Here is a 69,539-nt window from a genome sequence, read left to right as displayed (position 1 = left end):
TTGCATTTGGTTTCAAAAAAAAAAAAAAATTGGCTTCAAAAAACATTTTGGTTCCTGGGCAGCATTTTTCCTGACCATTAAGTCACGCGTTTTCTTCCCCAGGCACCAAAAAGGCTCGATTTTTAAAAAGTGGAAGCAACACCATTTTTAGACATGGAATTTCATCCCGAAACTCATCCTGGTGTCCGTTTTTGCATTTGGTTTCCAAAAAAAAAAAAATTGGCTTCAAAAAACATTTTGGTTCCTGGGCAGCATTTTTCCTGACCATTAAGTCACGCGTTTTCTTCCCCAGGCACCAAAAAGGCTCGATTTTTAAAAAGTGGAAGCAACACCATTTTTAGACATGGAATTTCATCGTGAAACTCATCCTAGTGTCCGTTTTTGCATTTGGTTTAAAGAAACAAATTTCGGCTTCAAAAAACATTTTTGGTTCCTCGGCAGCATTTTTCCTGACCGTGGAGTCACACGTTTTATTCCCCAGGCACCAAAAAGGCTCGATTTTTAAAAAGTGGAAGCAACACCATTTTTAAACATGGAATTCCACCCTCAATCTTGTCCTGGTGTCCTTTTTTGCCTTTGGTTTCAAAAAAAAATTTGGCTTCAAAAAATATTTTTGGTTCCTGGGCGGCATTTTTCCTGACCGCGGAGTAAAGCGTTTTCTTCTCCTGGCACCAAAACGCCTCGATTTTTAAAAAGTGGAAGCAACACCATTTTTAGACATGCAATTTCATCCTGAAACTCATCCTTGTGTCCGTTTTTGCATTTGGTTTCAAAAAAAAAAATTCTCTTTAAAAAACATTTTTGGTTCCTGGGCGGCATTTTTCCTGACCGCGGAGTAAAGCGTTTTCTTCCCGAGGCACCAAAAAGGCTCGATTTTTAAAAAGTGGAAGCAACACCATTTTTAGACATGGAATTTCACCCCGAAACTCATCCTGGTTTCCGTTTTTGCATTTGGTTTCAAAAAAAAAAAATTGGCTTCAAAAAACTTTTTCGTTCCTGGGCAGCATTTTTCCTGACCGCGGAGTAAAGCGTTTTCCTCCCCAGGCACCAAAAAGGCTTGATTTTTAAAAAGTGGAAGCAACACCATTTTTAGACATGTTATTTCATCCTGAAGCTCATCCTGATGTGCATTTTTGCATTTGGTTTCAAAAAAAAAATTTGGCTTCAAAAAGCATTTTGGTTCTTGGGCAGAATTTTCCTGACCGCGGAGTCACGCGTTTTCTTCTCGAGGCACCAAAAAGGCTCGATTTTTAAAAAGTGGAAGCAACACCATTTTTAGACATGGAATTTCACCCTCAATCTTGTTAGGGTTGCCAGGTGTGCGTCCAAAAAATAGCGAACAAGCGGGGGAGTGGGGGGGGGCGGGGGAGGGGTTAAGTAGTAATTGCTTAACGCATTGTAAGTCGCCCTGAGTCTCCGGAGAAGGGCCGCATATAAATCAAATTAAAAAAAAAAAAGTAGTAAAAAAATGAAAAAAAAAATTCCAATTAAATTATATATTTTCTTACAAACATTTTAACACATATTCAAATAATCACTTCAAAACTTTATTTAAAATTCAAAACATCTAATATAATAATATGTAAAATATTAAATTACATTTTAATTTCATCATAAAGCTTTTGAATAAAAAAAATGTCCACTATTTTGTGAAAAAAAATTGAACATAATGTGAAAAAAAACGGACTGTCCGCTCAAATAGTGGACACCTGGCAACACTATGAGCAATTGGCTGCAATTTTCTTCTTGAAACGATGCATCCAAGATGGATACTTGTGGGTGGTACAGTCTTTGCATCCGGGAGGACTTTTACAGGCTGCATATCGGTTCATTTTGATTTTATCGTAACCCACCCACTAAAGCGATTGGACTCACACATGTCTGGTTCCAGTGGACACCCACAATTTTGTGGGAATGCTGCTTTATTGGCCTTCGAATAAGTGCTGCAATTTTTTTTTAATTTTTTTTTTGGGGGGGTCCAGGTTGATTTTTCTGGTTCTGTATTCCTCACTTCTCTCTGTGTGTTGGTGCAACAAAACTCTTAAATGTACAGATCAAAATTTAATTTTCCATCCGCCTCGTTGAAGGGGCTTTGAACAAAAGTGTGTTTTTTTAAAAAAAATAAATGAATAAATGAGCTTTGAATCTTTGTTCGTTGTTTTTTTTCTGCATGTGAGAGAGTTTTTCACGAGTTTTTCGTTTTCGGTTGTTTGCTAGGTTTTTAAAATCGTTTTCACAACCTTCTTGTATTTAAGTAACCATTTTTTCTCTGGTCACTTGTGATTTCCTGGTTTGGACTCCCATTCAGAACTTCTGCCCCCGAGACAAATTCCTTTTCTCTAAACACACTTGGCCAAATAAAGTATTCAATCAATTCATTCACCAATTTCATGGGAAAACGGGCCGTTTCAATTAAGTCAGTAATGAAAAACTGATCTTGGCGGACTGGGAAGAATAAATTGGCTTTTGAATTGGGATGGAAGACCAGCAGGAGATCACCGGGTGCTGAGATACAGAGGAAAGTTGGAAAAACTTTCTGTACCAAAAACGCTGGGAAAATTATGGGCAGTAATCTGAAACTGGAACCCCCTGGATGTAAATTTATGCAAAACAGCCACCTAACTGCCATTTCACTTTTCCCGGAATGTTCCCGCCTCCTTTCCCTGATTGGTTCTCTCTGCTGCTCCAGCATTTTTCGTTCGATAGAAAAGACAGCTGTGGTTTTTCACTTTTTACTCCGAGACACCCCCAAAAATAGTAAGCTGGCTTTAAAAAAAACAACATTTCTAACCTTAAAATCCAAAATCTGGAAGACTGGCCTCCTCCAGAGGAGCAGTGGAGGGTCAGGGAAGGTGCCAAGCAATTTAGGAGGATTTATTATAACAATTAGGAATTGAACAGGAAGCTCTTAAGCCAACGTTCAAAAGAAAAGATGGGGAAAATCTAAGCTTGTCCCCTTTAATTTCCTCTTTGCGAAAAGCTGTCCATCATTGGTGAGGGGCTCTATGGAGCCTCCCTGATCCGCCACAGTCTATCTGGGGAGATAATGTTTTGTAAATAGGGTGGAAGACTTTTTTTTCAGTCGTGCAATGCTCCCGGTTCGGACCGGATCGCCCGATCCGGTAGTGATGGCGGCGGATGGTTTGGAGAACCGGTAGCAAAAATCCCTGCCCCCCCCCACCATGCCCAGCTGAGCCGCACAATCATCAGAGGCTTTTAAAAGAAAAAAAAAGTTGGCCACGCCCACCCAGTCACATTACCCCCCACCAAGCCACACCCACAGAACCGGTAGTAACAAATTTTACATTTCACCACTGCTTTTTTTGCCTTTTTCCCCCACCCCCCGTTTTTACCCGATCAGGAGTTTTTCTCTCTCTCTTTTTTTTTTAAAATAATCTTTATTTACATTTTCCATTAAAAAAAACAAAAAATAACAACGCACCATATAAATAACATACAAGACAACATAGCAAATAACAAACAAATTTGTAAGTACATTATATTCCGAGGGAGACAGAACGACTTGTATCTCTTTGTAGATCAATTAGGTCTATCCGACCTCACTTTGTTAGTGTAATATTGGTTTCTCAATAAATGCCTTTCCTCTTTTCAATTGGGTTATAGTTTTCTCGGGGTTTTTCTCTTGATCTCCCCGGAAGGATGGAGGACAAAGAGGAATCGGAACCCACAACCCGAAATAATGTGAGTTTGGAGGGCTGCTTGAGTTGCGGGTTATCTCGATCGGTGGTTATTTCTAAGCTTTAGGGCAAGGCAGGGCAGAGAAATTATGAAGAATTTGCGCATTGAAGACCCTGTTGTTCCGCCAGGCCGGGCTATCAACATAATGATTTTAAATTGGGGTATTTTAAATTTTTGGGGTTTTAAACCAGCCAAATCTATTTAATTATTTTAATTTTTAATCATTGTTGTGTCTTGTGTTTTTAAATTGGCTGTACACCGCCCTGAGTCCTTCGGGAGAAGGGCGGTATAGAAATAAAATTATTACTATTACTATTATTATTATTATTATTATTATTATTATTATTATTATTATTATTATTATTATTATTATTTCTGAAGAGGATCCGCTCTCAACTGTATTAAAAAAGAAAGAAAGAAAAGAAAATGGCAATGCCTAGACAATCTTTGAAATCTCCTAAAGCTCACTGGCTTGTTTGTGGATGGGACACCACCAGGAGATGCATGGAGTCCAAACTAACTTGGGGAAAATCATTAGTTTCTCCTATCAGTAAAGCACATGCAGAAGATCAGCCTTCTTCCCATCCAAGCTAGAAACAGAGAGGGGGAAAGGAGAGGGGAGGTCTTAGATGCGTTGTGTTGTTTTTTGTCCTTATCCACTGAAGGAATTGTGTTGTTTTCCTCCTCCTGCATAGAAACTGACCCGTCCACTCGTTCTCTCAGTAATGGGGTCCAGTTTGGGGGTTTTGCAGTATGGATACACGTTCTTTCTTATGACCCATCCCGTTGCGGTAAGTGAATCCTGCTGGGTGATCTTGGGTTGGGACGTGGCAGTGATTCGCACAACCTGTTAGGGTTGCTGAGTTTGCTCTGTGTGGGCCCAGTGTCTTTCACGGCGCACGGATGCTGGCTTAGCCCACCCCATCGGGTTTTCAAAATAGTATTGCCTGTTCTGTCCTCTCCCCTCCACTTTCCCCCCCTTCCCTTCCTTTTGGCCTTTCCCTTTCCCTTCCCCTCCCCTCCTTTGTCCATCTGCATTAAAAAGACAAAAGCCACTCTTTTAAAGACAGCACAGTTTGAAAGAGGGATTAAAGCAGGGGTGAAATGCTCCCGGTTCGGACCGGATCGCCTGATCCGGTAGCGATGGAGGCGGGTGGTTCGGAGAGCCAGAGAACCGATATGAGTCCCTTTATGATCTCTGTTCTGTCCCCGTCTCACACACGCACACCAGCAGTCGACCAAGAGTTAAAATAAACCAGCAGACAAGAATTTCCTTTGATAACAGAATTGGCAGCAACCCGGTGGCTGCTTGCCAAAAGTTTTTACTTACAAAGGGAGGTTTATCTCCTCCGACCGAAACATCAAAGCCCACAAAAGCCAAAGAATAGTCAAGTTTAGTCCAAAAATCAGTCCAAGCAGAACATATAACAAAGTTCCAGAAATGCAGAATGACTTGCTAGCTTTCAGTTTTGTCCGTCACAAAGCCTGAATGGCCACCACACCCCCTTTTATCCCCTGTGGGGTGTGGTCCAATGACTCAGTTTAATCTCTGGCACGCCTCCTTCTCTGCTGTGCGTGCTTGTCTTTCCGACGCTGTCGGGGATCCAGCCAAGACTTATCTCCGTCGCTGTCTAACTGCGGCTGCTCGGAAGTGCCTGGCTCCTGGCCTATCTCATGGCCTTTGGAAGACACCTGAGGCATTGCCAGAGAGGAGGGTCCTGGAGAGGGAGGCCTTGCCAACTCCTCTCCTTCACTTTCGGAGTCTTCTCTCTCCAATAAGACGGGCTTGGGGGTCGGAGTCACAACAATCTCCAACTGTGCACCCAATGTCCCTTTCAACTCTCTGGCCTGGAGAGAGCTCTTCCACCAACATGTCACAGTATTGGCTGACAATACTTCAGTCCCAAATGTTGTAAGCAGAAAACTTTCAACTAAAAATCCAACAAGGCAAGACAAGATAATGAATCCGGCAGGGCAAGCAAAATAAGGAATTCCAGACGTGAAGTAGCACGGCAGTAAATCAAACCGGTTGGGAGGATGCCAGGAATTCAGATAAGCACCAGATGAACTCAGCATTTGTTCCCGACAACCGCCCCTCCCATTTGCCTCTCCTTTAAACTCCATCCCCAGGTGTGCCTTGTGAAGGAAACCGGGGCCCTTTTTTCCCTCATAAGCCACGCAACCCATGTTGCTCTCTTCTCCGTTCTTCCCTGCGTGCCCTAGGATGAGGAGAGGGTGGGCCTTGATCTTCATCTGAACTCGCTCTCCCTTGTTCTACCTCTCCCCTGCTCTGCCCAGCCTGACTTTGCACTTCCCCAGTTTCTTCCACAGCCAACGGATGCACTCTCTAGGCCAGGGCTCTGCAACCTTAAACACTCAAAGAGCCATTTGGACCTGTTTCCCATAGAAAAGAAAACACCCGGGAGCCACAAAACCCTTCCCTTGCCTGACTATTTCTTGAGCGGCCACAAAACTAGCATATGTAGTCAAATTAAACGTCCTGTTTTCTTCTGAAGCTTTTCTTTTCTTGGATTTCCTTCAAGAAAAAACCTCAGTGGGGTTGTCTCACCTGCCCACCATAATGGCTGACGGTCAAACACATTGTGTTGTGGCTCTGTTACCTGAGCCTGTGTCATCAGCAGGAGAGGACCCCGAGAGTGAAGGAGAGGAGTTGGCAAGGCCTCTCTCTCCAGGACCCTCCTCTCTGGCAATGCCTTCGGTGTCCGCCGAAGGACAAGAGATAGGGCCGGGGCCAAGCACATCCACGCAGCCACAGGTGGACAGTGATGAGGGAAATGAGTCTTGGCTGGATCCTCGGCAGTGTCGCAGAGATAAGCGTGCACAACAGAAGAAAAGGTGTGCCAGAGATTAAGCTGAGTCACTGGACCACACTCCACAGGGTATAAAAGGGGGTGAGTTTGCCATTCAGACTCTGTGACGGACAAAACTAACTACTATCGAGTCACATTGCATCTTTGGAAACAACATTATCGGCCTTGGATTTATTTTACGAACTGGACAATTCTTGACTGTGTGTATTTTGTTTATGAGTAAAGTTCTTGGCAAGCAGCTACTGGGTTGCTGCCAAGCTTCTTATCAGAAGAATTGGTTGTCTGCCAGTTTATTTAACCCCCGGATGTCTGTTTGTGTGCGTGTGTGAGACGGGGACAGAACACATTGCTTGGAGGAGGAACAGGAGGAAATGTCCCAAAGTTTTCCCCAAAAAATAAATATATTTCTTTAGCATCTCTGCTCCAGATTTCTTCAGGACCTGGATTTTCCTTAGGGATTGCCAGCTTGGCCAGCCTACCTCGCAGGGAGGTTAGGTGAGGTGGAGGGAGGCAGCTGGGAAGGAGGTTAAGTGTGTTCTTGATGCGGTTTTCCCATTTATGTTTTTAAGGTAAAGATTCAGTTGCTGAATCTTCAGGAGGAAGGATTGAAGGAAGAGGCTGTGCGTTTCAAGTTCTTAATATTACTTACCATTTTCATCCCTCTTGGAGGTCTTTTGGGAGTGTATCTCTGGGGTTATCTGGCAGACAAATATGGCAGGTATAGTAGGCACATCTTAAAGAGAATTTCTGGGCTGTGTATATACAATAAAATACCAAATATCCTATGTTTCTATGGCATTGGTGCCATACATTGGCATGTAAAGTTAACCCCTTTCCTGAGTCCCCACTTAGCTCCAAACATCCAGAGCATCAAATTGATTGATCCACTGAAAACGAAACCAAAATTTAAATTAACCAAGTGTCAACTTGCAAAGCTTTCAAGTTGCCATGAGCAGGAGGGAGGGAGAACTGAAGTGCATTCCATACATTCTTTCTGACCGCAGTCAGAAGGAGGGTGTTAGGTTTCACAGCCAGCCAAAGTGGTTAATTGGAGAATGTGATTTATGACATGGCCAGAGAGGAGGGGAAAGACAGGGTCATAGGGGAACGTAAATCTACGTGGGATCAGTCCTAACTGCATCCGAGTATTGCCAGAATGGTGCTCCTAATAAATGAATATATTTCCTTTGAAGTGTGGATTATGGCTCATGAACTAATTAGGGCATCTTTCGGAAACTTGACACCAAGATTAACAGGGGCTGTGTTTAAATAAATATTCAATAAATGACAGAAAAAGAGAGCTGGAAGAGACTTTTAGTCCAATTCAAGCAAGAGACACTATACCACTTGAGACAAATGATGGATAATAATAACAATAACAGAGTTGGAAGGGACCTTGGTGGTCTTCTAGTCCAACCTCCAGCTGATTTTCGGGCCTTCCGGGCCCACTGGAAGTTGGTAAATGGGCTGTTTCTGGCCTCCGGGGTGGTGGGGAAAATCTCCATTCCCTCCCCAATCCAGGGTGAAGAGTTACTACAAATCCCCATTTGCTCCCAATCAGCTGGGACTCGGGAGGCAGAGAACAGATGGGCGGGGGGCAGTCAGAATTTTTACTACCGGTTCTCCGAACTACTCAAAATTTCTGCTATCGGTTCTCCAGAACTGGTCAGAACCTGCTGAAACCCACCTCTGATCTGGTTGGTTACAGCCAGGGGTGAAATGCTACCAGTTCGCTCTGGTTCGGGCAAATTGGTAGTGATAAAAACTACCAGTTCAGGCAAGCCAGTAGTAGAAAATGCTTTAAAAACTAAAAGAAAAAAGAAAAAAAGGTTCCGACGATAGGGAGTACAAAATACTTTAAGAAGTAAAATAAAAAGTTGGACATGCCCACCCAGTCACATGACACCTCCCCACCAAGCCACGCCCACCAAGCCACACCCACAGAACCAGTAGCAAAAAAACCCTGCATTTCACACTCGTTACTGTACACATGTGAGCTCCTCATTTCCTCAGCAGAAAAAAATCTAGCCTCTTTCAAACTCAGGGGGAGAAATAAAGTGAAAGAGAAGGGTTTTTTTTCCTTCTCTCTCCCTTCAGTTAATAGCTCCGGGCAGAACCATTTAACAGGCAAATACTTAGTTGCGATAACAAAACCACAGGAATGCAGTCAGCACAGAAACAATAGAAATTTACAGACCATAAGTTTTTTGGGTTTTGCATAATCTCCTGCAATTCCAGGGACAAATTGCTCCTTTAAAAAAAGACAATCAGGATGCTGTTGGTTGTTCAGGGCTAAAAAAAAAAATTAACATTTTTGCAATTCCTGTTTCCTTGAATGTGTCTCTTTCCGTGTCTTTTCAGAAAATCCGCCATCTTAATTAGCAACGTAATTAGTATTTTTTCAGCTGCCATCTTGTGTTTTGATAAAATATTCCAGCGCTTTGAATTCAGCCTCTTCGCTCGTTTTTTTGTAGGAATAGCATCAGGTGAGTCCTTGACTGCTTTATCTTAAGCCCCCAAATAAAAGGGCCGAACTCTACCTTTGTATTAAATGTTCCACGTGCCAAGATTTCTGCAACCTAACTCTGTCTCCCCTTCAATAAATCCGGTTAAAGAAGACTCCGAGGATTTTAGTCATAAGGAGACGGCAGTCAGATTCATACCCGTGAAATGAGACGGGAGAGCAGGCTGGGAGAAAAGGGTTGGTAAACCTCATTGCACATACTCTCATTTCTTGGCTCCGGGTTCAGCTTCAAGGTATCAGCTCAAATCGGAGGGGCCAAGCAGGAACAAGTGAAGATTGCATGGGACAGCACAGCACTGTTATAACCCAATGTCCCCTAAATTGGAGACTTAAATTTGCAAATCTCAGGGCCACCACACACCTAAATTCTGCACTTGCTAGAATGCAAGCTGGGTCTGAAATGTAATTTTCAATTTATTCCACAGGAACTCTTAATTACTCTGTCTCTCTCTACATCCTTGAAATCTCTTCCTTGAATCTAAGGGGAACCCTGGTAACAACTTTGGTTCTCTTCTTCATCTGGGGATACGTTCTGGTCCAAATCTTAACCAGTCCCCAGATCTGGGGAAACGAAGAAAGTAAGTATTTCCACCTCCATCCTTCCTTGCTGCAAACTTTAAGTCGTGCTAAGCCAGGGAGGGTATCTTTCCAATGTCAAAAAGTCCCAGCGCAGAAGAATCAAAGTAAGAGAAGAGGAAGTAGAAAAGAGAAAGGTTACTTCTAAAACATGTAGTAGGATTCCTAATGTTCTCCCTCCTTCCCTCTCTCTCTCTGCCACAGGTTTTTCATTATTAGTGGGCGTTGCAGCCATATTTGCTATAATTAGTAGTATATTGTTGGTGCCTTGTCCCGAAAGTCCGAGGTTTCTGTACTTGCAGAGGAACGACGAAGAGAACGCAAGAGAAGGTACGGCCACACAAGTCTGGCTTTACGGCCTTATGAACCGCTCGTCTGAGCTGTTCTGAACTAGGCTTCCTTAGAAAGTGTACAGCACAATCTTAGACCCGGCAAACCTCTTTAATTCATACGGCTGTGAATTATTGTCATTCCCAGTCTGAAAGGCTTCTCAAACAGTCTTGCAGGGGAGTGTTTACAAACACCTACCTTATCTCCCTTGGAATGCTGCCAGAGAGCTAATTGCCACATGCAGGGCAAGGCCAAACTTAGCACAGAGTCAAACAGAACTTTTCCAAAGCTTTTACCGACCAGATGAACGAATTGCTTCCTGCAAAGCTCACGTCCCGTTCACTCCTCTTTTATATCTTATGGGAGGGGCCAATCACCTCCAAGCCTTACTCCCGAGTCAACCCTGTTTTCTTAATTGTTCCTGCCTCCTGGCAGCTCTGCGCATGCACTCACTAGAAACAGGCTCCCACTGTTCTTCAGCCTCGCTGATGTCAGACTCTGGAGGCAGCAAAGAACTACCAGATAGCCCTGGCCCCCTCTCTGCCTCCAACGCAGAGCCCTCATCCGAGCCATCCCCAGACTCCAGGACTGGCCCACGTTCCTCCCCAACCTCCTCACTGTCCGAATCTGCTGCCAGCTCTGCGGGCCGCTGGCAGGCCACAACATGGGCCAAAGGGAGGATCAGGCCTGTAGCCCAGCTTCTGCCCTTTGGATATGCAAGGCTTGGAAGCTCCTTTCAAATGTAGCCCCTTTGTATGTGTTCTTGTCTTCTCTTCCTCCTCCTTTAGTTTTGAAGAAGCTGAGAGGGGAAGAAGACGTGGAGGAGGAAATGGAAGAACTCCGTCAGGAACACTTTGCCGAAAGCAGACAGAAATACATGACAGTGTGGGAACTTCTTCGCTTCCGCAGCCTCCGGTGGCATGTCATCACTGTCGTGGTCTTGGTCTCCGGAAGTCGATTTATACAAACAAACGCGGTTAGTCACGTCTCCGAGCAATCTCACGTAGGATTTGCTTTTGCACAGTTCAAATTTGGAGTCTCTGTCCTTCCCCAAAGTGCCGAACGCTGCCTTGTAGCCAGGAACAACATTTCTGGATCCACATCCAGACTCTTCCTGGGCTGCAGGGCAACAGAGGGGTGGAGAGGCAGCTGTTACAGTTTTACAAAAGGGCAAACTGTGATGGAATGTGGTCTCGATTCCCAGGAGGGGGGAGCTGCATTCCAGAGAAGCAAGAGACAATGCAGTTGAAATAGTTGCTGTGAGAGAAATAGGGTGAAGACGGTTCCTCCTTAATAGTTCCCAGAGTCTAAGCTTTATGGTGCAATTGTCTGGTATAATTTGGCAAGATTCTGTCTGCAGGTGATAAATCTACTTAGAAGAATTTCAATAAAGATTTTTGGAGCCTGACCCAAGTTCTACGTGTGCCTCCATCTGATCCCTTTTATCTTTGATTGCAGGTTTTAATTTTTGCACAGCAGAGCTTTCAAACTTTAAAACTGTCTGCCAAAACTATGAAGCTCCTTCCGTTAGTAGGAAGCGTGGTCATCCAGATGATGCTTCTGACAACCGTAAGCCACCTCGAATTGCCACTTGATTACTGGCTTGTTTGTGTTCTCAGCTGCACCCACCGTCGTAGGGTGATGTAGCCCAAAGCAATAGAACCAGCAGGGAGCAGTTCAAATTAGCGAAAACACGATAGCAAAAGCGAAGACCAGGATCGTTTTAGCCTCGATGAAAAATTGTGGGCTCCTTTGTTTGATGATGCATTGGTTTGTGTTCTTGGCTGTCAAAAAGCGTCAATCCTCTTTGCTTTTTTTCTAGATCTGCACCATCGAGCCCTTTGGGCGGAGATTACTCATTTTGAGTGGCTTCATGATATGTATCATCTCAAATATTGCCCTAGTCTTCATTTTTAAGGTGGGTAACATTCCTGCTCTCTGCACCAGGACAATTTGAGTTCCCCCTTGTTAACCTGCCTGTGGTTTTTCTCACACACAAGCCTTCCCAGCTAGTTAAAATTGATCCAGTTGGTCAATTTCGCCACTCCATCAATTTCACCCAATCCATCAGTTTCATCCAGTTGGTCAATTTCAACCATCAATCAATTTCACCCAATCCATCAGTTTCATCCAGTTGGTCAATTTCACCAATCCGTCAATTTCAGCCAGTTTGTCACTTGTACCAACCGTCAATTTCATCAATCCATCATTTTAGTCCTGTTGCTCAATTTCATAAGAGTTAATGCCAGTTTTCTCTACATGGGGTTCCCATGTAGAAGATCGGTTGAAGAAATGAAATTGTGGGAGGGGGGAAGGGTTGCTACTTTGATGGTCACCCCACAGGTGCTTCCTTTTTTCCCACAGAACGACAGCCCTGCGCTGGCCATCCTCGGCATTATTCTGATTTTCCTCTTCTTCGTGGGCTACGTAATGGGGCCAGGTTTGTGATCAGATGGGATATGGAGTCTTCGCAGGTGGAGAAAAACCAAGGGAAGTTTTTGCGGTTGTTGCTTTAAAAAAAAAAATTACAAGGCCTGCCCTCTTCTCTCCATCCAGCTTCCGTTCTTCCCGTGATTATCGGTGAATTGTTCCTCCAGTCATCCCGAGCGTCCGCATATGTGATTGCAGGATTCATCAGTTGGGGAATAAATTTTTTGTCAGCTTTGCTGTTTCTTCTGACTAAGGTAAGGGACCCTGTAATCTCTTTGGAAGTTTAAAAAGTAGATTAAAATATATTATGAAAATGTTTATTTAAAAACTCTGTGGGGATTTTTTTTTCAGTACAGAGGTGACCTTCCCGCGGAATTCTGTGTGACTTGTGGACCTGTCAAGTTTGATCACAATATTTCTTAATTTTTGTTTCCGTCTCTAGTCCTACCTTGAGTCCTACTACTTCCTCCTTTACTGGCCTTTTATGATCCTCGCCTTTATTTACATTTTCCGGGTAGTCCCGGAAACGAGCGGCAAGACATTTCAAGAAATCCAGGAAAACATGGCGGCCTGCATCTCCAGAAATTCCAGAAAAATAGCAGCTGAATAGAAACAGGGAATCTCTTTCTTCCCCTCTGTTTTCAAAATTGATCTGGAATTAAAAAATGAAGTAAAACAGAAGTTCTCTTCAAGCTGGATGGATTAATTTGTACTGTTTTTAACTCCTATCCAGTAATTTGGCAAAAAAAAGTTGTAAGTTTAGCAGAGCTGTGTGAGCAGAGCGTTGGGGGGGGGGTGTCAGCCCTGCGAGGTAGGCCAAAGCAGAAAATCAATCCATTACGAAGGCTAAAAAAAAAATTCCATTATTGAGATTAGCTATAAAAAGAATCTCTCGCAACCCTGATTGTGCTTTATCCCCTGTTGTTCTGATGCTCCAATGAACCAGGAAGGCACTTTCAAATATTATCTTATTCCCCAGGATATAAAATATTTTTTCCACTTGAAATACTGCATCCATTTTTGGTCACTATAATATTTAAAAATTGTAGAAACTCTAGAAAGAGTGCAGAGGAGAGCAACAAAGAGGAGTAGGAGATTGGAGGCTAAAACATATGAAGAACAGTTGCAGGAACTGGGTTAATGAAAGGAAGGACTAGGGGTGAGATGATAGCTGTATCAACCCCACAATATTTGAGGGGTTGATACAAATAACAAGGAGTCAACCTATTCTCAAAGCATCAAAAAGCAAGACAAGAAGCAATGGATGGAAACTAATTAAGGAGCGAAGCAGCCTGGAATTAAGGTGAAACTTCCTAACAGGGAGGACAAATAATCTGTAGAACAGTTTGCCTTCAGAAGTTGTAAGTGCTTCTTCACTGGAGGTTTCTAAGAAGAGGAAAGTAAAACTGAATGTAATCTTTTATTACAGCTTTTGTGTCAGACCTGCCCCAATCTGATCCCTTAGGAAAGAGAGACCCTCGATTCCATTTGATGGAAGCAAAAGGTCTTTTACTAAAAAGATGTTAGCTGCAGTAAAGTCAGGCTAGATCTGGGTTTCCTGCGCTCAAAAGATACAGAAAGGTTTCCCCACATCCCAGTCCTCCCCTATAACCAGTCCATCTTCAGACAATCAAAGCTCACTGAAGTGTTTTGAGGACTCTGAGAAGTTTTGTGGTAATCCACTTTCTTTCTCAGGGTGCCTGACCTTGGATTCTGATGCAAACCAGTTCCAAGCTTCTCTGCTCTTTATCACTTGTTGTTCCCTCCTTCCTATTTCCCAACATGTACATACACACATCTTTATTACCCATTTATCCTAGCCCGCAACCCTCTAGCCTTTGATGGTAGTACGCCTGTGAGGCGCCGAGCAGACCTGACATTTTGTTCTGCATTGCCTTGCTGTAAATACTTGCCAGGTTTCAATGCAGGAGCAAAAGGGTAGAGAAATGTGATACAGGAGGCCAAATGTCAAAACAAAACGAAAATAATACAAGATACAAGAAAATAAAACAAAGGGAAAGGAAAAGAATAGAAAATGGAGTGACAGATCAGCCCTCAGAATTTGAAATTTGGTCATCCGTTATATCGGCCTCCTTGTGAGGACGTGAGAAACAGATGTAGTGCTCCCCCGTAAGGGCCGCTGGAGTCTGGGGTTCTCTTGGCCGGTCCATACTGGTCCCTCACTCAGGCACCTCTATTGGCCTGGGTCATGTAGTGTCGTGGTGGTCAGTCTTCTCTCGGTAGGCAGGTCACGTGGTGAGGTGATGGTCAGTCTTTTCCCAGCCAGGGGGTCACATGATGAGATGGTATTCAGGTGACTGGTCGGTTCTTCTTCCTTTCTCTCTCCCTCTCCCTCTCCCCCCTCTCTTCTCTCCTTCTCCTCACTCCCTCTCTTGAATTGCCTGCTGAGCTCCCCTTCCACCATGTCTGTTCCTTCGTGGATTCCTCTGCTTGCCCACCAGAAGCCTTTTCTCTCCTATCTCCTTTTCTCCCTCAGGCTAGCCCCACAGAAGCCTCTCCTATCCCATCCGCCTTCTCTCCCTCAGGCTAGCCTCACAGAAGCCTCTCCTATCCCATCCGCCTTCTCTCCCTCAGGCTAGCCTCACAGAAGCCTCTCCTATCCCATCCGCCTTCTCTCCCTCAGGCTAGCCTCACAGAAGCCTCTCCTATTCCATCCCCCTTCTCTCCCTCAGGTTAGCCTCACAGAAGCCTCTCCTATCTCGTTCCCCTTCTCTCCCTCAGGCTAGCCCCACAGAAGCCTTTCCTATCTCATCCCCCTTCTCTCCCTCAGGCTAGCCCCACAGAAGCCTCTCCTATCCCATCCCTCTTCTCTCCCTCAGGCTAGCCTCACAGAAGCCTCTCCTATCCCATCCCCCTTCTCTCCCTCAGGCTAGGGAGAGATTTAATTTAAAGCCATTGGAGATAGTTATGTTGGACTTGTATAATGAAGCACTATAACAAGTAAGACTACCAAACTCATGGACAGAGGCATTTATTTCGCTTATACCAAAAGAGAATACAGATAATCAGCAAATTAAAAACTACAGGCCAACCTCGTTATTAAATGCCGATTACAAAATATTTGTCACAGTAATTGCGGAAAGAGTTAAAAAAATACTGAATGAAATCTTCCATTCTGATCAAAATGGATTCTTGCCAAAAAGGCACCTAAGAAATAATACAAGGATGATAATGAATGTGTTGGAATATTAAGAGGCCCATCCGGAGAAACAAGTGGCAGTGATATTTGTGGATACAGAAAAAGCATTCGATAACTTAAACTGGAAATTCTTCATTAATCAACTAAATATTATTAATTTTGTAGAAAAAATTATAGGGATGATTAGGGCGATATATTCCACCCAAACAGCAAAAATAATACTAAACGGAGAAACAACAGACAAGTTTAATATAACTAAAGGGGTAAGACAGGGATGCCCTCTATCCCCCCTCTTATTCAGATCCATTAGAGACAGGAATTACACTAATACAAGCAATAGAAGAATTCGGCAAAGTAGCAGGGCTTAAAATAAATAAAGACAAAACAAAGATACTAACAAAGAATTTTACCACTAGTCAGAAAGAGGAATTGGAGGAGAAATTGGGGATTCAGACAGCTAAGAAAGCGAAATATCTTGGAATTTGGTTGATGGCGAAATGCTCTACTATAAAAGAGGACAATTATAATAAATTAGTACAACAAATACAAAAAGATTTGGACAATTGGGCGAAAATACAACTAAATCACTAATTGGAAGAACTGCCACAATTAAAATGAATATATTACCTAAAATCTTGTTTCTCCTCCAAACTGTACCGATAAAATTAGGGAATTTCTTTTTTTGAAGAATTAAAGTAATATTAAAATTTATTTGGCCAAGGAAGAAATCCCGCATAAAATTAAAGCTCTCCTATCCCATCTCCCTTCTCTCCCTCAGGCTAGCCTCACAGAAGCCTCTCCTATCCCATCCGCCTTCTCTCCCTCAGCTAGCCCCATAGAAGCCTCTCCTATCCTATCCCCTTCTCTCCCTCAGGCTAGCCCCATAGAAGCCTCTCCTCTCCTATCTTCCTTCTCTCCCTCAGGCTAGCCCCATAGAAGCCTCTCCTATCCTATCTCCCTTCTCTCCCTCAGGCTAGCCCCATAGAAGCCTCTCCTATCCTATCTCCCTTCTCTCCCTCAGGCTAGCCCCATAGAAGCCTCTCCTATCCTATCCCCTTCTCTCCCTCAGGCTAGCCCCATAGAAGCCTCTCCTATCCTATCCCCTTCTCTCCCTCAGGCTAGCCCCATAGAAGCCTCTCCTATCCTATCCCCTTCTCTCCCTCAGGCTAGCCCCATAGAAGCTTCTCCTATCCTATCTCCCTTCTCTCCCTCAGGCTAGCCCCATAGAAGCCTCTCCTCTCCCCTGCTCTCCCTCAGGCTAGCCCCTAGTTGTGGAGTCATGTGTTCCCCTTTTGCAACCTTCTGACAAACAAAGTCAATGGGGAAGTCAGATTCACTTAACAACCGTGGGACTAACTTATTCAACTGTAGCGATTCACTTAACAACTGTAGCAAGAAAGGTCGCAAATTGGCGCAAACTTCACTTAACAAAAGTCTCGCTTAGCAACAGGAATTTCAACCCCTGAAGGTGGAACCCCCTGCATGTAAATTTATGCAAAACAGCCGCCTAACTGCCATTCTGCTTTTCCCGGAATGTTCCCGCCTCCTTTCCCTGATTGGCTCTTGCTGCTGCTCCAGCATTTTCCCTTCTAAGGAAAAGACAGCTGTGGTTTTTCTCCTTTTTACTCCAAGACAGTAAGTTGGCTTTTTTAAAAAAACAACATTTTTTCTACCCTTAAAATCCAAAATCTGGAAGACTCCAGAGGAGCAGTGGAGGGTCAGGGAGGGTGCCAGCCAATTTTTGGGGGGATTTATTACAACAATTAGGAATTGAACAGGAAGCTCTCAAGCCAACGTTCAAAAGAAAAGATGGGGAGAAACTTTTTTAGGTTTCTTTGAGAAACCTTTCCTCTTTGAGAAAAGCTATGGAGCCTCCCTGATCCGCCGCAGTCTATCTTGGAAGTGGACAGGAGTCACCAGGGAGAGCAGTTTGTGGAGGTTCTCTGACTGAATTTGTGGCAGAGAATGGTTTGTAAATATGGTGGAAGAATGAACAAAGGCACGGACTTTTTTGCTTTTTTGTTTTGTTTTTGTCCGATCAGGGGTTTTCCTTCATCTCCCCGGAAGGATGGAGGACAAAGAGGAATCGGAACCCACAATCCAAGATGATGTGAGTTTGGAGGGCTGCTTGAATTGCGGTTTATCTTGATCGGTGGTTATTTCTAAGCTTTAGGGCAAGGCAGGGCAGAGAAATTATAAAGGATTTCTGAAAAGGATCAGCTCTCAACTGTATTTATTTATTTATTTTTAAATGGCAGGGCCTAGGCAATCTTTGGAATCTCCTAAAGCTCAGCTGGCTTGTTTGTGGATGAGACACCACCAGGAGATGCATGGGGTCCAAACTAACTTGGGGAAAATCATTAGTTTCCCGCAGTGGTGGGATTCAGCCAGTTTGCACCTATTTCTAAGCAGTTCGGAGAACCGGTTGTTGGAAGAAATCTCCTTTTGTTTTTTTCCCACTTTACAGGGCTAATCCTGTAAGGAAGACAGGAAGGAAACATTCTGGCGTTGTCTGTAGCCTAATCTTTATTGCCCTGCTTACAGAAACTGCCTCTTGGGTTAACCCTTATTACATTGTAACAGCTAAGGCGAAGCGCTTATCGTGCGCTTATCGTCAGTCGCACGAGTGACGTTGAGTCGGTCACGCCCACATGGTCACATGACCACTGAGCCACGCCTACCCAGCTGGTCATTAGGGCAGAGAACCGGTTGTTAAATTATTTGAATCCCACCACTGGTTTCTCCTAACAGAAAAGCCCATGCAGAAGATCGGCCTTCTTCCCATCTAAGGCAGAAAGTGGAAGGGGGAAAGGAGAGGGGAGGTCTTAGATGTGTTGTGTTGGTTTTTGTCCTTTCCACTGAAGGAATTGTGTTGTTGTTTTCCTCCTCCTGCACTTTCTCATAGAAACTGACCGGTCCACTCTTTCTCTCAGTAGTGGGGTCCAGTTTTGGGGCTTTCCAGTATGGATACATGTCCTATCTCATCACCAATCCCATTGTGGTAAGTGAGCCCTGCTGAGTGCCGTTGGGTGGTCTTGGGTTGGGACTTGGCAGTGATTCACACAACTTGTTCGGGTTGCTGAATTTGCTCTGTGTGGGCCTAGTGCAGTGATGGCTAACCTTTTTGCCGTCGCGTGCCAAAAGTGGGGGTCGCGTGGGGGATCGTGGGTGCGGGTGCCCACATCCATAATTCAATGCGCCCTGCCCTCCCGTGCATGCGCACATGACCCCCCCAACACTTCCCCCTGCGTTTGGCACGCAATGGCACAGTAGGCCCAGTAGGCCCGTTTTCCCCCCCTCCCCAGGCTCCAGAGGCTTTCTAGGAGCCTGGGGAGGGCAAAAACAGCTTTCCCCATCTCCCCGGAGGCCGGAAACAGCCAGTTTCCCGACTTCCGGTGGGACCGGAAGGCCTGAAAATCAGTTGGCTGGTGCGCACTGGAGCTGAGCTAGGGCAACACTGGTGTGCCCACCAATATGGCTCCGCGTGCCACCTGTGGCACCCGTGCCATAGGTTCGCCATCACGGGCCTAGTGTCTTTCATGGCACACGGATGCTGGCTTATCCCTCCCCATCGGGTTTTCAAAATAGTATTGCCTGCCCTGTCCTCTCCCCTCCATTTCCCCCCCTTCCTTTTTCCCCTTCCCCTTCCCTTCCTTTCCCTTCCCATCCCTCTCCTCCCTTGTCGATCTGCATTAAAAAGACAAAAGCCACTCTTTTGAAGACAGCACATTTTGGACAGAGAGGACCACCAGAGGCGTCAAAGCAGGGGTGAAATCCAGCAGGTTCTGACAGGTTCTGGAGAACCGGCAGCGGAAATTTTGAGTAGTTCGGAGAACCGGCAAATACCACCTCCGGCTGGCCCCAGAGTGGGGCGGGAATGGAGATTTTGCAATATCCTTCCCCCAGGAGTGGGGAGGGAATGGGGATTTTGCAGTATCCTTCCCCTGACACGCCCACCAAGCCACGCCCACAGAACCGGTAAGGAAAAAATTTGGATTTTACCCCTGGGTCCAAGGAACCATCAAAATTGAACAGTTCTCCGTCAACAGAGAGGGAAGGATATGACATCATCTATCTTCAGTCTACGACACAGTCTTTTCAGCAGGTCCAGGAAGGCTCCACCCCCATTTGCACCACTGAGGACACAGATCAACCTCCAAGAGGCCTCAACGGCTTTCTAGAAGGATGCAAATGACTAGCGGTCTGCAAGGGACCTAAATCCTTCCATTATTCCCCATCATCCAGTCAGAGCTGAAGAAGCTTCTTGGATGAGAAGAGAAACGTCTTCAAAGAAAAACCAGGAAGTCCAGTTGCTTCTTGAAAAAAAAAAAGCAGCTTTGAGGAAACCATGGTTTGTTTTCCTTCAAGGAAAAAACCCCCAGTGTGGTTTTCCATTCGGCAGATTTCACCTGCTCACCGTAATGGCTGACGGTCAAACACATTGGAGGGGCAAACAGGAGGAAATCTCCCAAAGTTTCCAAAATAAATAAATAAATAAATTTCTTTAGCATCTCTGCTCCAGATTCCTTCAAAGGGTAACTCAGGACCTGGATTTTCCTTAGGGACTGTCATCTTAGCCAGCCTACCTCGCAGGGTTGTTAGGTGAGGTGGAGGGGGGGGGCAGCCGGGAAGGAAGTGCAGCACAGTTACGTGTGCTTGATGCGGTTTTACAATTTTATGTTTTTAAGGTAAAGATGCAGTTTATGATTCCTCAGAACACCGAAATCGAGAAAGACCCCGTGCGTTTCAAGTTCTTACTATTACTCCCCATTTTCGTTCCGCTCGGAGGCCTTTTTGGAGTGCTTCTTTGGGGCTATCTGGCAGACAGATATGGCAGGTATAGTAGGCAGAATTTCTGAGCGGTGGATATACAATAAAGTACCAAATTTCGGGTGTTTCTGTTGGCATTGGTGCCATACATTGCCGTATAAAGTGAAGCCCTTTTCTGAGTACCCACTTAGCTCCTAATCCCCAGAGAACAGAATTTGGTCCACTGAAAAGAGAACCAAAGTTTTAAATTAACCAAGATTAACAGGAGCTGTGTTTAAATTAAATATTTAATAAATGACAGAATGACAGAGCTGGAAGAGACCTTGCAGGTTTTCTAGTTCGACCCCCTGCTCAACCTATCCCAGGGGTCTGCAACCTTAAACACTCAAAGAGCCATTTGGACCCTTTTCCCACAGAAAAGAAAACACCGGGAGCCACAAAAGCTGGGTGGGTGTGGCCAACTCAACGTCACTCACTCCCACTCAGTCACATGACACACACACCAGCCACGCCTACCCAGCTTTTGTGGCTCCCAGTGTTTTTTGTGGGAAACAGGTATCTCTCTGTCTCTGTCTCTCTCTCTGTCTCTCTCTCTCTCTGTCTCTCTCTCTCTATCTCTCTGTCTCTCTGTCTCTCTCTCTCTCTCTCTCTCTGGCCAAGTGTGATTGGACACACAAGGAATGTGTCTCTTTCTGTGTCTTTTCAGAAAATCTGCCATCTTAATTAGCAACGGGATTAGTTTCTTTTCATCCGCCATCTTGTGTTTTGATAGAATAATCCACCGCTTTGAATTCAGCTTCTTTGCTCGATTTTTTGTAGGAATAGCAACAGGTGAGTCCTTGACCGCTTTATTTTAAGCCCCCAAATAAAAGGGCTGAACTCCGCCTTTGCATTAAATGTTCCTTAATTTCGGAGTTACGGATTGGAGAAATAAAGAGTAGGATTGGGGAGGTAGGAGGGGGGGGAATGACAGGGTTACAGGAACCAAAGCTGTCAGTCTGGAGCAGACGGACCAATCAAGGACAGAGCTGTGAGAATGGAATGTGAAACTCCACCAAAGAGGCGCCAAACCTCAAAGCCGTTCCCAAAACATCTAGTCTGAATATCATTGGACACTGATGGACTGGTCAAGTGGGGAGGGTCAGGGAAGAGGAAAAATCGGAGGCTTTGTGCAGGAATATTGCGATCCAGCTTTGTTCATGCTGTAACCGCTTGGCTTTAGTAAAAATAATCTTGTCACTTCAGAACTGGAGTTGAGGGTCTTTCTTTCCTAAAGGCTCAAGTCGGGAGAAGCCTGACAGTGGATTTCTTGGAGCCTAGGAATCAGGATGGTCCTTTGCAAATATTCTGAGCATAGAATATGCAGTTATTACTTCCGTTAGCAAGAAAAACAGGGCAGTGAATCCATCAGGAAGAAATCTCCCTAATGAATGCAGAAATAATTTGGATGTATAAGGAAATTATACAAGTAGCCCTTGACTTACAACAGTTGGTTTAGTGACCATTTAAAGTTACAACAGCATTGAAAAAGGTGACTTGTGACCATTTTGACATTCATGAGTATTGAAGCATGCTCGTGAGATCAGAATTTGGACCCTTGGCCACTGACTCATATTTATGACTGTTGCAGTGTCCCGGGGTCATATGATCCCCTCATGCGACCTTTGGGCCAGCAAAATCAATGGGGACGCCAGATTCACTTAACCACCCTGTGACTAACTTTAACAACTGAAGCGATTCACTTAATAACTGCGGCGAGAAAGGTCGTAAAAGGGGGCAAACCTCACTTAACAAACATTTCACTTAACAACAGAAATTTTGGGCTCCGTCGTGGTCGTAAGTCAAGGACTTCCTGTAGCCAGTTGCCAAGATTTCTGCAACCTAACTCTTTCTCCCCTTCAGCGTCACCAGATTGATGCCACTCACTGGGCGTGGCTGACTGGGTGGGCGTGGCCAGCTTGACGCCATTCTCCAAACTGCTCGCATGTTTCCTCTTTCCGTTGGGTAGAGTGGGCCGAAGCCACACTGGCCCACCTCTTTGCATTGGGTACCCCAGGCCGAAGCGACGCCGGCCGGCCCCTTACATTTTCTAGGACGGCCCTAGAAACCACATCGTGGGCTGGATCCGGCCTGCAGGCCTTGTGTTTGACATCACTGCTCTAATTTCTTGGCTCTGGGATCAGCTTCAAGGTATCAGCCCAAACCAGAGTGTCAGGCAGTAACAAGTGAAGATTGCATTAGACCAGGGATGGGTTCCACTTACATTCGCTACTTTGCTCTGTGTGGGCGCATCGCTTCTGCGCATGCACAGACCATCTGTGATGACGTCCAGGCAGGTGGGTGGAGCCTCCCATTGCCGCCGCTACCGGGGCAAACCTGTAGTAACCCACCACTGCATTGGACAGCACAGCACTGTCCAATGTTCCAGTGTTCCCTGTGTTATAATCTCAGGGCCAGCCGCGCACCGCAAATACTCCTAGAATCTGCACTCACTAGAATGCAAACTGTGATCATAATGCAATGTTTAATTCATTCCACAGGAACATTTAGTTACTCTTTCTCTCTCTACATCCTTGAAATCTCTTCCTTGAATCTCAGGGGAGCCTTGGTGAACACTTTGCTCCTCTTCTTCACTTGGGGATACCTTCTGGTTCAAATCTTAACCAACCCCCAAATCTGGGGAAACGAAGAAAGTAAGTATTTTCACCTCCATCCTTGCTGCAAACTTTAGGTCACGTTAAGCCAGGGAGGGTATCTTTCCATTGTCCCAGAGCAGAAGGATGAAAGCAAGAGAAGAGGAAGTAGAAAAGAGAAATTACTTTTAAAACCTAGATTGCGGCCAGCAACTTCCTAACATTCTCTGTCTCTTCGTCCCTCCCTCCCTCCCTCCCTCCCTCCCTCCCTCCCTCCCTCCCTCACAGATTACTCATTATTAATGGGCGTTATAGCCATATTTGCTACAATTAATAGTATATTTTTGGTGCGTTCTCCGGAAAGTCCAAGGTTTCTGTACTTGCAGAGGAATGATGAAGAGAAAGCAAGAGAAGGTACGCGAGTTTTTTTGTTTTTGTTTTTGTTTTGTTTTTGTTTTTGTTTTTTTGTTTTTTTGAGTCTGGTGTTACGGCTTTACGAGCTGCTCGTCTGGGCCAAAGGATCAAGCCTGTAGCCCAGTTTCTGCCCTTCAGATCTGCAGGGCTTGGTGGCTCCTTCCAAATGTAGATATTCTTGTCTTTCCCTCCTCTTCCTCCTCCTTTAGTCTTGAAGAAACTGAGAGGGGAAGAAGACGTAGAGGAGGAGATGGAAGAACTTCGTCAGGAACACCTTGCCGAAAGCAGCCAGAAAAACATGACAGTGTCGAAACTTTTTCGCTTCCGCAGCCTCCGGTGGCATGTCATCGTCGTCGTGGTCTTGATCGTCGGAAGTCGATTTATGCAAACAAATGCGGTTAGTGACTTCCCTGAGCAACCTCGCATAGAAAGGATGTGCTTTTCCAGGGTTTAAATTTGGAGTCTCGGTCGTCCTCAAAGTGCCGAGTTGCTGGCTTGTAGCAAGGAACAAAGTTTCTGGATTCACATCCAGACTCTTCCTGGGTTGCAGGACAACAGAAGGTGGAGATGCAGCTGTTACAATTTACAAAAGGACAAAGTTCGATGGAATGGAGTCTGGATTCCCAGGAGGGAGGAGCTGCATTTCTGATAAGCAAGAGATAACGCAGTTGAGATAGTTGGTGTGAGAGGAATAGGGTGAGGACGGTTCCTCCTTAATAGCTCCTGGAGTCTAAGCTTTATGGTGCTTTAGTTTGGCAAGATTCTGTCTGCAAGTGATGAATCTACAGTAGTTAGAAGAATTGCAACAGCGGTTTTTGGAGCCTGACCCAAAACCTATGTGTCCCTCCATCTGCATCTCTTTTGTCTTTGATTGCAGGTTATAATTTTCGCCAAGCAGAACTATAGAACTTTAAAACTGTCTGACAAAACTATGAGGCTCCTTCCATTAGTAGGAAGTGTGGTCATCCAGCTGATGCTTCTAACAACCGTAAGTGTTGTGGCCTGCCAGCGGCCTGCGCAGATTGTGGCTGATCCTGATGACAAGGAGGCTGGTGTGGTATCACGCCAGCAGCCTGCGCAGCTGGCACTCACGTCAGACAGCGAGGAGGCCGAAGAGGATGTGGTGCCAGAGGCAGAGACTCAGCCACGGCCTTCAGAACCTCCAGAGGCTCCTTCAAGTGGAGAGAGTGAAGTGGAGGAGCCTCTCCTCAATGCTCGAGCACGCAGGGCTGCCAAAAGGCAGGAGTGGCTACTCAGGAGGAGGAGGTCTCCTCGAGAGTAAGGCTTGAGGATAATTGGCCACTCCCTTAGCCTATTTAAGTCACACGCCATTAGTAAATTTCTTGCTAGAAACAACTTGCAATTATCAACAGAGCATTTTTGGAAAAGTCTTATCTTGCTTTCTGGGCTGGTTGCCAACCTTTGCCGGACTTTGGTTTATTCTTGCTACTTAATAAATTTGTTAAGGACCGTTGGTGTGTGTCTATATCCTCGGGAATCCGGAGCTGGGGCAGAACAGTAAGCCACCTCGTATCCCCACTTGATTACTGGCTTGTTTGTGTTCTCAGCTGCACCCACCGACGCAGGGTGATGTAGCCCAAAGCAATAGAACAAGCAGGGAGCAGTTCAAATCAGCGAAAACACGATAGCAAAAGCGAAGTCCGGGATTATTTTAGCCTCGATGAAAAATTGTGGGCTCCTTTGTTTGATGATGCATTGGTTTGTGTTCTTGGCTGTCCATGGTCTTCTCAGGAGTTTTTCTCCAACTTCCAGATGTGTCAATCCTCTGCTTTTTTTTCTAGATCTGCACCATTGACTCCTTGGGGCGGAGATTTCTCCTTTTGAGTGGCTTTTTGATTTGTATCATCTCAAGTATTGGCATAGTCTTCATTCTTCAGGTGGGTTACGTTCCTGCTTTTTGCACCAGGGCAACGTGAGTGCCCCTCCTGTTAACCTCCTTGTGCTTCTTCTCACACACAAACATTCCCAGCCAGTTAAAATTGGATCTGGTGAATTTTATCCAGTTGTTTAATTTCATCAATTCGTCAATTTCATCTCATTGGTCAATTGCACCAATCCGTGAATTTTGTCCTGTTGGTCAATTTCACCAATCTGTGAATTTCATCTAGCTGGTGAATTTCACTAACCCTTAAATTTCATCCAGTTGGTTCATTGCACCCGTCCATCAATTTCACCAATCCATCAATTTCACCAATCCGTCAATTTCATTCAGTTAGTCAATTGCACCCATCTTTCAATTTCATTGTAGTCGGTCAATTTTACCAAACCGTCAATTTTATCAATCCGACAATTTCGTCAATCCGTCAGTTTCATTCAGTTGGTCAATTGCACCCATCTTTTAATTTCATTGTAGTCGGTCAATTTTACCAATCGGTCAATTTTATCAATCCGTCAATTTCATCAATCCGTCAATTTCGTCAATCCGTCCATTTCATAGACTTCATGCTAGTTTTCTATAGATGGGGTTCCCAAACTCTATGAAAAATAGGAGGTTGGTTGAAGATGTGAAGTTGGGAGAGGGGAGGAAAGGTTACTACTTTGATGGTCACCCCACAGGCGCTTCCTTCTTCCTCACAGAAAGAGAGACCTGAGCTGGCCATCCTCGGCATTATTCTGGTTTTCCTCTTCTTCGTGGGCTACATAATGGGACCAGGTTTGTGATCAGATGGGATACGGAGTCTTCGCAGGTGGAGAAAAACCAAATGAAGTTTTTGCGGTTGTTGCTTTAAAAAAAAATAAATTACAAGGCCTGCCCTCTTCTCTCCATCCAGCTTCCATTATTCCCGTGATTATCGGTGAATTGTTCCTCCAGTCATCCCGAGCCTCCGCGTATGCGATTGCAGGATTCGTCAGTTGGAGTATCCATTTTTTCTCAGCTTTGCTGTTTCTTCTGACTAAGGTAAGGGACCCTGTAAACCCTTTGGAAGTTTAAAAAGTAAATAAAATACATTAAGAAAATGTTTATGTGGGGATTTTTTTTGTTTTTCAGTACAGAGGTGACCTTCCCGCGGAATTCTGTGTGACTTGTGGGCCTGCCAAGTTTGATCACAATATTTCTTAATTTTTGTTTCCGTCTCTAGTCCTACCTTGAGACCTACTACTTGCTCCTTTACTGGCCTTTTATGATCCTCGCCTTTATTTACATTTTCCGGGTAGTCCCGGAAACAAACGGCAAGACATTTCAAGAAATCCAGGAAAACATGGCGGCCTGCATCTCCAGAAATTCCAGAAAAATAACGGCTGAATAGAAACAGGGAATCTCTTTCTTCCCCTCTGTTTTCAAAATTGATCTGGAATTTTAAAAAAGGAAGTAAATCAGAAGCTCTCTGGAAACTGGATGGATTTATTTGTATTATTTTTAAGCGTTATCCGCTAGTTTGGCAAAAAAAAAAGATTGGGTTGTAAGTTTAGCAGAGCTGTTGGGGGTGTCACCCCTCCCAGGTAGGCCAAATAACAGAAAGTCGATCCTGCAAGAAGGCTAAAAAAAAATTCCATTATTGAGATGAGCTATAAAAAGAATATCTCGCAAAACTGATTGTGCTTTATCCCCTGTTGTTCTGATGCTTCAGCGAACTAGGGAGGCACTTCCAAATATTATCTAATTCCCCAGGACATAAAATATTTTTTCTGTCCTTTTTAGCTATAATTCTTCTATATTTCTGCCAAGGTGATTTTCCTAATTCTCTAGAGGAAATTAGTGGAAGAATTCAGCGTGTAGCTCCCATTCTATAAGAAGTGGATTGCTGCTGTTTTTTGCTTGCAAAATACTTACCTTGCCTTAGTAAGACCACACTTGGAATACTGCATCCAGTTTTAGTCACTACAATATTAAAAAAAAAAAAATGTTTAGACTTTAGAACAGGCTGTCAAACTCAAGGCCGCGTGGGGTGCTTAGATCTGGCCCATTGGGCCTCCCTAGAAACAGCAAAGGACTGCCTCGCGGTGCCTCTGCCAGTGAAAATGGAGCGTGCGAAGGCCGCGTGCAGCCCCCCCCCGACCTTCCTTTGTGCTAGCAGACGATTGCAGGATGCCGTCGCAGCCAAAAACGGAGCTTGGGAGCCCGTTTTTGCTGGCAGAGCGCTCGACCCGCCACAGGAACCCCCCCACACGAATGACGTCGAGCTGGCCATGCCCAACCTGGCCACACACATCCAGCTGCCCGAGGTCAAGCACAACCCTGATGTGGCTCTCGATGAAATTGAGTTTGACCAATTTCATTTGACCACTTCCTTGCTCTAGAAAAGAGTACAGAGAAGAACAACAAAGATGATTAGGACACTGGAAGCTAGAACGGTTGCAGGAACTGGGCATGTCTAGTTTAATGAAAAGAAGGACTAGGGGTGAGATTTATTTATTTATTTATTTATTTATTTATTTATTTATTTATTTATTTATTTATTTTATTAAATTTCTATACCGCCCTTCTCCCGAAGGACTCAGGGCGGTGAACAGCCACAAGATAAAACACATAAATATAAAAAATTTAAAATAGATTAAAAACGAATTAAATAATTTGGCTGAATTTAAAATACCCCATAATTTAAAACAAATTAAAATTTATATTTAAAATTTATATTTAAAAGGGGAGAAGATTTAGGCCAGGCCAGCTTGATGAAATAAAGAAGTCTTAAGCGCGTGACAGAAGGTGCGCAGATCCGGGATCCTCCATATCTCCGGGGGGAGCTCGTTCCAGATCGTAGGTGCCCCCACAGAGAAGGCTCTCCCCCTAGGGGCCGCCAGTCGATATTGTTTGGCCGACGGCACCCGGAGGAGCCCCTCTCTATGGGAGCGTACTGGCCGGTGGGAGGCTACTGGTGGTAGCTGGCGGTCCCGTAGATAACCAGGTCCTAAGCCATGGAGCGCTTTAAAGGTGATAACCAGAACCTTGAAGCGCACTCGGAAGACCACCGGGAGCCAGTGCAGCTCGCGCAGGAGAGGTGTTACATGGGAACTCCACGTTGCTCCCATAACCACCCGCGCGGCCGCACTCTGCGCCAGTTGGAGCCTCCGAGTGCACCTCAAGGGGAGCCCCATGTAGAGACCGTTACAATAGTCCAGACGAGAGGTGACGAGGGCATGAGTGAGATGATAGCCACGTTCCAATATTTGAGGGGTTGACACAAATAACAGGGAGTCAAGCTATCCTCCAAAGCACCTGACGGCAGAGTGCTTTGGATGGAAGAAGCAATGGATGGAAGAAGCAATGGATGGAAACTGATCAAAGAGAGACGCAACCTGGAATTAAGGAGAAAGTTCCTAACAGGGAGGACAATTAACCAGTGGAACAGCTTGCCTCCAGAAGTTGTAAGTGCTTCATCACCGGAGGTTTTTAAGAAGAGATTGGAGGTCCATTTGTCTGAAATTGTATAAGGTCTCCGGCTTGAGCAGGGTTGAATTAGAAGAGCTCCAGGCTCCTTCCCAACTTTGTTATTATATCAGTAGATCTCCTTTTGCAAGAAAAAGAAACGTGGCTAAATTAATAATTTAAATGCCAGGAAAGTGAAACTGAGTGTAAATCTTTTTATTACAGCTTTTGTGTCAGACCTGCCTCAACCTGATTCCTTAGGAAAGAGAGACCCTCGACTCCATTTGGTTGAAGCAAAAGGTTCTTTTACTAAAGAGAGGCTAGCTGCAGTTAAGTCAGGCTAGATCTGGGTTGCCCACACTCAAAATATACAGTCAGGTTTCCCCTCTTCCCAGCCCTCCCCCACATGACCAGTCTGTCTTCAGCCAATCAGAACTCGCTGAAGTGCTTTGAGAACGTTGAGATGTTTTGAAGTATTCCACATTCTTTCTCAGGGTGCCTGACCTTGGATTCTGATGCAAACCAATTCTGAGCTTTTCTACTCTTTATCACCTGCTATTCCCTCCTTCCTATTTCCCAACATGTACATACACACATCTTGATTACCCACTTATCCTACCCCCCCATCCTCTAGCCTTTGATGGCGGTACGCCTGTGAGGCTCCGAGCCGAGCCTGGCAGACCTGACATTTTGTTTTGCATTGCCTTGCTGTAAATCCTTGCCAGGTTTCAATGCAGGAGCAAAAGGGTAGAGAAATGTGATACAGGAGGCCAAATGTCAAAACAAAATGAAGTGATACAAGAAAACAAAACAAAAGGAAGAAAAGAAAGAAATAGAGAATGGAGTGACAGTTCAGCCCTCAGAATTTGAAATTTGGTCATCCGTTATTTCGGCCTCCTTGTGAGGATGCGAGAAACAGATGTAATGCTACCCCCATAAGACCCCCGTAAAGTCTCACTTAGCGACAGAAATTTCAACCCCTGAAAATGGAACCCCCTGCATGTAAATTTATGCAAAACAGCTGCCTAACTGCCATTCTGCTTTTCCCGGAATGTTCCCGCCTCCTTTCCCTGATTGGCTCTCGCTGCTGCTCTAGAATTTTTCGTTCGATAGAAAAGACAGCTTTGGTTTTTCTCCTTTTACTCCAAGACACCCCCAAAAATAGTAAGTTGGCTTTAAAAAAAACACATTTCTAGCTTTAAAATCCAAAATCTGGAAGACTGGATTCCTCCAGAGGAGCAGTGGAGGGTCAGGGAAGGTGCCAAGCAATTTGGGGAATTTATTACAACAATTAGGAATTGAACAGGAAGCTCTGAAGCCAACATTCAAAAGAAAAGATGCTTAAGTTTGTCCCTTTTCCTTTAATTCCCTCTTTGAGAAAAGCCGTCCATCGTTGGCTACAGGCTCTATGGAGCCTCCCGGATCCACCGCAGTCTATCTTGGAACAGGAGCCATCAAGGAGAACAGTTTGTGGGTTCCCTGGCTGGATTCGGGGGGAGAATGGTTTGTAAATATGGTGGAAGAATGAAAAAGGCACGGATTTTTTTGCTTTTTTATTTTGTTTTTGTCCGATCAGGGGTTACCCTTCATCTCCCCGGAAGGATGGAGGACAGAGAGGAATCGGAACCCACAATCCGAAATGATGTGAGTTTGGAAGGCTGGCTGAGTTGCGGTTTATCTCGATCGGAGGTTATTTCTAAGCTTTAGGGCAAGGCAGGGCAGAGAAATTATGAAGAATTTCTGAAGAGGATCAGCTCTCAACTGTATTTATTTAAAAAAACAAAAACAAAACGGCAGTGCCTAGACCAGTGATGGCTAACCTTTTTGCCGTCACGTGCCAAAAGCGGGGGGAGCGTGGGGGGGTCGCCCACATGCGTGCCCATACCCCACCCCCACGCCTCCCCCCACGCTTTTAGCATGTGATGGCACAGTGGGCCCGGTAGGCCTGTTTTTCACCCTCCTCAGGCTCCGGAGGCTTTCTAGAAGCCTGGGGAGGGCAAAAACAGCCTTCCCCACCCCACCCCCGGAGGCCCTCCAGAGGCCGGAAACAGCCCATTTCCCAACTTCCGGTGGGACCGGAAGGCCCAAAAATCAGCTGGCCAGCGCACGCATGCGTGCTGCAGCTGAGCTACGGCAATGCTCGCGTGCCCACTGATATGGCTCCGTGTGCCACCTGTGGCACCCGTGCCATAGGTTCGCCATCACGGGCCTAGGCAATCTTTGGAATCTCCTAAAGCTCAGCTGGCTTGTTTGTGGATGAGACACCACCAGGAGATGCATGGAGTCCAAACTAACTTGGGAAAAATCATTAGTTTCCCCTAACGGTAAAGCACATGCAGGAGATCGGCCTTCTTCCTATCTAAGACAGAAACTGGAAGGGGGGAAAGGAGAGAGGAGGTTTTAGATGTGTTTTGAGTGTTGTGTTGGTTTTTGTCCTTATCCACTGAAGGAAGTGTGTTGTTGTTTTCATAGAAACTGACCCGTCCACTCATTATCTCATTAGTGGGGTCCAGTTTGGCGTATTTGCACTATGGGTACATGTTTAACCTGATCACTCATCCCGTTGTGGTAAGTGAGCCCCGCTGGGTGTCGCTGGGTGGTCCTGGGTTTGGGATTTGGCAGTCATTCACAGAACCTGCCTTCCTGCATTACAGTTGCAGAGGATGGTTTGTGTGGGCCCAGTGTCTTTCATGGGACACGGATCCCATCGGGTTTTCAAATGATGTTTCCTGCCATGTCCTCTCCCCTCCACTTTTCCCACTTCCCTTCCCTTTTTTTTCTCCTTCTTTCTTCCCTTCCCCTTCCCCTTCCCCTTCCCTTCCCTCCCATCCCCTCCAACTGCCCTCAATGGCTCTCTAAAAGCTATCTGCAAGGAACCTAAATCCTTCCATTCCCCACCATCCCATCAGAGCTGAAGAAGCTTCTTGGATGAGAAGAGAAACGTCTTTCAAAGAAAAACCAGGAAGTCCAGTTGCTTCTTGAAAAAAAAAAAGCACCTTTGAGGAAACCATGGTTTGTTTTCCTTCAAGAAAAAAAACCCCAGTGTGGTTTTCCATCCGGCAGATCTCACCTGCTCACCGTAATGGCCGACGGTCAAACACATTAGAGGGGCAAACAGGAGGAAATCTCCCAAAGTTTCCAAAATAAATAAATAAATTTCTTTAGCACCTCTGCTCCAGATTCCTTCAAAGGGTAACTCAGGACCTGGGTTTTCCTTAGGGACTGCCAGCTTGGCCAGCCTACCTCGCAGGGTTGTTAGGTGAGGTGGAGGGGGGGCAGTCGGGAAGGAAGTGTAGCACCGTTGCGTGTGCTTGATGTGGTTTTCCACTTTATGTTTTTAAGTTAAGGATGCAGATGCTGAATCTTCAGAAGAAAGGAATTGAGGAAGACCCCGTGCGTTTGAAGTTCTTACTATTACTCATCAGTTTCTTCCCCCTCGGAGGTGTTTGTGGGGTGTATCTCTGGGGCTGTCTGGCAGACAGATATGGCAGGTATAGTAGGCACATCTTAAAGAGATATTTTTGGGCTGTGGATCGGGGTGGGTTCTACTTACCTTTACTACTGACTCGCAACGCATGCGCAGAAGCTTCCTGATGACGTCGGGGTCGGTGGGCGGAGCCTCCCGCCGGTTTTACTACCAGTTCTTGCGAACCGGTCCGAACCGTGGGCAACCCACCACTGCTGTGGATATACAATAAATTGCTAAATTTCCAGTGTTTCTGTTGGCATTGGTGCCGTACATTGGCATACATACAAACCAGGATTTTTGCGATTCCTGTTTCCTTGAATATGCCTCTTTCTGTGTCTTTTCAGAAAATCCGCCATCTTAATTAGCAACGGAATTAGTATTTTTTCGTCTGCCATCTTGTGTTTTGATAGAATATTCCGGCGCTTTGAATTCAGCCTCTTTGTTCATTTTTTTGTAGGAATAGGAACAGGTGAGTCCTTGACCGCTTTATTTTAAGCCCCCAAATAAAAGGGCAGCCTTTTCATTAAATGTCCCTTAAATTAGGAGTTTAGGATTGGGGAAGTAAAGAGTAGGATTGGGGAGGTAGGAGGGGGGAATGACAGGGTTACAGGAACCAAAGCTGTCAATCTGGAGCAGACTGACCAATCAAGGACAGAGTCGTGAGAATGGAATGTGAAACTCCACCAAAGAGGCGCCAAACCTCAAAGCCGTTCCCAAAACATTTAGTCTGAATATCATTGGACACTGATGGACTGGTCAAGCGGGGAGGGCCAGGGAAAAGAGAAAATCACAGGATTTGTGCAGGAATATTGCGATCCAGATTCGTTCATGCTGTAACCGCTTGGCTTTAGTATAAATAATCTTGTCACTTCAGAACTGGAGTTGAGGGTCTTTCTTTCCTGAACGCTCAAGTCGGGAGAAGCCTGACAGTGGGTTTCTTGGTGCCTAGGAATCAGGATGGTCCTGTTCTGTCCCCCCTTCCTCACACAGGCAAACGTAATACCAAGCACGCCTGCCAATATTTTATTAGGTAAACAGATTAGAATTCTTGGCAGACCAAGGTTTTGGCAGCAAACTACTGAATGCCTGCCAAGACCGGTTTCACTCCCACAAAGCAAAAGAGGACTTATCTTCAATCCGTTCCAGGAGCAACAAATTATCCACAAGACAAGAGTTCAGTCCATGTTCAGTCCAAAACATATCCAAGCCGAATTTCAGACATCACGATGTGACTTTCAGGGTTTAACTTTGTCCATCACAAAGCCTGAAGAGCGATCCCACCCACTTTTATTCCTGGTGGGGCGTGGCTCCGTGACTCAGCTCAATCTCTGGCCCTCCCATGCCTCTTCCGTTGCTGTGCACGCTTCTCCCTCCGACGCTGCCTGGGATCAAGCCAGGATTCATCCTCCTCGCTCCCTATCAATTGGTGCTCCAATATGCCTTCCTCCTGGCACATCCCAGGGTGTTCCTCCTGGCCTTCGGATGGAACCTGAGGCATTGCCAGAAAGGAGGGTCCTGGAGAGGGAGGCCTTGTCAGTTCCTCCCCATCATCTTCTGAGTCCTCTTCCTCTGTTAGGACAGGCTCGGGAATCGGGGTCACAACAGGTCCTTTGCAAGTGTTCTGAGCATAGAATATGCAGTTATTACTTCCGTTAGCAAGAAAACAGGGCAGTGAATCCCCCAGGAAAAAACCTTCATAATGAATGGAGAAATAATTTGGATATAGAAGAAATGTACAAGCAGTCCTTGACCTACAACAATTCATTTAGTGACCATTCAAAGTTACAACAGCACTTAAAACAATGAATTGTGAGCATTTTCACATTCATGATTATCCCCATGTTCGCGAGACCAAAATTCAGACACTGGGCAACTGAGTCATATTTATGACGATTGCAATGTCCTGAGGTCATGTGATCCCCTCTTGCGACCTTCTGGCCAGCAAAATCAATCAGGAATTGATCAAAATCAATCAATTCACTTAACCACCCTGTGACTAACTTAATAACAGCGATTCACTTAATAACGGTGGCAAGAAAGGTCGTAAAATGGGACAAAGTTCACTAAAGCAAATGTTTCACTTAACAACAGAAATTTTGGGCTCAGTCGTGGTCATAAGTCAAGGACTGCCTGTAGCCATATGCCAAGATTTCTGCTACCTAACTTTGTCTCCCCTTCAATAAATCTGGTTAAAGAAGACTCCGAGGATTTTGGTCAGATTCAGACCCGTGAAATGAGAAGGAAGAGCAGGCTGGGAGAAAAGGGCTGGTAAACCAGGGCCTCTTTGCACATGCTCTAATTTCTTGGCTCCGGGTTCAGCTTCAAGGTATCCGCTCAAATCGGAGCGCCAGGTAGGAACAAGTGAAGATTGCATGGGACAACACAGCACTGTTATAACCCAGTGCTCCCTAACTTGGACATTTAAATCTGAAAATCTCAGGGCCAGCTGCACACCATTGTTGTGGCCCGCCAGCAGCCTGCGCGGATCGTGGTGATGAAGAGGAGGCTGGTATGGTGTCGCGCCAGCAGCCTGCACAGCCAGCACTCGCGTCGGACAGCGAGGAGGCTGAAGAGGATGTGATGCTAGAGACAGAGACTCAGCCAGGGCCTTCAGAACCTCCAGAGGCTCCTTCCAGTAGAGAGAGTGAAGTGGAGGAGCCTCTCCTCAATGCTCGGGCACGCAGGGCTGCCAAAAGGCAGGAGTGGCTACTCAGGAGGAGGAGGTGTACTCGAGAGTAGGGCTTGAGGATAATTGGCCACTCCCTTAGCCTATTTAAGTCGCACGCAGCTAGTGCGTTCTTGCTGGAAACAACTCATATTATTATCAGAGTATTTTGGTTTATCGTATCTTGTTTTCTGGGCTGGTTGCCAACCTTTGTCGGTCTTGTTTATTCTTGCTACTTAATAAATTTGACAAGGACCGTTGGTGTGTGTCAATATCCTCGGAAATCCAGAGCTGAGGCAGAACAACCATAGATGCTCCTAAATTCTGCACTTGCTAGAATGCAAGCTGTGACTGAACCGCAATGTTTAATTCATTCCACAGGAACATTTAATTACTCTGTCTCTCTCTACATCCTTGAAATCTCTTCCTTGAATCTGAGGGGAGCCTTGGTGGCCACTTTGCTCCTCTTCCTCAGCTGGGGATCCCTTCTGGTCCAAACCTTAATCAGTCCCCAGATCTGGGGAAACGAAGAAAGTAAGTACTTCCACCTCCATCCATCCTTGCTGCAAACTTTAAGTCATGCCAAGCCAGGGAGGGTATCTTTCCATTGTCCTAGCGCAGATCAAAGCAAGAGAAAAGGATGTAGAAAAGATAAATGTTACTTCTAAAACATGCAGTTGGATCCTAATGTTCTCCCTCCTTCTGTCTCTGCCATAGATTTTTCATTATTAGTGGGCGTTATAGCCATATTTGCTATAATTAGTAGTATATTGTTGGTGCCTTCTCCGGAAAGTCCGAGGTTTCTGTACTTGCAGAGGAACGACGAAGAGAAAGCAAGGCAAGGTATGGCCACGCGAGTCTGGCATTACGGCCTTACGAGCTGCTCGTCTGGACCAAAGGGAGGATCAGGCCTGTAGCCCAGCCTCTGCCCTTCGGATCTGCAGGGCTTTGTGGCTCCTTCCAAATGCAGATGTTCTTGTCTTCTCCTCCTCTTCTTCCTCCTTTAGTCTTGAAGAAGCTGAGAGGGGAAGAAGACGTAGAGGAGGAGATGGAGGAACTTTGTCAGGAACATCTTGCCGAAAGCAGCCAGAAAAACATGACAGTGTGGAAACTTCTTCGCTTCCGCAGCCTCCGATGGCATGTCATCACCGTCGTGGTCTTGATCACCGGAAGTCGGTTTATGCAAACAAACGCGGTTAGTGACTTCCCTGAGTAGCCTCACATAGAAAGGTTGTGCTGTTTGCTTTTCCAGGGTTCAAATTTGGAGTCCTGTCCACTTCAAAGCACCAAGTGGCTGGCTTGTAAGCTACTGTGAAAGACGGATGCACTTTCCCTAGCAGGCGAGGGAGTCTAATCTGGATGGTAACCGGATTAATTACTTTCTCTATTGGGAAAGGGCCTATAAACTTTGGTCCTAGCTTTTTGCATGGGAGTTTTAGTCTAAGGTATTTCATAGAAAGGTAGGCCTTGCTCCCAACCCAAAATGGCTCTTGGGGTCTGTGGTGTTTGTCGGCTTCCACTTTATAGGTTTTCACTGCTTCCCGCAGAGCCCGCTTGGTGATTTCCCACTCCTCCTTCAAACACTCCATCCATTCACTCAAGGAGACTGATGAGGGGGCTCCCTGGGGAGCTCGGGCATGAGGACGAATTCCATGCCACTTGTGACCTGGAAAGGAGTCAGGCCAGTGCCGCTGTGTACAGTATTATTGTATACCACTTCAGCGAATAGCAATAGCTCTGCCCAATTAGACTGCTGATAATTGACATAGCACCTTAAATACTGCTCTATCATGGCATTCGTACATTTCGCGGCCCCATTGGTACTCGGATGAAAAGGCGAGCTAAGTCCCTACGAGGGCCCAATGGACCTAGTGAACTCTCTCCAGAACTTGGCAGTGAATTGGACCCCCCCATCAAATGATTCTGTGGGGAATGCCATGTAACCTGTAAATCTGCTTTATAAACAACAATTTGGCCAGTTTTTTCGCTGAGGGAAGCCCTGAACAAGTGGTGAAGTGGGCTTGTTTTGAGAATAGGTCTATCACAGTCCAAATGACCGTATTTCCCTCATTTTCAGGGAGTTCAACAATAAAGTCCATGGCGATCTCCTCCCAGGGTGTGGATGGGTCTGCCACCTGTTGAAGAAGCCCTGGGGATTTCCGTGGTCTTTTTTTCATGGCCGCGCACATTGCACAGCTTTTGACATAGTCCTCAACGTCTTTCTTTATCTTTGGCTACCAAAACTGCCTTCTGGCCAAATGTAGAGTTTTTAAGTAGCCAAAATGCCCCGCCTGCTTGGAGTCATGGCTCTGCTGGAGAACTTGAAGTTGAAGACTTGCAGGCACATATAACTTTGAGCCTTTCCAGACTAGTCCATTCTTTTGGGTCAGCGCCTCTTTGTTTTCATCGTACCACGGGTCAGCTGGCAACTCACCTTTCAATTTCTCAGTTACCCCCCCCCCTCTGCTCGTAGCTCCCTGCCGTCTAGCTTGGCTGCGGATCATGGCTTGCGAGGCAGTTTGGGAGGGGGGAATCATGGAGTGGATGATTCTAGGTTCTTATGGTCAGTCCACCCTTCAAATGGAATGTGACTTCCCTCTAGGAAGTGCCTCCAAATCAATAAGACCCAATGAACAACGTAGGCTTCCTTCTCCCAGACAGCCCATCTCATCTTGGTCTCCGTCAGTTTTCTGGAAGTGTATGTGCAGGGTTGCAAATCACCATTGGACTGCCGCGATGAAAGTTTTTCCCAAGCTCCAAACAATCAGTCACATGGTCCAATCTCCTTCTTCCATGGACCAGGTGTGAGAATGTCCTTGGTTCTCAAGAGAAAGTATCTTGTTTTGGCTACACAAACCCTTTTATCTGTAATCCCCACTCCCTATACCTCAGCTCCAGTGTGGCAACACTGAAGCTCCAATGTGGCTCCGATCAGGGTCAGCTTCAGGGCTGACATAGGGTGAAGACAGCTCCTCCTGAATAGTTCCCAGAGTCTACACTTCATGTGCTTTAGAAAGATTCTGTCTGTAGGTGATGAATCACCTTAGAAGAATTGTAAGAGGGGGTTTTAGAGCCTGACCCAAATCCTATGTGTGCCTCCATCTGCACCTCTTTTGTCTTTGATTGCAGATTTTAATTTTTGCCCAGCAAAGCTATAAAACTTTAGGAATGTCTGCCAAAGCCATACGGCTCCTTCCATTAGCAGGAAACATGATCGTCCAGCTGATGCTTCTGACAACTGTAAGCCACCTCGTATCCCCACTTGATTACTGGATTGTTTGTGTTCTCAGCTGCACCCACTGACGTAGGGTGATGTACCCCAAAGCAATACAACCAGCAGGGAGCAGTTCAAATTAGCGAAAACACAATAGCAAAAGGAAAGGCTGGGATTATTGTAGCCTTGATGAAAAATTGTGGGCTCCTTTGTTTGATGATGCATTGGTTTGTGTTCTTGGCTGTCCATGGTCTTCTCAGGAGTTTTTTTCCAACTTCCAGATGTGTCAATCCTCTTGTGCTTTGTTTTTTTTCCAGATCTGCATCGTCGAGTCCTTGGGGAGGAGAGTTCTCCTTTTGAGTGGCTTCTTGATGTGTAGCATTTCAAATATTGCCCTAGTCTTCACTTTTCAAGTGGGTAACATTTCTACTCTCTGCACCGGGATAACTTGAGTGCCCTTCTGTTAACATCCCTGTGGTTTTTCTCCTACACAAACCTTCCGAGACAGTTAAAATCGATCTGGTGAATTTCATCCAGTTGGTCAATCTCACCATCAATTTCACCAATCTGTCAATTTCACCAGTCCATCAATTTCATCCAGTTCGTCATTTGCACCAATCCATCCATTTCATCAATCCATCGATTTCACCCAATCCATCGATTTCATCCATTTGGTCAATTGCACCAATTTGTCAATTTCATCCAGTTGGTCAATTTCACCAATCCATCAATTTTACCAATCCATCAGTTTTGACCTGTAGATCAATTTCACCCATCTGTAAATTTCATCTAGTTGGTCAATTTCACCAATCCTTAAATTTCATCCAGTTGGTCAGTTGCACCAGTCCATCAATTTCAACAATCTATCAATTTCAACAATCCGTCAATTTCACCCAGCTGGTTCATTTCAAAGAGTTAATGCCAGTTTTCTCTAGATGGGGTTCTAGATAGGAGGTTGGCTGGAGATGTAAATTTCGGGGAGGGGGGAAGGGTTACTATTTTGATGGTCACCCAAAGGTGCTTCCTTCTACCCCACAGGTCAACAGCCCCTCGCTGGCCTTCATCAGCATTGTTTTGATTATCTTCTTCTTTGTGGGCTACGTAATGGGACCAGGTTTGTGATCAGATGGGATACGGAGTCTTTGCAGGTGGAAAAAGACCAAGGGAAGTTTTTGTGGCTGTTGCTTTAAACAAAAATTATTACGAGGCTTGCCCTCTTCTCTCCATCCAGCTTCCATTATTCCCGTGATTATTGGTGAATTGTTCCTCCAGTCATCCCGAGCGTCCGCGTATGTGATTGTAGGATTTTTCGGTTGGGGAATCAATTTTTTGTCAGCTTTGCTATTCCTTCTGACTAAGGTAAGGGACCCTTTGGTAATCCTTTTGAAAGTCTATAAAATGAATAAAATATATGAAAACAAATATTTATTTAAAAACTCCTTTTCACACCCACACCCACAGAACCGGTAGTAAAAAATTTTGAAACCCACCACTGCTACAGAGGCGACCTTCCGGCGGAATTCTGTGTGTCTTGTGGGCCTGCCAAGTTTGATCACAGTATTTCTTAATTTTTGTTTCCGTCTCTAGTCCTACCTTGAGACCTACTACTTGCTCCTTTACTGGCCTTTTATGATCCTCGCCTTTATTTACATTTTCCGGGTAGTCCCAGAAACCTGCGGCAACACATTTCAAGAAATCCAGGAGAGCATGGCGGCCTGCACCTCCAGAAATTCCAGAAAAATAACGGCTGAATAGAAACAGGAAATCTCATTCTTCCCCCTGTTTTCAAAATTGATCTGGAATTAAACAAATATAGCGAAACAGAAGTTCTCTTCAAGCTGGATGGATTTATTTGTACTATTTTTTTTTAACCCTTCTACACTAGTTTGGCAAAAAAGATTGAGTTGTAAGTTTAGCAGGCACTTCCAAATATTATTCCCCAGGACATAAAATAATTTTTCCGCCCTTTTTAGCTATAATTCTTGCATATTTCAACCAAGGTGATTTTCCTGACTCTGTAGAGAAGATTAGGAGATTACTGCATCCAGTTTTGGTCTCTACAATAATAATAATTAAAAAAAGGTGAGACTCTAGAAAGAGTACAGAGAAGAGCAAGAATGATGATTAGGGGACTGGAGGCTAAAACATATGAAGAACGGTTACCGAATTTGGGTTTTGTCTAGTTTTAATGAAAAGAAGGACTAGGGGTGAGATGATAGCTGTGTTCCAATATTTGAGGGGTTGACACAAATAATAAGGAGTCAACCTATTCTCCAAAGCACCAGAAGGCAGGACAAGAAGCAATGGATGGAAACTAATCAAGGAGAGAAGCAGCCTGGAACTAAGGAGAAACTTCCTAACAGGAAGTGGAACAGCTTGTCTTCAGAAATTGTAAGTGCTTCATCACTGGAGGTTTTTAAGAAGAGATTGGATGTCCATTTGTCTGAAATGGTATAAGGTCTCCGGCTTGAGCTGGGGAATGGACTAGAAGACTTCCAGGCTCCTTCCCAACTCTTATTATATCAATAGATCTCCTTTTGCAACAAAAGGAAATTAATACTTTAAATGCCTTCATGGCCACCAGGAAAGTGAAACTGAGTGTAAATCTTTTATTACAGCTTTTGTGTCAGACCTGCCACAATCTGATCCCTTAAGAAAGAGAGACCCTCGACTCCATCTGGTTGAAGTGAAAGGTTCTTTTACTACAGAGAGGTTAGCTGCAGTTAAGTCAGGCTAGATCTGGGTTGCCCACACTCAAAATATACAGTCAGGTTTCCCCTCTTCAAAGCCCTCCCCCCATGACCAGTCTGTCTTCAGCCAATCAGAACTCGCTGAAATGTTTTGAGAATGGTGAGATGTTTTGAAGTAATCCACATTATTTCTCAGGATGCCTGGCCTTGGATTCTGATGCAAACCGATTCTGAGCTTTTCTGCTCTTTATCACCTGCCATTCCCTCCTTCCTATTTCCCAACATGTACATACGCATATCTTGATTACCCATTTATCCTACCCCGCACCCTCTAGCCTTTGATGGCGGTACACCTTTGAGGCGCCAAACCGAACCTGGCAGACCTGACATTTTGTTCTGCTTTGCCTTGCTGTAAACCCTTGCCAGGTTTCAATGCAGGTGTCAGGTTTCGATGCTATCTCAAAATAAATGAATTTCCAAACTGCCGATCTTTGAGGAAATTTTCTCTTTATTGAGCATAGTGATCTGTCCCTGGCTCTTTCGTGGTCAGCACTGACCTTTGCCCCCCAATCCCTCCCTTTCCGATCCCCAATTCTCTGCATCTCTTTGGCTATCTTCCAAGCCACTCTCCTCATCCCACCTCCGTCAGATCACAGGAATGTCCCCCCCTCCTCCCATCTCCGAGGAAACAGAATCTTCAAAGGAATTAATTAGGCAAAAGTTCAAGCTTCTCCTCTCCTTTCATATGTCAGCGCTGGAACGCTGACAGCAGGAGCAAAAGGGTAGAGAAATGAGATGCAGGAGGCCAAATGTCAAAACAAAATGATGTGATACAAGAAAGTAAAACAAAGGGAAGGGAAAGAAATAAAAAATAGAGTGAGAGTTCAGCCCTCAGAATTTAACAATTTGGTCATCCGTATTTCGGCCTCCATGTGAGGATGCAAGAAACGGAGAAAAAGCAGGATTTAATAAGCTTGTTATTGAACAATGAGCAGGTTTAATAAGCCATCTCAAGGCCAGATTATTAAAATAACCGATTTGCAAATTAGAAAAAGCGACAATGCTCAAAAAATTGCTACAATGTGGAGGCCAGGAGGAAGGATGAAACTAACATTTTGAAAAAAAAATTCTGTCTACTACATCGTGGCCCAAAGCAAAATATGTCACCCAAGTACAAATTTATTTAATAAGGCTGAAACGTCCCCAAGATGGAGCTCTTCATTCAAACTCGATTCCTGTTTTTTTAAAAAAAGGCATTTAACAGGGTAAGTCAAATGCTTTCTTGCACTCTGCAGTGTGTCTTTGTGTTTATATAGGTTTATTTGTTTTGTCAGGAAGAATAACATGCAGAATAGAAAAACATACATCCAACACTAACAACAAAAAAGGGGGGAAATTGTGTGCAGAAAAAGGGGAAAAATGACTCAAATATCGAATTAAATCTAGACATAAATAATCCATTCCAACTGGATGCTGAAAAGAGGAAATTAAGAAAAAAACCCTGATAAATTCTCTTCCGCTTACAAAACGGGTCTAAAATATAGGTAGTCCTTGACTTACTATGGTTCATTTAGTGACGGAAGTTGCAACGGCACAGAAAAGAGTGACTTATGACCATTTTACACACTTATGACCATTGCAGCATCCCCATGATCACGTGATCAAAATTCAGATGCTTGGCAACTGTCTCATATTTACGACGATCGCAGTGTCCCGGGATCACGTGATCCCCTTTTGCGACCTTCTGACAAACCAAGTCAATGTGGAACTCAGATTCACTTAACAACCGGGTTACTAACTTATCCGCTGCGGTGATTCACTTAATAACTCCGCCAAAGAAAGGACGCAAATTGGCGCAAACTTCACGTAACAAAAGTCTCGCTTAGCAACAGGAATTTCAACCCCTGAAAGTGGAACCCCCTGCATGTAAATTTATGCAAAACAGCCACCTAACTGCCATTTCGCTTTTCCCGGAATGTTCCCGCCTCCTTTCCCTGATTGGCTCTCGCTGCTGCTCCAGCATTTTCCCTTCTAAAGAAAAGACAGCTGTGGTTTTTCTCCTTTTTACTCCAAGACAGTAAGTTGGCTTTTTTAAAAAAAAAAACAAAACATTTTTTCTACCCTTAAAATCCAAAATCTGGAAGACTCCAGAGGAGCAGTGGAGGGTCAGGGAGGGTGCCAGCCAATTTTTGGGGGGGATTTATTACAACAATTAGGAATTGAATAGGAAGCTCTCAAGCCAACGTTCAAAAGAAAAGATGGGGGAAACCTAAGTTTGCCCCCTTTTAATTCCCTCTTTGAGAAAAGCCGTCCATCGTTGGCTACAGGCTCTATGGAGCCTCCCGGATCCACCGCAGTCTATCTTGGAACAGGAGCCATCAAGGAGAACAGTTTGTGGGTTCCCTGTCTGGATTCGGGGGGGAGAATGGTTTGTAAATATGGTGGAAGAATAAACAAAGGCACGGACTTTTTTGCTTTTTTATTTTGTTTTTGTCCGATCAGGGGTTCCCCTTCATCTCCCCAGAAGGATGGAGGACAAAGAGGAATCGGAACCCACAATCCGAAATGATGTGAGTTTGGAAGGCTGGTTGAGTTGCGGTTTATCTCGATCGGAGGTTATTTCTAAGCTTTAGGGCAAGGCAGGGCAGAGAAATTATGAAGAATTTCTGAAGAGGATCAGTTCTCAACTGTATTAAAAAAAGAAAGAAAGAAAAGAAAATGGCAGTGCCTAGGCCATCTTTGGAATCTCCTAAAGCTCAGCTGGCTTGTTTGTGGATGGGACACCACCAGGAGATGCCTGGAGTCCAAACTAACTTGGGGAAAATCATTAGTTTCCCGTAAGAGTAAATCACATGCAGAAGATCGGCGTTCTTCCCATCCAAGACAGAAACGGAGAGGTGGAAAGGAGAGGGGAGGTCTTAGATGGGTTTTGAGTGTTGTGTTGGTTTTTGTCCTTGTCCACTGAAGGAATTGTGTTGTTGTTTTCCTCCTCCTGCACCTTCTCATAGAAACTGACCGGTCCACTCGTTCTCTCAGTAGTGGGGTCCAATTTGGGGTTTTTGCAGTATGGATACACGTTCTTCCTTATCACCCATCCCATTGTGGTAAGTGAACCTTGCTGGGTGTCGCTGCTCCTCTCCACTCCTCTCCTCTCATTTCCCCTCCCTTCCCCTCCCCTCCCATATCCTCCCCTCCTCTCCTCTCCTCTCCTCTCCTCTCCTCTCCTCTCCTCTCCTCTCCTCTCCTTTCCTTTCCTTTCCTCTCCCCTCCTCTCCCCTCCCCTCCTGTCTCCTCCTCTCCTCTCTTCCCCTCCCCTCCTCCCTCCCCTCCCCTTTTCTCCTCTCTTTTCCTTTCCTTTCCTCTCCCCTTCCATCTCCTCCTCTCCTTTCCCATCCCCTCCCCTTCTCTTCTTTCCTCTCCTCTCCTCTCCCTTCCTGTCTCCTCCTCTCCTCTCTCCTCCCCTCCCCTCCTCTCCTTTCCCCTCCCCTCCCCTTCCCTCCCCTCCCCTCCCCTTCTCTTCTTTACTCTCCCCTCCTCTCCTCTCCCCTCCCCTCCTGTCTCCTCCTCTCCTCTCCTCTCTTCCCCTCCCCTCCCCTCCTCCCTCCCCTCCCCTTTTCTCCTCTCTTTTCCTTTCCTTTCCTCTCCCCTTCCATCTCCTCCTCTCCTTTCCCCTCCCCTCCCCTTCTCTTCTTTCCTCTCCTCTCGTCTCCCTTCCTGTCTCCTCCTCTCCTCTCTCCTCCCCTCCTCTCCTTTCCTTTCCCCTCCCCTCCCTACCTGTTTCCTTCCCTCCCCTCCTCTCCTCTCCTCTCTCCTCCCCTCCCCTCCTCCCTCTCCTCCTCTCCTCTCCTCTCTTCTCCTCTCTTCTCCTCTCTTTTCTTTTCCTCTCCCCTCCCACCTCCTCCTCTCCTTTCCCCTCCCCTCTCCTTCCCTCCTCTCCTCTCCTCTCCTCCCAGCTGGCCAGCCTACCTTGCTGAGTTGTGAGCTGAGTTGGAGGGAGGCAGCTGGGAGGTGAAGGGCAGCAGCACAGTGGCGTGTTGTTGATGTTTTCTGTTTTTAGAGAAAGATGCAGTTGCTGAATCTGCAAGGGCTCGATACGCACTCCTTGAGTTTCCAGTTATTAATATTAATCGCCATCATTTCCGTCCCGCTCGGAGGCCTTTTCGGGGTGTTTCTTTGGGGCTGTCTGGCAGACAGATATGGAAGGTACACACATACCTTAAACAGAATTCCTGGGCTGTAGATATAAAGTAAAGTGCCAAATTTTGGCGGTTTCTGTTGGCATTGGTGCCATACATTGGTATCAGGGGTGCTATTCAGCAGGTTCTGCAGAACCGGTAGCGGAAATTTTGAGTAGTTTGGAGAACCGGCAAATGCCACCTCTGGCTGGCCCCAGGGTGGGGAGGGAATGGGGGTTTTGCAGGATCCTTCCCCTGGAGTGGGGTGGGAATGGGGATTTTGCAGTATCCTTCCCCTGCCATGCCCACCAAGCCACGCCCACCAAGCCACACCATGCCCGCCAAGCCACGCCCACAGAACCAGTAGTAAAACAGTTTGAATTCCACCACTGATTGGCATGTAAAGTGAAGCCCTCTTCTGAGTACCCACATAGATCCGAATCCCCCCAGAGAACAGAACCTATCAATCCACTGAAAAGAGAACCAAGGTTTAAATAAACAGGGGTTGTGTTTAAATAAATATTTAATAAATAACAGAATTACAGAGTTGGAAGGTTAGATCTTCCTGGTGAAGCTATTTTGTCATTTTGTATAACCTTTTGCAATTCCAGGAACGAATTGTTCCCATAAAAAAGACAATATTATTATTATTATTATTATTATTATTATTATTATTATTATTATTATTATTGACTGGCAGGCACTTGGTCCACAACACACCTGACATAACAATAGTTGAAAAGAAAAAAAATATGGTTCATTGACATTACAATACCTGGTGATGCACGGATTGAAGATAAGCAGCGAGAAAAAAATCACAAAGTACCGGGACTTACAAATTGAAGTTGAGCGACTGTGGAAAAAGAAATCGTGTGTTGTCCCGATTGTAATCGGAGCCCTTGGAGCAATACCCAAAGGGCTACCCCGCTATTTAGAAATTCTAAATTTGCCGGACTTGAACATTTTGACTCTACAAAAAACCACCTTACTCGGAACAGCTTACATCCTCCAACGATACCTTAACAGTTCCTAGGTCCTTGGTTAGGACTCGACTGCTGAGCTATTAACCAGCCTCAAAGGCTGTGAATCTCACTAAAGATTAACCAATAAATAATAATAATAATAATAATAATAATAATAATAATAATAATAATAATAATAATAGCAGCATTTTTGCATTTCCTGCTTTCCTAAATATATCTCTTTCTGTCTGTTTGCAGAAAATCCGCCCTATTAATTAGTAACGGACTTAGCATTTTTTCATCTACCCTCCTGTGCTTTGATAGAATATTCCAGCGTTTTGCATTCAGCCTCTTTACTCGTTTTTTCGCAGGAGTGGGGTCAGGTGAGTCCTTGACCACTTTATTATAAGCCCCCAAATAAAAGGGCTGAACTCTGCCTTTGCATTAAATGTCCCTTAATTTCGGAGTTAAGGATTGGGGAAGTAAAGAGTAGGATTGGGGAGGTAGGAGGGGGGAATGACAGGGTTACAGGAACCAAAGCTGTCAATCTGGAGCAGACGGACCAATCAAGGACAGAGCTGTGAGAATGGAATGTGAAACTCCACCAAAGAGGCGCCAAACCTCAAAGCCGTTCCCAAAACATTTAGTCTGAATATCATTGGACACTGATGGACTGGTCAAGCGGGGAGGGCCAGGGAAGAGGGAAAATCACAGGATTTGTGCAGGAATATTGCGATCCAGATTCGTTCATGCTGTAACCGCTTGGCTTTAGTAAAAGAAATCCTGTCACTTCAGAATTGGAGTTGAGGGTCTTTCTTTCCTAAAGGCTCAAGTCCGGAGAAGCCTGACAGTGGATTTCTTGGAGCCTAGGAATCAGGATGGTCCTTTGCAAATATTCTGAATGTAGACTGTGCAGTTATTACTTCCGTTAGCAAGAAAAACAGGGCAGTGAACCCCCCCAGGAAGAAACCTTCATAATGAATGGAGAAATAATTTGGATGTAGAAGAAATGTACAAGCAGTCCTTGACTTACAACAGTTCATTTAGTGACCATTCAAAGTTACAACAGCATTTGAAACAGTGAATTGTGAGCATTTTCACCTTTATGACTATCCCCATGCTCGCGAGATCAAAATTCGGACGTTGGGCAACTGAGTCATATTTATGACGATTGCAGTGTCCTGAGGTCATGTGATCCCTTCTTGCGACCTTCTGGCCAGCAAAATCAATCAGGAATTGATCAAAATCAATCAATTCACTTAACCACCCTGTGACTAACTTAATAACAGCAATTCCCTTAATAACGGTGGCAAGAAAGGTCGTAAAACGGGACAAAGCTCACTTAACAAACATTTCGCTTAGCAACAGAAATCTTGGGTCAGTCGTAGTCGTACGTCAAGGACTGCCTGTAGCCATAGGCCAAGATTTCTGCAACCTAACTCTTGTCTCCCCTTCAATAAATCTGGTTAAAGAAGACTCCGAGGATTTTAGTCATAAGGAGACGGCAGTGAGAGTCAAACCCGTGAAATGGGAAGGAAGAGCAGGCTGGGAGAGAAGCAGGGTCGGCTTTCAAAACCCGTCGCTACCAGTTTGCTCGTGGGAGCGCACGCGCACGCTTCCACATCCGAGCATCCAGGCAGGTGGGTGGAGACTTCCACCACCGCCGTTACCTGTTTCCCCCAACCCGGGGTGAACTGGTAGCAACCCGCCACTGGAGAAAAGGCACATGCCCTAATTTCTTGGGTCCAGGATCAGCTTCGAGCGATCAGCCCAAACCGGAGCACCAGGCAAGAACGAGTGACGTTTGCATTGGACAGCACAGCACTGTTACAACCCAGTGTCCCCTAACTTGGACATTTAAATCGGCAAATCTCAGGGCCAGCCGCGCACCGTAGACACTCCTAAATTCTGCGCTCGCTAGAATGCAAGCTGTGATCCTAATGCCATGTTTAATGCTTTCCACAGGTATCTTTACTTACTCTGTCCCTCTCTACATCATTGAAATCTCTTCCTTGAATCTAAGGGGAGTCTTCGTGACATCTTCCGTCCTCTTCTACAGCTGGGGACATCTTCTAGTCCAAATCTTAACCAGCCCCCAGATCTGGGGAAACGAAGAAAGTAAGTCTTTCCACCTCCATCCTCGCTATAAACTTTAAGTCGTCCTAACCCAGGGATGGTGTCTTTCCATTGTCCCAGCGCAGAAGGATCAAAGCAAGAGAAGAGGATGTAGAAAAGAGAAATGTCGGTTCTAAAATTGTGATGGCGAACCACCATATTTGTGGGCCATATTTGTGGGCCATATTTGTGGGCACGTGAGCGTTGGCCTAGCTGAGCTCCAGCTGATTTTCGGGCCTTCTGGTCCCACCAGAAGTTGGGAAATGGGCTGTTTCTGGCATCCAGGGGGCCTCTGGGCGGGTGTAGGAGGCCATTTTTGCCCTCCCCAGGCTCCTAGAAAGACTCTGGAGCCTGGGGAGGGCAAAAAACAGGCCTACCGGGCCCACCAGTAACCTTTTTGCCATTGCGTGCCAAAAGAGGGAGCGTGAGGAGTCGACGCATGCATGCGTGGGGGGCGGGGCATGGGGGGCATTGAATTATGGGTGTGGGCACGGCCACGCGTGACCTCCCCACGCTCCCCGCGCTTTTGGTATGCGACGGCAAAAAGGTTAGCCATCACTATTCTAAAACATACAGTAGGATCAGGAGTTTCCTGATGTTCTCCCTCCTTCTCTCTCTCTCTCTGCCATAGATTTTTCATTTTTGGTGGGCGTTATAGCCATATTTGCTATAATTAGTAGTATATTGTTGGTGCCTTCACCGGAAAGTCCGAGGTTTCTGTACTTGCAGAAGAACGACGAAGAGGAAGCAAGGCAAGGTAAGGACACGCCAGTCTGGCGTTACGGCCTTACGAGCCACTCGTCTGGGCCAAAGGGAGGATCAGGCCTGAAGCCCAGCTTCTGTTCTTCGGATCTGTAAGGCTTGGGGGCTCCTTCCAAATGCAGCCCTTTTGCCAATTGTGGCCCCGTAAGGGGACAACATTTTGGATGGTTGTTTAGGAAGTCCTTTTCGTCTGTCAGATACTTTGGTGGGAACGGAAAGGGTGGGGTTTCTCTGGGATCCAGGAGGCCATGGCCAAAGATGGTCCTTCTTAAAGATTGTCTGAACAAGAGGGGAGATGTCAACCGTTGGTCCTCAGTTTCACTGACGAAGTTGGAAGCCATCATCTCAAAGGGTGCCTCCTATGGGAGTCCATCTCTTGGTGAACAAGAGTGAGGGTCTTTTTCCAAGAGCTCTGAGTTTTGAGAAGAAAAGGAAAAGAGGAGAAGAGAAGAGCAGACTATGAGTTACAGGCTTTGCTCCTAAGCATCTGGGAGCCCTGGACCATCCGAGCCCTCCAAAACCCCAGAGTTAAGACCAGGGGTGAAATCTACTTACCTTCTTTACTGGTTCGGAAGTGTACCGGCCCCGCGCGCATCACATACACTCGCAGACCTTCAAGATGTGCAAAATCTTCTGTGTGTCAGCACTTCAACCTGCATTTACTCTAGTGCTGACATAAGAAGGAGAAGAGGGGGCAGCTGGCAAGAAGACGTTCGACATTTCACCTACTTATTTTCCTTGAAGATAATATCCCCTAGGAGATGAGAGGGAGGGGGGACATTCCTGGGAGCTTAAGTAGTAGACATGGGGAGAGTGATTTGGAAGAAGGCCAATGAGACGCAGAGATTTGGGGAACGGAAAGGGAGGGTTTGGGGTCAGGAAGTCAGAGTTGGTTTACGCCACAATCGGGGGCAGATTGTCGTGCTTAATAAAATGAAAGATTTCTTCAAAGATTATCTGTTTGGAAATGCAATTTATTTTATTTGAGACGATATCGAAATCTGACACTGTGCATGTGCAGAGGGTAAAAAACACATTACTTCCTGATTAAAACCAGGAAGTAACGACACCCTGGCGGATGGGTGGAGCTTTGCTCCACCATCGCTACTGGTTCTCCGAACTACCGGCCACAATCACTACCGGATCGTCTGATCCAGTTCGAACTGGGAGCATTTCACCCCTGGTTAAGACCAGTTAAACAGGGGGGCTTGGAAACCCACCTCTATACTCCTCTGCACATGTTCTTGTCCTTCCCCTCCTCTTCCTCCTCCTTTAGTCTTGATGAAGCTGCGCGGAGAAGAAGACGTAGAGGAGGAGATGGACGAACTTTGTCAGGAATATTTTGCCGGAGGCAACCAGAAGAACATGACAGTGTGGAAACTTCTTCGCTTCCGCAGCCTCCGGTGGCATGTCATCACCATCATGGTCTTGGTCTCCGGAAGTCAATTTGTGGAAACCAACTCGGTTAGTTGCAATCTCGCTCACGGTTCAAATTTGGAGTCTTTGTCCTCCTCAAAGTGCCGAACAATATTTTTGGATGCACATCCAGATTGATCCTGGGCTCCAGGATAGCAAAGGCAGCTGGTACATTTTACAAACGGGCAAAGTGTGATGGAATGTGGTCTGGATTCCCAGGGGATTGGGGGGGGGGAGGATGAGCTGAATTCCAGAGAAACAAGAGACTACACAGTTATAGTTGGTGTGAGAGAAATAGGGTGAAGACGGCTCCTCCTTAATAGTTCCCAGAGTCTTTTATGGTGCTTTAGTTTGGCAAGATTCTGTCTGCAGATGATGAATCTACTTAGAAGAATTGCAACAGGGCCTGACTCAAATCCTACCTGTGCCTCCATCTGCACCTCTTTTGTCTTTGATTGCAGGTTTTAATTTTCGCCCAGCGGAGCTATCAAGCTTTAAGACTGTCCGCCAGAGCTGTCAATCTCCTTCCATTAGTGGGAAGCGTGATCATCCAGCTGATGCTTCTGACGACTGTAAGCTTGTTCATGTTCTCAGCTGCCTCCGTCACCCCACCGAATTAGGCAGCGGTGAAATCCACTTACCTTCGCTACCTGTTCGGGAATGGGAGCGTGCGCGCCTCTTCTGCACATGCACAGAGGTCAAAAAGGGGACATAATGACGTCCCAGCGGGTGGGCGGAGCCTCCCGACACTGGTGCGACCGGTTCACACAAATCGGATAGATCCAGCTGGATTTCACCACTAGACTTAGGCCAATGCCACCTCGTATTCCCCACTTGACTACTGTGTTCTCAGTTGCACTCACCGACGTAGGGTGATGTACCACAAAGCAATACAACCAGCAGGGAGCAGTTCAAATTAGTGAAAACAATAGCAAAAGTGAAAACCAGAATTATTTCAGCCTTGATGAAAAATTGTGGGCTCCTTTGTGTAATGATCTATTGGTTTGTGTTCTTAGCTGTCCATGGTCTTCTTAGGAGCTTTTCTCCAATGTCCTGAGGTGTTAATCCTCTTCTGCTTTGCTTTTTTGCTTTTTCTAGATCTGCACCGTTGAGTCCTTGGGGCGGAAATTTCTCCTTTTGAGTGGCTTCTTGATGTGTAGCATCTCAAATATTGCTCTAGTCTTCACTTTTCAGGTGGGTTCTGCTCTCTACACCAGGGCAAGTTGAATGCCCCCCTGTTAACATCCGTGTGTTGTTGTTGTTTTTTTCACACATACAAAGCCTCCCAGCCAGTTAAAATTGATGTAATGAATTTCACCCAGTTGGTCACAATTTCACCAATCTTTCCATTTCATCCAATTGTTCAATTGCGCCAAATCCATAAATTCTATCCAGTTTTGTCAATTTCTCCACTCCGTCAATTTCATCCATTTGGTCAATTTCACCAATCTGTCCATTTCATCCAGTTGGTCAATTTCACCCAACTGTCCATTTCATCCAGTTGGTCAATTTCACATTTCATCCAGTTGGTCAATTTCACCAATCTGTCCATTTCATCCAGTTGGTCAATTTCACCAGTCTGTCCATTTCATCCAGTTGGTCAATTTCACCCAACTGTCCATTTCATCCAGTTGGTCAATTTCACCAATCTGTCCATTTCATCCAGTTGGTCAATTTCACCAATCTGTCCATTTCATCCAGTTGGTCAATTTCACCAATCCATTAATGTCACCAATCCATCAATTTCATCCAGTCGGTCAATTTTGTAGAGTTCATGCCAGTTTTCTGTAGATGGGGTTTCCAAATCCTGTGGAAAATTAGGAAGTTGGTTGAAGGTGTGGAATCCGGCTGGGGCAGCGGGTGGGAGAGAGGGACACTGCTTTGATGGCGCTTCCTTCTTGCCCACAGATTGACAGCCCCAAAGTGGCCTTCATCAGCCTTCTTTTGATTGTCATCTTCTTTATGGGCCACATAACGGGACCAGGTTTGTGATCGGATGGGATACGGAATCTTTGCAGGTGGAAAAAGACCAAGAGAAGATTTTGTGGTGGTGGTTGTTTTTTTTTAAAAAAAATTATAAGACCTCTCCTCTTCTCTCCATCCAGCTTCCATGCTTCTCCTGATTATCGGTGAACTGTTCCTCCAGTCATCCCGAGCATCTGCGTATGTGCTTGCAGGATTCATCAATTGGGGAACCAATTTTGTCTCGGCGACACTATTTCTTCTGACTAGTGTAAGGCAGGGGTCCCAAGCCCACAGAGTGGGTTTCAATTTCGTTTGCTACCGGTTCGTTTGTGTGCGCAAGTGACACTTCTGCGCATGTCGGCGGAACCTCCCAACACCGCCGCTACAGGTTCGCCCGATCCCTCACTGCCTCAGGCCTATTTGCAACAGGGCCGCTCGAGCAGCAAGTTGCTACGCATGCAACCTAAGCACAGCTTGACTAGCATGAGCTGCGGGCTGTCACCCATGTGTGCACTGGCACATCACTTACACCAGTGAAGCTTTGCGCGTACATGCGTGCCAGCCCGCAGCTCACATGGCCCAGTTCCTTTCCCCCACCCCCGCCAGTCCACCAAGCTGCAAAGTTTGAGCACTGCTGACGTAAGGGACTTTTAATCCCTTTGGAAGTTTAAAAAAGTAAAGACGATATATTGAAGAAATAGAAATAGAAATAGCATTTAGACTTATATACCGCTTTACAGTTTACAGAGTCAGCCCTATTGCCCCCAACAATCTGAGTCCTCATTTTTACCCTCCTCGGAAGGATGGAAGGATGAGTCAACCTTGAGGCAGTTGGTCAGGATTGAACTGCTGGCAGTGGGCAGAGTTAGCCTACAATACTGCATTCTAACCACTGGGAGGGAGGGGGGGAAGGAAGGAAGGAAGGAAGGAAGGAAGGAAGGAAGGAAGGAAGGAAGGAAGGAAGGAAGGAGAGAGATGGAGGAAGGAAGATAGGAAAGAGGGGGAGAGACAAGGAAGGAAGGAAGGAAGGAAGGAAGGAAGGAAGGAAGGAAGGAAGGAAGGAAGGAAGGAAGGAAGAATAGACAAGGGAGGGAGGAAGATAGGAAGGAAGGAAGGAAAGAAGGAAAGAACAATTTGGGTCCTCATTTTTACCCACCTTGGAAGGATGGAAGGCTGAGTCAACCTTGAGCCTGGTGAAATTTGAATTGCCAAACTACAGGCAGCCGGCAGTCAGCAGAAGTAGCCTGCAGTACTGCACTCTAACCACTGCGCCACCCTTTTCAATACTTTAAAAACTCTGTGGGGATTTTTTTTTTCCAGTACAGAGGTGACCGTACCGCGGAATTCTGCGTGTGTGATGGCCCTGCTGAGTTTACTCTCAGTTTTTCTTAATTTTTGTTTCCATCTCTAGCCGTACCTTGGATCTTATTACTTGCTCCTTTACTGTCCTTTTATCATCTTCACCTTTATTTACATTTTCCGAATCCCGGAAACCAGCGGCAAGACGTTTCAAGAGATTCAGGAGAACATGGAGGCCTGCACCTACAAAAATTCTAGAAAAATAATGGCTGAATAGAAACAGGAAATCTTTTTCTTCCCCTCTGTTTTCAAAATTTGATCTGGAGTTTAAAAATGAAATAAACCATAAGCTCTCTGCAAGCTGGATGAATTTATATGTATTTTTTTTAAGTGTACAATGCTACGTGGTACAGTAGTTTGGCCAAAAAAAAAAAAAAGATTGGGTTGTAAGCAATCCAATTTTTTTTACTACCGGTTCTGTGGGTGTGGCTTGGTGGGTGTGGCTTGGTGGGCCCACTCCAGGGGAAAGATACGGCAAAATCCCCATTCCCTCCCCCACTCCTGGGGGAAGGATATTGCAAAATCTCCATTCTCACCCTATTCTGGGGCCAGCCAGAGGTGGCATTTGCCGGTTCTCCGAACTGCTCAAAATTTCTACTACCAGTTCACCAGAACCTGTCAGAACCTGCTGGATTTCACCTCTGGTTGTAAGCTTAACAGAGATGTGTAAACAGAGATTGTCAGCCCTGCGAGGTAGGCCAAAGGAGAAAATCAACCTGCAGGAAGGCTTTAAAAAATGCCCATTGTTGAGATTAGCTATAGAAAGAATATTTTGCATGCCTGATTGTGCTTTATCTCCTCTTCTTCTGATGCTCCATTGAACCAGGAAGTCACTTCCAAATATCTAATTCCCCAGGACATAAAATAATGTTTCTGCCCATTTTTAGCTATAATTCCTTGCCTATTTCTGCCAACGTGATTTTCCTGACTTTCTGGAGGGCGTTAGGGGAAGAATTCAGCCGTTAGATCAGAAATGTACGGATTTCTGCTGCTTCTTTCATGCAATATCAATTGATCCCCTTTTGCAACAAAAGGAAGTGTGGCTAAATTCATATTTTAAATGCCTTCACGGCCATTTCACTGAAACTGAGTGTACATCTGTTAGTACAGCTTTCGTTCTCCGTGGCCTTGTTGTAAATCAGTGGTGGGATTCTACCGGTTCGGACCGGTTGTTGTGATCCACCAGCAGTCTGCGGAGCTGGCAGCAGAGTCGGACAGTGATGAGGCTAAGGAAGAACATGGACCGGTCCTGGAGGCTGGGGAAGGCCCGGATGAGGGCTCTGCATCGGAGGCAGAGATGGGGCCAAGGCCATCAGGGAGTGATGTGCGGACTTCAGAGCCTCCAGAGGCTGACAGTAGAGAGGCAGAGGAACAGGAGGAGCCTGTTCCTAGTGCACGTATGAGAAGAGCTGCCAGAAGGCAGGAGCAGATAAAGCAGAAAGGATGACTCGGGAGTAGGGCCAAATTAGAAAAAGCGACATTGCTCAAAAATTGCTACAACGTGGAGGCCTGAAGGAAGAACAAAAGTAAAGTTTTTTGGGGGGGAAACCTTTCTTCTACCCCATCCTGGCCCAAAGCAAAATATGTCACCCAAACACAAGTTGATTGAACAAGGTAGAAAGTTCCCCAAAACGGAGTTCTCCGTTGAAACCCGGTTCCTGTTTACAAAAAAGGCATTTAACAGGGTCAGTGAAAGCTTTTGTGGAAAATGCTGTGTTTTGTGTTCCTATACATTTATTTGTTTTACAAACAAGAATAAAATGCAAAACAGAAAAAAAACATATATCCAAAGTTTGCCTTAGGGCTGCTGGACGTCAGCTGACTTTACATTCCATATGGAAATGTATGCAAATCAGCCCCTAACTGCCAACCGCTTCTCCCGGAATGTTCCCACCTCCTTTCCCTGATTGGCTCCATCCGCTGTTCCAGCATTCATTCGAAACAAAATTTCAGCTGAGCAGATCCGGCTTGTCCCTTTTCACGCCATGACACGCAAAAAACCTCGGTGAGTTTGTATTTATATTTTCTTCTTTTTTCCCCCCCCCCAGCTTTAAATGCCAAATCTGGAGACTGGCATTCTCTAAAGGGGCTGACAGACAAGCAGTGTAAGACTGAGACGGTGCCACTCAATTTGGGGAATTTATATAAAAATAAATAAATTAGGAATTAAACACGAAGCTCCCAAGCCGACGTTCGGAAAAAAAAGACGGGGAAAAGGTTTTATTTATGTCTGTCCCCTTCCCTCTAATTTCCTTTTTGGAGAAACGTTGCCCATCGGTGGCAATGGGCTCTATGGAGCCTCCCTGATCTGCAGCAGTCTACCTTTGAACAAGAGCCACCCAGGGAGCACAGGTTGCTGAAGCTCCCTGGCTGGTTTCGGGGGAACAGAAACACTCGCAAATATGGTGGAAGAACGAACGAGGGGACAGATTATTATTTTTTGCTTGTTTCCTCTTTTTTTTAGCTCAATCAGGGTTCCTTTCTCCAGAAGGACAGTTGTGAAAAAGGACTCAAAACTGTCAATTCGAAATTATGTGAGTTTGGCGTATCGGATAAAATGAGACCAAGATGATTGTTCTCTTTATCAGTTACTGTTTCCCTGAAAATAAAACCTCCCCTTTTAGCATGCACTAAAATGAGCCCTCCCCAAAAATAACACCCCCCCAAAATAAGCCCTCCCCGAAAACATTTAAGCACCATTTCATCTGGTTAAGGTTAGGGAGACAGAAGTGGAAATCAGGTAAGATGGCAAGAGGAGCCCCGTCTTGTTCCACGCACCCTAAAATAATAAGACCTCCCCTGAAAATGAGGCCAAGCACTTATTTCAGGGTTCAAAAAAATATAAGACAGGGTCTTATTTTCGGGGAAACACGGTATTATTTTAGCCTTCAGCACAAGGCAGGGCGGAGAACAGGGCTCACCCGAAAGGACATAATTAAAAAGTATTTCTAAAGGAGATTTTCTGTTACTCCAGAATCAGGGGTGAAATTCAACCGGTTCCTACCGAATCGCGCGATACGGTAGGGCCAACTGCGCGAAGCCCCGCCCACCGGTGCGGATATCATGATGTCCCATTTTTGCAATGATTTTCAGCCTCTGCACATGTGCAAAAAGCTTTGTGCATGCATACATTTGCAAACCGGTAGGGAAGGTAAGTGAATTTCACCCCTGTCCAGAATATATTTTTTACGGCAGCAACCTCGGCGCGTCCATGAAGCCCACAAGCCAGACCTGATATAAAAACCACGTTACCTTTTTAAAAAGAAGAAACGTGGCTTACACCATTGCAGTAACCATTGTTTCTTTTCCTTCTGTTGAAGCTGAGCAGGACGTTGATTATTTCGATATTGGTTTCGTATCTCGGACATTTTCAATATGGCTACTCTGTCTTGCTGGTGCATCACCCAGCTTCGGTAAGTCTCGCCAAGTGAACCAGGGTTTGTCTGGCATGGGGAGCCCCGATTATAAACCCCTGACCTGAGGTCCTCCTCTTAACCCTGTTCGAATGTTTTGGGTGAGCCCAGGTAGCGTGGCATGCTAGCTGAGGTTTTGCCATTTTTCATCAAGCATATAACATACAAAGGAAAAAAAGAAATCTAAGTGATAGGAAGGTAGGAAAAGAAAAAAGGAGGAATAAGAGGGCCGGCTGTGGGGGGGTACCATCAAATACAAAATAGAACCACAGCCTCAATATTTTATGGCCCCAACTTAAGGACTTTGTCAAAAAATGGGTGTTTATGTGAGTATATGCATAATAGTTATCTTTTGAGAGGTGAACGCAATGGAATTTCATTTTAATGTATGCTGATCAGTGTACATTTAAAGTGGCAATAAAGTTTTTTATTCTGTTCTGTTCTGTTCTGTTCTGTTCTGTTCTGTTCTGTTCTGTTCTGTCCTGTCCTGTCCTGTCCTATCCTGTCCTATCCCATTCGGTTCTAAAGTGAATAAAACTAGTTTAATCAGCAAAACCCAAAGTTTTCATTTTTTTTTTAAAAAAAATAATTTTTATTAAACAGTTTGTCTTTAAAAACAACACAAAAAACCAGTCACACACATATAAAAACAAAACATGTCAAAACGTAACATATTGAACATTACATAACATTAATGGTAATTTTACAGCACGTCGTATCAACTTAACGTACTTTGCTTTTGTAGTTCTCTAGTCTGTCATTTCTATTTACCACTCAAAAGTTTTCATTTTTTATTTTTTTTTTTTTGCCTCGAGCATAAAGTCCAAGATCGGTTTCCAGCTAGGAAACGAAACTGGTTGTATTCTTTTCTTTTTCTGAGGAAAACAATCAAGTTTGTCCTCTCTTCCTTTTTTTCATTCATTCTTCTATTCCCGGGCATTGATGGATCTTTTCAGCTGGTTGTTTTGCGAAGGAGAATGTGACTCCTTATTGATATTCACCCCCATGTCCAGAGATAATTTACCTACCGGTTTGGCCAGCACTGAAAATATGAGTGCGTGCACGCCTGCTCTCGCTTCACTCACACGTGCCACCTCCATGCATACAGTACAGTTTAAATCAGTCTTTTCTGAACAAGGTCTGTTAATTTAACTTCATTAACAGCTGACAAGAATCCAAAGAATAATATCTCAATTCTGAAACACAGTATTTCAGATAACCGTAATCTTACTGTGGTTGGCAGAATGCCCAGAAGCAATTTGCAGGAAAACTGACAAGAAAGGAGCAAGAGCCGATCAGCTGAACAGGCCACTGACGGGCCACAACACTGCCTGTGCCCAACCTCTAAAACGTGCCTAAATAGGACAACATAGAGCCGAGGCAGGCCCACCCATGATTTCCGGTACCGGTTCGCCCAAATTTGTCCTAACCGGCTAAATATCACCTCTGCCCACGTCTTAAATTTAATTTCTGGCTGATCCAAAAATGGGAAATCTCTTCTTTGCTTCCTCAGTTTGCTCATTTTTTTCCATTTTTCTCCCCTAAGCTCCTTGTCTCCAACTTGACAACGGAGGAAGCGAAGAGCTTGAAAAATTTCTGGTTCATCTTATCGCCCGTGGTCATATTCTTCCCGATAGGAGGGGTGACTGGCATTGTGCTGTTCGCAACCCTGGTGGACAGATACGGCAGGTAACGGAAGTGGCAAAACGATTCAGGGAGGGAGGGGTCGTGTACAATTTCTCCATACCATAGAGCAGGGTTGAAATGCTCCCTGTTCGGCCCGGTTCGTCCGAACCGGTAGCAATGACAGCCAGTGGCTCAGAGAACCAGTAGCGATGGCAGCTCGAGGCTCCACCCACCCACCCAGTCATCGTTACTTCCTGGTTTTAACCTGTTTTTTTACCCTCTGCGCATACGCGGAGGGTCAGCGCGTGCACTTCCGAACCGGTAGGGGAGGTAAGTAGATTTCATCCCTGCCATAGAGCGAAGCAAATGTTACCCAAGGATCTCCTGGTGGTCTCTTTTCCAGGCGTCACCCTATACTGTACGGGTAGTCCTCAGTTTATGCCCACAATTTAACCCCAAATTTCTGTGGCTAAGCAAGACGGTTGTTAAGTGAATTTTGTTCCATTTTACGATCTTTCGTGCCACAATGGCGGTGAAGTGAATCTGGTTTTCCCCCCTCCCTCCATTGACTTTGTTAAATGAAATAATTGAGTTTTGTCCCATTTTACGACCTCTCTTGCTACAGTTCTTAAGTGAATCACTGCCGTTGTTAAAATCGGTCACCCCCGTCGTTAAGTGAATCCGGCTTCCCCACTGACTTTGCTCGTCGGACGGTCACAAAAGGGGATCACGTGACTCCCGTCCTATTTGCGACCGTCGTAAATATGAGCCGAGCATCTGAATTTTGATCACGTGACCGGGAGGAGGCCGCAAGGGCCCCGAATGTGAAAAACATAAGTCATTTTTTCTTCAGTGCCATTGTAACTTCGAACGGTCAGTAAACGAACATCGAAGGCTACCTGTATTTGTCCATTAAATGAGGTTGCCAATACCTTTTTGCACCTGCCTCTTCCTCCCCCCTCCCTTTTTTCCTTTTGCAGAAAATGTCTCCTGCTGTTTAATAACACCTTGGCCTTCTTCGCCTCAGTTTTTCTCTGCCTTTCCAATAGCGTCCATCTTTTCAATTTTACCTTGTTCGCCAATTTTACCATTGGGATGTCTTCAGGTGAGTTGACCTCCAAGACGTTTGGGGACGATCTTCCTCTGGGAATCGTTCTCCAGGATTGGTTTGTTGATTTGACCATTTGTGGGTGCTGAAAAGACCGGCTGCTTTTCTTCCGGCAGCGTAGCAAATAGTACCATGACGGCGAACCTACAGCACGCGTGCCACAGGTGGCACATGGACCCATATCCGTGGACATGGGAACGTTGCCCTAGCTCAGCTCCAGCGTGCATGGGCGCGCCGGCCAGCTGATTTTGGGGCGTTCTGGGCCTCGCGGAAGTCGGAAAATGGACTGTTTCCAGCCTCCGGAGGGCCTCCGAGAAGGATAGGGAAGGCTGTTTTTAACCCTCCCCAGACTCCAAAAAAGCCTCTGAAGCCTGGGGAGGGTGAAAAACAGGCCTACTGGGCCCACTGGGCCATCACGTGCCATAAGTAGGGGGAGCACGGGGGGGGGTCGCACATGCATGCACGGGGGGGGCATGGCACATTGAATTATGGGTGCACGACCCCCGTGTGACCCCTGCTTTTGGCACGCAACGGCAAAAAGGTTAGCCATCACTGTAATAGTAGATCAAGCAGACCTGTTCTGACCCAGCTCCCCGAACACAACAATATCTCTGTAGTTAAATCAATGATTCCTTTATGAGACGCGCCAGCAGCCCCGGAAAAAAAGGTTCTCTCTCACCACAGGTTAACAAGTCTGTCCGGCCGGGAGATGAATAGTTGTCTGCCACATCTATTCATCTCCGCCCCCTGCTTTTTATCCCCAGAGGTAGGGTGGGGCTTTGCTAACAGCGGTAGCTCTTCCGTTCCAAGGACCGGCCCATTGATTTCCACTGCTCTCCTCTCCTCTGCCTTCTGTGCATCCATGTGTCAGGCACAGGACCCAGCTGTTCCTCCTCTTCCTCATCAGCCACCTCCAGACCTGGGGGCTGTTGACTCTCCCTCTGAGGGCTGACGGACAGCCCAGGCTCCGCCTCTGTCTGTCTCTCTGCCAGTTCCATTCCCTCTTCCCCCTCGGAGCTCTCAGGTGCTGACCCTGACTCCCACACCTCCTCCTCGGATTCGGCTGTAGGAGGGGCCAGCGGCCGACAGGCCACAACAAGACTACTCATCACTGTTCAATTTCCTTGTTCGACTTAGGGATCTTTTCCTGCTGTGTTCCGCTGTACCTCTTAGAGGTCTCTCCCACCCCCATAAGAGGGTCGATGACTACAACCTCAGCCCTCTTCTTCAGCCTTGGCGCATTGTTATGCCATATGCTAGGACTTCCGAAGATTTTGGGGAACAGAGAAGGTACGTGCATGGACGGAATCGTCATTGCGACAGATTTTGTGAATAACTCCCTTGTAGCAGCCTGCAAATCCTGGCTTACGAGCACCCTTCTGCCTAAGCAGCATGTCATAAAAGGAAAGGCAGGGGGGCAGAAAGAGGAAGAAAAAAAAAACCTCCAAGAACGTCAGGCATAGATTCTCAAACACAGCAGAATGTAGACGATGACCAGGCTGAGCCCGAGGGAGGGGTCAAATGCGTCATAAGACACGAGTCCCTGCACGCCCACAAAAGATCTAAATCCAGCTCATGAGTGGCATTCACTTACCTTCACTACTGGTTCACAAATGTAAGTGCGTGGCACCTCCATGCATGCACAGGGCCTTCCACACATGCGCAGAGTATCAAAAACAGGACGTGATGACATCCGGGCAGTTGCATGGAGCCTCTCACAGCTGCCACTACCGGTTTGATAAAACCGGCTGATTACCGCCACTGATCCAGCCCACCTTGAATAGCTCTCTTATCGCCTGCACATTTCCCTTGACTGTTAGTTGGTCAGATTCTTGTAGAGAGCTTAAGCGTGCAATAAACCCGCCTGAATTTTTTTTATTTTATTTTTTTTTTATTTTTAATTTGATTTATATGCCGCCCTTCTCCGGAGACTCAGGGCGGCTTACAATGCGTTAAGCAATAGCCTTCATCCTTTTGTATATTTATACAAAGTCAGCTTATTGCCCCCACAAACTGGGTCCTCATTTCACCTACCTTAGAAAGGATGGAAGGCTGAGTCAACCTTGAGCCTGGCGAGATTCTATCTTACTTTAATTGCAGACAGCTGGTGTTAAATTACAGAGCTCTGTCTGTTGAGCTATCCAGGCTCCCTAATTTCCTGATTTCCCAGCGCTTGAAGTTGCCCATCCAAAATTCTCTCCCCCTTCCTTCACAGGTTTCCCGTTAATGGCTATTGTAATAGGTATGGTTGCTACCGTTTGCATTTTGCTCCTCCTGTTCTGTCCGGAAAGTCCTCGCTTCATTTTAATCCAGAAGAAAAACGAAACCAAAGCAAGAGAAGGTAAAGAGACTCTGGATCCTGGCTGGATCGCAAATGTGAACTCCCGGCTGGATCGCAAAGAGCTGATACCCTTTCCCCGTTGTTATACGATGCAAATTTGCTCTTTGTCTCTGCGCCCTTCTTCATGGTCTTCCCTCTTTCCCACCAGTTTTAAGAAGCTTGAGGACTCACGAGGACGTGGGTAATGAGATCCGGGAACTCCAGGAAGAAGATTTTTACGAAGTCATGGCCAACGAGAAAAAGATGAATCTCAGGAAATTTTTACGTATTCAGAAATTCCGGTGGCCTATAGTCACCATCATCGTGTTGATGGCCGGAAGTCAGCTTTCTGGCATCAATGGGGTAGGGCAGGGGTCAGCAACCTGAGGCTCTGGAGCCGCAATGTGGCTCTTTCACCCCTCTGCTGAGGCTCCCTATCCCTCAAAATATCACTCACAACCGCCAATGTGCGACACTTGCCAGCACGCGATTTATTGAGCTTTTCGCCCCCCGGTAGGCCAACCATGGATAAATCCACAAAAAGAAAAGTTTCAGAAGAAAACAGAACTTTAAATTCGACTACATATGCTAGTTTTGTGGCGACTCAAGAAATAGTCAGGCCCGGGAAGGGTTTTTGTGGCTCCCGGTGTTTTCTTTTCTGTGGGAAACAGGTCCAAATGGCTCTTCGAGTCTTTAAGGTTGCAGACCTCTGGGGTAGTGGGAAAAAACATCCCAAATCCTTACTGGGGGAGGGTGGGACCCCCAAACCAACTACGATACGGATCCCAGGGTTTGTTTCACGCGGAAATGATGTCATCTCCTCACTTTGTCGAGTTCCTTTCTCGTTTAAGGGCAGCGGATAGAAACCCCAAGTCTCTTTCTTTCTCTTTTCCCTGCACACACACACACACCCCAATTTTGTTTCCCAGTGTCATCTTCATTACAACTTCTCTTTTTCATCTGGACACAGATGTTCTTTTACATCGAGAAAGTCTACAGGACCACAGGCATATCCAGGCCTATCGCTGACATCATTTCTACAAGCATCCATCTCATCATCATCATTACTGTTGTCGTCGCGGTAAGCTGCTCGCTTTTTCCAGCTGATTTTACAGCAAAAACTCAAGGCAAAATGTGTGTCATTTCCCACCCCGCCACCTCCCGGCATTAAAAATTGCTGAGCACATTGTAAGCCGCCCTGAGTCTTCGGAGAAGGGCGGCATATAAATCAAATAAAAAAAATAAAAAAATAAAAAATAAATAAAATAAATCCAAACATTTTGGTTCTCCGGAACGAGTCTAAAGAACAGGAGATAAGGGTTTATTCGGAGGAGTGGCTCTGCTTGGCAGAGACAACCGTAACAGAAAAACAAAATTGGAAGGGACCTCTAGTCCCACCCTCACGCTCCCGCCATGCGGAGAGATCCTTTTGTACCATTCTGGACAAAATCCAAGAAATAAAGGGAGACTTTATCAGCGAAATATAAATTTGGTATAAAATGGTTTCTCGTGAATGCGACTGCTTGAGGTCTCCTGGATTGGAGGTGAAAGGCAAAAGGGCAAAATGATATATATATCATTTTCTAGAGTCTAAGGCTTTTATCCAGAGGTGGGTTTCAGCAGGTTCTGACCAGTTCTGGAGAACTGGTAGTGGAAATTTTGAGTAGTTCGGAGAACTGGTAGTAAAAATTCTGACCGGCCTCGCCCCCATTTATTCTCTGCCTCCCAAGTCCCACCTGATCAGGAGGAAATGGGGATTTTGCAGTATCCTTCTCCCCGGAGTGGGGAGGGAATAGGGATTTTGCAGTATCTTGGAGTGGGGAGGGAAGGGAGATTTTACAGTATCCTTCCCCTGGAGTGGGGAGGGAAGGGAGATTTTGCAGTATCCTCCCCCTGGAGTGGGTTGGGAATGGAGATTTTGCAGTATCCTTTCCCTGGAGTGGGAGAGGGAAGGGAGATTTTGCAGTATCCTTACCCTGGAGTGGGATGGGAATGGAGATTTTGCATTATCCTTCCCCCTGGAGTGGGGGAGCGAAGGGAGAATTTACAGTCTCCTTCCTCTGCCACGCCCACCAAGCCACGCCCACCAAGCCACGCCACGCCCACCAAGCCACGCCACGCCCACAAGCCACGCCCACAGAACTGGTAGTAAAAAAAAAATGGAAACCCACCCCTGCTTCTGATCCCCATTGCCTTGCCCTTGAGATCCCACCAGACCTCTGTCCCCTTGATTTTGTTTCCCCCCTAGATCAACTTGGTTGAAATGTGGGGCCGCCGCGTTCCTCTAATCATGGGTTTTATGATCTGTAGCATGACCTGCATCCTTCTAACCTTCACGCTGGAATTCCAGGTTTGACTGCTTCCTGCAGGGAACTCCCGCTTTGCGCTTCTTCCCGAGCCCCCTCCCGCCCACCCCCACCCCAATCTTACCCTTGCTGGGAGGGCACGGTGGGTGGGGGCCGACCTGAAGCTTCGAGAAAGCTGGGTGCCGGCAGAGGAAGAAGAGGTCTCCTTCCCAAAACTATCTTGCTCCCCTTCTCGCTTTCTTTCCGCAGGAAGAAAGCTACGAATTGTCTTTCTTAAGCCTGGTTTTCATTATTATCTTTTTAATCGGACATATGCTAGGACCAGGTAGGCGAACAAGCTTCACCACGCCAAACCTTTGCTAGAAATCCCAGGCAGCCGTGAAGTCTGCAATGTCAGGGTGCTAATTAATCCCATTCTGCTTTTGGGTAATCGCACCTTGATTTAGAGACGTGGATCGAGACTTTTCCTTGCAAGTATACATTAAGAAAATAAACCCCGAAGATATTTTTTTCTAAGAAAAGCTCATTTATTTGTTATAAAGAAAATAAAACATCTTACTAATCTAAATTAGTTACATTTTGGCAACGTTCCTGCCGGCCACCTCTCTGGGGCCGGAACTCTCCTGGCAGGAGAACAAAGAAAGTGTGAAGTAGAAAGAAAGGAATGCGGACATGCGTAGTGGATCAGAGATAAGATACTTGGCAAGCTACAGAAAGTCTGAATGTCCAAAAATATGAGCTCATCTGGTAAATACCAAAACGCAGTGACATGCAAAACCAGCCAATGGACAAAGCCCGGTCTGCAATGGGGAAGCGATTTCAAGATGGAAGGGACCTGGGAGGTCTTTTAGTCTAACCCCTTGAAGGCTGAAGGTAGGAGACTTTATCCCGTCCTGGTCAAGTCCTTCCTTTTCCTTCCTTCCTTCCCCAGGTCCGATCCGTTTGGTCATTCTGGGAGAGCTTTTCCTGCAGTCGACCCGCGCCTCGGCTTTTACCATAGGATACTCCACCCTGTGGTTTGTTCGTTTCGTCTCTGGGATGATCCTGATCCAGCTGGAGGTGAGTTCTCATACGAACCAGAGTGGGTGGAGTGGGGGTGGGATGGTTACACCTTTACAAGATCCTTGGACGGCCTTTGGGAACTTCCGCTGTCCGAAATCTCCCGTGGGGTTTTCAGAGTTCGCGATTCTGGGTTGCGGGCGGATGGCACCAATTTGAGGGCTTAGATACAAACCAGGTTTACCCCAGAGGGAGGTTATGAGCTGGGAATTGTAGAGGGGAAAAAAAAAAGAAGTGAGGGACACCCTCGGATGGGATCGACCCGAGCAGATTTGTTCAACGGGTGGATTTGCTATTGAGACGAGTTAAAAAAAAAATATTGATGTGAGCAGGAGATGAATTTTAGCCCGGACAACGGGAATAGAGGTGGTATTCAGCCGATTCGCTCGAACCAGTAGTGGAAATTGTGGGTAGCCGCCCTGGCTCTATGCCATCCTATTTAGGCATGGTTTTGAAATTAGGCGCATGCACGGAAGGCAGGCACACGAACCAGACACGAAGCGAGCTTGTGTGCACGGGGCGAACCGGTAGTAACATCATGTGAAACCCACCGTTGAGCGGGAAGCGAGTTTTGAAATCTTGTCGAGTTAAAAAAAAATCTCTTGTGTCATTTTGCTCCCTTCCTAGTTACTCCTGGGCCCTTACTCTCTGCTACTCTACTGGCCCTTCTGCGTGGCCACCTTTATCTATCTTTTCAAGATGCTCCCCGAAACGAGGGGCAAAACGTTTGTGGAGATCCAATTTGCCAAAAGAGGAGAAGTTTGAAACCAAAGAACGCAGCGGAATCGATTGAAAAGAAACGATGGCTGGTTGACAAGCAGCGGCCCGCGGGATGCTTTGTTGCGGCTTTTCCGTGTGTGTCGTCCGCTGTTGGTTTATTTTTTTGAGGGGTGTGTGTGTGTGGAGAAATTACTTGTAGGTCTCTTTTTTTTCCCCCTGGATCTCAGCTCTTCCATTCCACCAGCATACGCAAACCAAGAATTTGGCACTATATATTGTAAGCTTCTTCCTTCTGCAGATTTTTCTGCGATTACCCGCCTGAACTCAAATAGATCTCTGTGGACGATCAGTCCTGCGCATTGGGACACTGCTCGATGTGCCTCGGGCACTTTCACAAAATGGCTCCCAGGGAGGGGCGTGGCCGGGAGAAGAGCCAACGTTTGTGCAAACATCCCTTAATTTCACGAATCTTTGTTTACAAGGTTCACTTTGGAAGCCTCAGGACTGCTAGCAATAAAGATACTGGGCCCATATTTTGTTGCGTTGCCCTTCCTTTCAGCTTTTTTTTTTTTTAAAAATAATTTTTTAGAAGCGAGAGTCACAAAAGTTGTGAAGAATATTGCTGGGCAAGGAAACACTTAAAAAAAAAAAAAAAAGTTCTCGAAACAACACACGTAAGTCAGGAGTAATATGGAGGACCTAAATAGAACAGCATGCAAGGAACAAACAAACAAACGAGGAACTTATCATTGTGACCAGCTAGGAGGAAAGCCACGGTTGAGCTGCTGGGGGTTCGTAGGGGTTCGGGAGAACCTCTAGCTAAGATTCTGGGCAGTTTGGAGAACTCCCAAATCCCATTCATGGCTGGCCCTGCCCACTCTGCCCCTCCCCTCCCAGGAGTCCCCACGTGGCCCATTTTGGATGCAGGTAAGCGCAGGGCATGTGCGGAGGCTCAGGGAGGAGGAAAAACGGGCCTACTAGAAGTTCAGGAAGGCCGGAAACGGGCTCATTTCCAACCTCCAGAGGGCCTCTGGAGCCTGGGGAGGCTGTTTTCGCCATCCCGGAGGCTCAAGGAAAGCCTCTAGAACCCGGGGAGGGCAAAAACACCACTACCCCTACCCCGACTAGGCCACGCCCACCATGGCCACGCCCACCCGGCAACCGGGCAGAGAACCCCTTGCTAAAATTTTTGAAGCCCACCCCTGAGGAAAGCCACTGATCATCTACAGGTAGTCCTCGACTTACAACAGTTCATTTAGTGACCATTCAAAGTTACTGTAAGGTTAAAGTTATTAATGTTAATATTTATTGCAATATTAACATTAAGCACAGCATACAAGTTGTTGAAATGTATTTTAATTAATAATTGTATGCCTTCAAAAAGGCCACACGGGGACAGTGTTTTATACATTCATACTTCTTCTCCAGCATGGGAGCACTTTATTGAAATATGGATATTACTAATAACGTTCATAATGATCAAAATAATGTGAATAATAATTGGGTCCGTGAGAAAAAGGATAAATCCTTTGATGGCTGCAACTCCGCAGATGGCCACGAGATGGCAGTATTTTATGTCACTACTGTCTGCTATGCTATTTTAAACAGCCCATTGTAAGATATTTTAGTTTCGCAATATCAGTATTAATAATAACATTAATTTTTGTGAAAATAACGTGAATAATAATCAGATGACAGAAAAGAAGAATAAATACTTTGATGGCTGTAACTCCACCGATGGCCACGGGATGGCAGTGTTTTCTATCATTGCAATCTTGAATTTTGAACAGCTCGTTTTAACTCAGTTTGATGTGGTTTAATTTTGGTTTCCCGTGTCTGTTTGTGTTGTTCAGCACAGGGGCTTCTTGTTGAAATATTAACATCAATAATATTATTGGATACTGAGGAAATATTAATATCAATAATATTATTGGATACTGAGGAAATATTAATATCAATAATATTGGATACTGAGGAAATATTAACATCAATAATATTATTGGATACTGAGGAAATATTAATATCAATAATATTATTGGATACTGAGGAAATAATGTGAATAATAAGTGAAATAAGTGAATAATAAGTGTTGAAATATTAATATCAATAATAATATTGGATACTGAGGAAATATTAATATCAATAATATTATTGGATACTGAGGAAATATTAACATCAATAATATTATTGGATACTGAGGAAATAATGTGAATAATAAGTGAAATAAGTGAATAATAAGTGTTGAAATATTAATATCAATAATATTATTGGATACTGAGGAAATATTAATATCAATAATATTGGATACTGATGAAATAAGTGAATAATAAGTGTTGAGATATTAATATCAATAATATTGGATACTGAGGAAATATTAATATCAATAATATTATTGGATATTGAGGAAATAACGTGAATAATAAGTGAAATAAGTGAATAATAAGTGTTGAAATATTAATATCAATAATATTATTGGATACTGAGGAAATAACGTGAATAATAAGCGAACCCCTTGAGAAAAAGAATAAATCCTTTGGTGGCTGCAACTCCATCCATGGCCACGGGATGGCAGTGTTTCCTATCGTTGCAATCTTGAATTTTGAACAGCCCGTTTTAACTCAGTTTGACGTGGTTTAATGTTGGTTTCCCGTGTCTGACCCTGTTGTTCAGCACGGGGGCTTCTTGTTGAAATATTAATATCAATAATAACGTGAATAGCGAGGAAAATAACGTGAATAATAAGTGAAATCCTTGGATGGGGGGGTGGCTGCAACCCCGAAAATGGCCACGAGATGGCAGCGTTTTATAGGTCTCCGCCGCCTTCCTAGGTAGCTTTGCAGGGCCCATTGAAATCCAAGTTTAACGATCTTTAAACTCGGTTTCCATCACATCCCCGCAGCTAAATCGGGTGATCCTGGTTTCTTTCTCAGTGTAGCCCCCTTCCTCTGTCCTGGTTTTGAGGCAGAGGGGAGAGCCAGGTAAAAAAACAAACAAATCCCAAGCTAAATTATTTATTTATTTGTTTGTTTGTTTGTTTGTTTATTTATTTATTTAATTAATTTGTATACCGCCCTTCTCCCAGAGCCAAAATTAAAAAAAACATACAAATACAAAAGTTAAGATAATTTAAAAAAAAAGAATTAAATCATTAGCTTCCCAATTTAAAAACCCCCCAAATCCATAAAATTTACAATTTACAATTTAAGGTCATCAACCTAGTACATTTTTTTTTTTTTAAATCGTGGCCAGAAGCATCTGGGGAAGACATGGGGCTGGTGCCACCTGGTCCCACCTGAGCATCAGGTGGGGTGGGATGTGGGCGATGGACCTGGCAGTTGGGATCCAAATCCGGGACCCCTTTAGGGGGGCAAACAGCCTTCCGTATTAATCTGGCACTTGGAATGTCCGTTACTGGAAATTACTGGACACTCCTGGACTTTGTAGTGGCTGATTGGGGATGCTGGGAATTGCAGTCCCATCCCCATCCCCCCCAAAAAATCAC

At 45.5% G+C, this 69,539-nt stretch overlaps 5 protein-coding genes across 5 annotated transcripts; all 5 read left to right on the top strand.

Annotated features, from left to right (window-relative positions):
* The first annotated feature begins 3,089 nt into the window (after window positions 1-3,089).
* LOC139326159 (solute carrier family 2, facilitated glucose transporter member 7-like) lies at window positions 3,090-13,000 on the top strand. The gene is made up of 13 exons (XM_070956292.1): window positions 3,090-3,122; window positions 3,625-3,702; window positions 4,395-4,490; window positions 7,100-7,248; window positions 8,892-9,016; window positions 9,480-9,632; window positions 9,835-9,960; window positions 10,749-10,936; window positions 11,419-11,529; window positions 11,783-11,878; window positions 12,325-12,400; window positions 12,517-12,644; window positions 12,833-13,000. Exons 1-13 carry the CDS (start codon window positions 3,090-3,092, stop codon window positions 12,998-13,000), a joined length of 1,527 nt encoding a protein of 508 aa, XP_070812393.1.
* A 4,515-nt stretch (window positions 13,001-17,515) lies between these two features.
* LOC139326114 (solute carrier family 2, facilitated glucose transporter member 5-like) lies at window positions 17,516-26,636 on the top strand. The gene is given in 13 exon segments (XM_070956240.1): window positions 17,516-17,574; window positions 17,576-17,660; window positions 18,456-18,551; window positions 20,239-20,387; window positions 21,027-21,151; window positions 22,861-23,013; window positions 23,242-23,367; window positions 23,577-23,764; window positions 24,245-24,355; window positions 25,170-25,269; window positions 25,970-26,041; window positions 26,160-26,287; window positions 26,469-26,636. Coding segments are annotated over 13 exon segments (1,560 nt in total).
* Window positions 26,637-30,193: 3,557 nt separating this feature from the next.
* Window positions 30,194-39,796, top strand: LOC139326113 (solute carrier family 2, facilitated glucose transporter member 5-like). The gene is made up of 12 exons (XM_070956239.1): window positions 30,194-30,337; window positions 31,166-31,261; window positions 32,036-32,184; window positions 32,507-32,631; window positions 35,209-35,361; window positions 35,545-35,670; window positions 35,835-36,022; window positions 37,957-38,067; window positions 38,359-38,454; window positions 39,080-39,155; window positions 39,273-39,400; window positions 39,629-39,796. The coding sequence occupies exons 1-12, from the start codon at window positions 30,194-30,196 to the stop codon at window positions 39,794-39,796; spliced, it is 1,560 nt and encodes a 519-aa protein (XP_070812340.1).
* Window positions 39,797-43,156: 3,360 nt separating this feature from the next.
* Window positions 43,157-53,702, top strand: LOC139326112 (solute carrier family 2, facilitated glucose transporter member 5-like). The gene is given in 13 exon segments (XM_070956238.1): window positions 43,157-43,215; window positions 43,217-43,301; window positions 43,740-43,835; window positions 44,789-44,934; window positions 46,127-46,251; window positions 47,834-47,986; window positions 48,615-48,740; window positions 50,022-50,209; window positions 50,623-50,733; window positions 51,260-51,355; window positions 52,070-52,145; window positions 52,267-52,394; window positions 53,538-53,702. Coding segments are annotated over 13 exon segments (1,554 nt in total).
* A 1,768-nt stretch (window positions 53,703-55,470) lies between these two features.
* Window positions 55,471-66,082, top strand: LOC139325991 (solute carrier family 2, facilitated glucose transporter member 5-like). The gene is made up of 13 exons (XM_070956065.1): window positions 55,471-55,490; window positions 55,950-56,019; window positions 56,806-56,898; window positions 58,445-58,587; window positions 59,505-59,629; window positions 60,770-60,922; window positions 61,848-61,973; window positions 62,122-62,315; window positions 62,923-63,033; window positions 64,201-64,302; window positions 64,508-64,583; window positions 65,190-65,317; window positions 65,945-66,082. Exons 1-13 carry the CDS (start codon window positions 55,471-55,473, stop codon window positions 66,080-66,082), a joined length of 1,479 nt encoding a protein of 492 aa, XP_070812166.1.
* Window positions 66,083-69,539: the final 3,457 nt, after the last annotated feature.

This window comes from Pituophis catenifer, unplaced genomic scaffold (assembly GCF_029215685.1).
Source record: "Pituophis catenifer annectens isolate HBS135680 unplaced genomic scaffold, rPitCat1.0.hap2 SCAF_18, whole genome shotgun sequence".
In the NCBI taxonomy this organism is placed as follows: Eukaryota; Metazoa; Chordata; class Lepidosauria; order Squamata; family Colubridae; genus Pituophis; species Pituophis catenifer.
This window is presented reverse-complemented; position numbering and strand designations above follow the sequence as displayed.

Coding starts and splice junctions, on each gene's coding strand:
- LOC139326159 (XM_070956292.1), top strand. CDS start 3,090: ATGCTCCCGGTTCGGACCGGATCGCCCGATCCG. Junction 3,123..3,624: donor GGACCGGATCGCCCGATCCG/GTAGTGATGGCG, acceptor ATTGGGTTATAG/TTTTCTCGGGGTTTTTCTCT. Junction 4,491..7,099: donor TTATGACCCATCCCGTTGCG/GTAAGTGAATCC, acceptor TATGTTTTTAAG/GTAAAGATTCAGTTGCTGAA.
- LOC139326113 (XM_070956239.1), top strand. CDS start 30,194: ATGGTTTGTAAATATGGTGGAAGAATGAAAAAGGCACGGATTTTTTTG. Junction 32,632..35,208: donor TTTTGTAGGAATAGGAACAG/GTGAGTCCTTGA, acceptor TTCATTCCACAG/GAACATTTAATTACTCTGTC. Junction 39,401..39,628: donor TGCTATTCCTTCTGACTAAG/GTAAGGGACCCT, acceptor TTCCGTCTCTAG/TCCTACCTTGAGACCTACTA.
- LOC139325991 (XM_070956065.1), top strand. CDS start 55,471: ATGACACGCAAAAAACCTCG. Junction 56,899..58,444: donor TGGTGCATCACCCAGCTTCG/GTAAGTCTCGCC, acceptor TTCTCCCCTAAG/CTCCTTGTCTCCAACTTGAC. Junction 60,923..61,847: donor GATTTTGGGGAACAGAGAAG/GTACGTGCATGG, acceptor CTTCCTTCACAG/GTTTCCCGTTAATGGCTATT.